The sequence below is a fragment of the Mauremys mutica genome, chromosome 7 (assembly GCF_020497125.1).
Source record: "Mauremys mutica isolate MM-2020 ecotype Southern chromosome 7, ASM2049712v1, whole genome shotgun sequence".
NCBI lineage: Eukaryota > Metazoa > Chordata > Testudines > Geoemydidae > Mauremys > Mauremys mutica.
Window position 1 is genome coordinate 119,819,784 of NC_059078.1, and position 72,089 is coordinate 119,891,872.

Sequence of the window (72,089 nt, forward strand, 5' to 3'; positions counted from 1 at the left end):
CACAATTAATGCAAGAATATATTGTCACAAGCAGAGCAAAATGAGCTGTTTTTAATATAAATCCAGTCCTGCTTCTTTCTGCTGGTAGCAAGTAAAAAAACAAGAAACCTTCAGCAAAGCTAATCTAGTCTGAGTATATAGTGGGCACCAGAATACAAGATTGCAGTTGGCAGGATGTCACAAGATGGTTTGATTAGCAATGGAACAGTTCAAGTGCTCGCTGGCCTACCAGATTCTTGGCACGGATGCTGACTCAAACTTCAAGCAGTTGTTCACTGAAATCCTGTTTGAGAAATGTCTCTGGCTCTTGGCAAACAGGAAGAGAATGAACAAAAACAACAACAAAATGAGAAAGCTAGGGTAAGAGGTTCTGTCTACAAATATTGCGCTGTGGACCTCATTTCAGTTAAACTGATGCATACTTGAAATGAAATGAGTTCGCTGAACTGGAGAGATATTGGGTAACCTGAAACTGAATCCCTTGTCTGCAGCACCAGAGAACATTAATTAGTGGGTGTTCTCTTATTCCTTCAGGTTTACCTGCTACAAAGGTTTGACTAGAGATTTGAGACTTAAATCTTTTGTTGTCTTTCCATGACAATTTAGGGCTTATGCCTAACCACCTTGGAGAAGGAAGTCCTCCTTTGAATCTATGGGACAAACACAGCATGAGCAGCAACAGAACCAGTCTCTGTTACCATGCGCTGTAGGTTTGTTCTAGAGGGGCCAGGCCTAGAGCTAAGAAGATGGTTTTACTGAAGAGGACACTTGTCCATGGAGAATAGGACTGAGCACAACATTTATCCCACACAGACAGCAGAACAGGCACAACACTATTTAGTCATTACCAGCTTGGTCTGTTTTTCAACCAGCAATCAATAGACAAAAGGTATATACTCCACTACTAATCCTCCATCCCCCAGACTCAAAGTTAATCAGTATTGTATTACAATACCACCTAGAGACTGCCAGTGAGATCGGCAAACCTTTGTACAAGCACATAGGGCTGTGTGCACTGTAGCTGGATGCATGCTTTCCCAGGCAGGTAGACAGATATGCATTAGCTGTGCTTGAGTTAGCACGTTGAAAATAGCCGCGTAGCCGGGGTGAGCGTGGGAAGTGAAATGACTTGCCCAAGGTCGCTAAGAAGGTCAATGGTAGGACCAGGAATAGAACGTTCTCTTCCAACTCCCAATCCAGTGCTTTACCACGCGGCCTCCCTGACAATAGACAGACAGACACAGATACAAGCCCAGAGAGAAGAAAGAGTAGATATTTTTCTCCCAGAAGAGTGAAATGCATGTATTAACTGATTAACTAAAGCAAGCTTTCCAGCTAACGCTATAGATCAGCTTCCACGGGCCAGGCCAATGGAAATTCCCTATCAGTTTACAGGTAGAGCTTCCTCCTACAAACACTAAGGATTTTGGTTTGAGTTTCTGCTGCAGTGCGGTGGAGGAAATTCTCAGAATGGGGCTCCACTAAAGCCTGTTCTGGTGTCTAGCCACAAGGTGGCTGGGAGTTGCACCATGGCCTTATGTCAGAAATTAATTCACAAACCCACATAGGGTGATGTGATCGATGCCGACATCAGCCAGCTATAATCCCGCACTAAGTGCTGCTCCAGAAAAGTATAAACGAGTTTTGTTTTTTCTAAGACTGATTAAACAGCATTTTAAGGCCTAGGCGGGTCTTAGAAAACATATAAATAAAGTTTAAAAAGTTTAAACTGAATTTTGTACCTTAAAATTATGAGTTTAAAGGACACAGTTACATGCACTTTCCACTAGCTGGTACTAGTAAAGTAGCAGGAATAAAGAATTATCAATGTGTGTGTGTGTATGTGTATACGCAGCAGATAGACAGACATAGGCAATGTTGTCAACTCTCACCATTTTATTACAAGCCTCATGATATTTGGTATTTTCCTAAAGCCCCATCTTCTGGAGTCCTGGGATTTGAGGAGCATCTCAGGTTTGACTTTTATTTTTAAAGTAAGTTTCTAGCCTTTGTACAGAGAAACACTGGAAAGTGTGAACAATACAGGCTCTAAAACCAGGAGGCAGATAAAAAGAATCCAGTATGTATTATTTTTATACCTTCATGATTATTCTTATTTTAAACTCTCAATCTCATGACTTTTTGGAGCCAGACACATGATTTTTGAACACTTTGAGTTGGCAATACAGATAGTAGTTGCTATTAAAAATTCAACATTTTCCTACAGTTAGAACATAAGAACATATGAGCTGCCATACTGAGTCAGACCAATGGCCCATCAAGCCCAGAATCCTGTTTCTGACAGTAGTCAGTACCAGAGCTTCAGGAGGAGTGAATAGAACAAGGCAATTTGGAGTGATCCATCCTTGTCTTCCACTCCTGGCTTCTGACAGTCAGAAGTTTAGGGTCTCCCAGAGCATGGGTTTGTGTCCCTGGCTATCTTGGCTAATAGCCATTGATGGAACTATCTTCCATGAACTTACCTTGTTCTTTTTTGAACCCAGTTACACTTCTGGCCTTCACAACATCCATGCCAATGAGTTCGACAGGTTAATTGTGCACTGTGTGAAAAAGTACTTCCTCTTGTTTCTATTAAATCTGCTGCCTATTAATTTCATTGGGTTTTTCACCCCTGGCTTTTGTATTGTGGCAAAGGGTAAATAATTCCCTCTGCACTTTTTCCTAACCATTCATGGTAGTATAGATCTCTATCCTATCCCCCTGACTCGTCTCTTTTCTAAGCTGAACATCCCTCATCTTTTTAGTCTCTCTTCATCCAGAAGTTATGTTGCCATTCTAAGTATTATGAAAAACTGTTGCATTTCAGGTAGCACTGTGTGGTAACTGTTTAACAGCAAGCTACCTATGTATTTGTTTGTAGGGCATGCACATTGTGAAACACACACAAACTCCTTTGTTTTAGAAAACATGGTGTAAACTACAAAATGCAGTTTCTTCTGTGCTTGGAGATCAGTAACTCATCTGCCTTCTCAATTTATTCCACCCTTGGACATACTCTATTCTCATCCCCTATGCCCTCTCATTACTCTGCTTTTGGAGAAATTCCAACACTTTCCACCCCTGGGGCGTTTTCACTGGACTGTTAATACCAAGAAGCAGATGCTCTGGTTGTTTCTGAAACTAGCTGCAGAGAGGGTCATCAGGACATTCCTTGGTTCTTGCCAAACTTCTGGAGAACGGGTCTCCCCAGACCTCTTCTGCCTGTCTTCTGACCAATAAAGATTAAGTTGCTCCCAATTTCTTACATTCAACAGATCAGATCTTTAGTGGGCATACATTGGCATAGCTCTGTTAAAGTCAACAGAGCTCTATTCTGATCTGAGGCTCTGGCCTGCTGTATGTTACATTGTATGCACAGTGTTTGTACACGTGCAAACATCAAGGGAGATTGTAATAGAGGTAGCTGAAGCAGATATGACTAGCTGTGAGAGTGGGCTTTTGTAGTTATGTAATTGCTTCCAAATATTTACACTGATTTTTTTTCTTCAGTCATTGCTCAGTCTTTATTTGCAGCATAAAGTATATGTAAATATATATAACCAAAGTATATATGTACACACTCATCCATGCACATACGTATATAGCCTTAGAATTACAAGTGTACTGAACCAATCAATGAAGAGTAGAATGTCTCCCAACACCAGAGATTCTGAGGTTTCATGCTTAGTGGCACATTAGACCTTTGATTCCTTCATTATTCTGGGATCATCTTTGAGGTTACATCTCTGGAGTGGTTTCAGAATAGCAGTACATCTCTGGAGTGGTTTCAGAATAGCAGTACATCTCTGGAGTGGTTTCAGAATAGCAGTACATCTCTGGAGTGGTGACACACTACTGAGAAACTAAGAGACTGAATCCTTAATTTGCACTGACCTTGCATTTTTCTAAGTGTAACCCCCTTTTTCCTTCCTCGGTTACTTGGGAGCAGGCAACACTCATCTCTGTGCTCGGGCACCTGATGCTGTCGACAGTAAAGGAAATCCTGAATATCCCAGGGCATAGGTGCTGGAACTAGGGAGTCTGGGGGTGCTCCCGCACCCCCTGGCTTGAAGTGGTTTCCATCATATACAGGATTTACAGTTTGGTTCAATGGCTCTCAGCACCCCCACTATAAAAATTGCTCCAGCACCCTGTCCCAGTGGTGATGCTGGATGAGTGGGAATCCTCTATCCACCCCTCTGCTGTGGTCCTTTTACTTATAAAGGAAATTAATCTTGGCAGTGCCGCTGTAGGAGCAGGATTTTATAACATTTTTATGAGAATTAATGTATGATTTGATTTCATCCTGCCAGACACCCTTTTTGAATAGCAGAAAGGAATGACAGACCAGAACAATCCTTATGACTGATTATGGTCACCCTTTTGTTTTAGGATAAGTTATAATGTCTACTATGGTTTCCTATATGTATTACAAATTAGGCACTCTAGTTAAATATACATTTCTTTGTTTTAAGGTTTAGAACGTAAGAGACAGGATCTTGTATTGTGTCTATGTTAAGGAGATTAGAGGAACGTTGAAGCCCTGGGCCCCAGTGTAAATTTTTTTGATTATAAGATTTAGAAAGGCTTAATTTACAATGCCTTTTCTTGCTCAACATAAAAACTGCTGTATACCTTTCACTGTAAAAGACTGTTTGTGTGAATGAGGAATGTATGTATCAGGAAAATATAAGGTGTGAAGGCCATTGTTATAGCCAGATGGTCAAGGAAGAAGGAGTGAAGAGACTTAACTGCACCAGAGAACCATCAATGCACATCCATAATGAAGGAAGGGCAGATTGATGACCCTGAGGTAAGGCAGCACCTCTAAGGACAATTGATTAAATCGAAACAAAGGACAGGATGACCCTCTCAGAGGTGTATTGGAATGTTTACATCAAAAGATACACCAATTAAGAAGTAACCTGGTCACAAACTGACACAGCAAAATCCATAGACTTCAACAGAGAAAAAAGACTATAAGAACAGGGTGCTCTGCCATGGGATTTTGGGTTCCTCTTGCCACACTCCAGGAGCATCGGATCACGATCGCTCTGCGACCAATCTGGCTGGTCACTAGATTGATCCAGATTCTGGACTGGTGTACCTATAAACATCGACTGGCAAGACTCTGTGTGCATGGTGTGTGTATATATGTGTGTGTAACTGAAAAGCATATGCTAACTGCTGTATTCTCAATAAATGCGGAGTTTGTGCCTTCTCTTCTATAAAAGATCCCATGTGCTTTGTATTTCATAACACCACTGCCTGGCTGGGCCCTGTACATGCTCACTGGCATGCGTTAAAGCCTCCAGGACAATGGGTCTAATTCAAAAGTACCAATTATACACAATGTACAACCAATATACTCTTAGAGTTTACTTAACAATTTAGAAAAACATGATCACAGATTGAGTTTAATTAAAATGTCTCAACTGATTTAAATTCAAGTCGGGGGCACTTCAATAAATCAATTGACAAATGCAGTTTACAGGAGTAAACGAAACTTAACCAATTTACATTTACATTGGCACCATTTACCCCCTCCCCTTCTGAGTTCAGGCTCCTCTTAATTGCACAGCTCAAGACGCTTGCTTGCTTGGGCGTGTGTGAAGATTTTGGAGCAGGGAACAGCCCTCTGTTGGTCCAGTAAAGCAGCCAAGGTAACGAGGGGCAGAAGAATTCTAACTTGGGATCATTCTGAGCTACACAGCCCCTCTGAAGATGGGAGTTGTTATACCCTGGATCCTGGTTAGATGATAAGATCACTTTGTCTCTTCTCAGACTCAGGGAAACCCCTACCGTCTCTTTGCCATCCCACTTTCCCAAACAACAAAGGCGGTGGCTACGCACTCTGCCTGCAGTGCAGGCCATCCTCCGTTAGTTATGGACACAGCAACAGTCTCTGCCCTGGCTGCAATGAAGCACAGCAATAGCCTCCGTGGCTCCCTGCATGGTCAAAGCCCCAGTAGTTTGTCAGCAGCAATTTCTGGCTTTCTAGCAGCAGATCCTAGCTTGGACAGAGCTCCAAAAAGCAATCACCAATCCTCGGACCAGGATCTCAGCTCCCCACCAAGCTGGAGCCTCTGCATCCTCTCCCTGCAATCCCTGGCATCCCAAGGCATTGTGGGAGTTTTCATCTGCAAGGCTGGATTGCAGTACTCAGAATCTTCCCTACTGGAACCCTCCCAATTAAGTTCAGAGGCCCCTCTAGTGTGGCGTGCCTACATAAGGAAGAACTGTTTCAAGATGACAACTCATGGGGATTAGATTGGTTTTCATGAATTTAAACATGAGCTTCATGATATTGGAGTGACTCAGATCTCTTCTAATACAATAGGCAAAAGAACAGAACACAAAACCCCAAATTAGGTGCAGATATATAGCATAATTCCCATTGGGAAATCCAGAAATTCATAAAAGTCTCATAACACCTGTCTAGTCCTGTTAATTCTGATTGTTTTATTCCCTGCTGTGTGGACAGTTTGCTCCAAACCATTCCTGGAATTCTACTGCTGTTAGGTGAAAGTTCCAAAGCTAAAATAGAGGCTATAACTGTTTAAAAAAACTTGATTTTGCCTAATTTAATTCAGAATTTCCTAGCCGCAAAATATCAATCTGCACAGAGCCATTGCTAATTGACTCCAATTTTTAGTAACAATTATTAAAACTAGATAAGAGTTGAGCTTAGATTGTTCTGAGATTTGGGTGAGTGTGAGACTTGATGGCAAAACTCTAATTAAAAGACAAAATGCTAATGGGTGAGATTCTGTGCCGTGTACCTTAAAACTCTTAACTTTAAGGGGGAGATGCTTTAAGCCACCTCTGCACCCTCGTGATCCTGGGTTCTTGGGGGGCTGGAAAGGCACCTAGCACAATGTAGACAGCCCTAGGAGCCTGTCTAAGTTACAGCAGCTTTCTCGGGCTGTCCTACGGGCCATGGCATTGCTGGGAATCAATGCAATACTGCATGCGGGGGCCTGTCCCCAGAGCGCCCCTCCACTTCAGTCCCGTCCCAGCATGACTCTACCCCTGGGCTTGCAAGGGGGTCTGGCACAGGGCAGCTGGTCCCTGTGGATAGATTAAGCCCAGCCCCCCTGGACCGGAGTAGGTGAGCCCAAGCCAACTAATTAAAGAGGGCTATAAAGGGCTGTTAGTAGGCAGCTGGGAGGAAGGATTGGGGCAGGCTGAGCCCTGGGGAGGAAAATCCCAACTGGAGTGGAGTTGTGTTCCATTGTGCCTTCACTTGGGAAGGGTCTTCAAGGGCCCCTGTACACCCCCTGGCCCTTTTACATGTCACAAAGAGGCCAGAGGAGGAGTGAGGATTCATAGACTTAAGGTCAGAAGGGACCATTATGGTCATCTAGTCTGACCTCCTGCACAATGCAGGCCACAGAATCTCACCCACGCACCCACTCCTGGAACAAACCCCTAACCTATGTCTGAGTTATTGAAGTCCTCAAATCGTGATTTAAAGACCTCAAGGTGCAGATAATCCACCAGCAAGTGACCCGTGCCCCTTGCTGCAGAGGAAGGCGAAAAACCTCCAGGGCCTCTGTCAATCTTCCCTGGAGGAAAATTCCTTCCTGACCCCAAATATGGCGATCAGTTAAACCCTGAGCATGTGGACAAGACTCACCAGCCAGCACCCAGGAAAGAATTCTTTGTAGTAACTCAGATCCCACCCCACCTAACATCCCATCACAGACCATTGGGCATATTTACCTGCTAATAATCAAAGATGAATTAATTGCCAAAATTAGGCTATCCCATCATACCATCCCCTCCATAAACTTATCAAGCTTAGTCTTGAAGCCAGATATGTCTTTTGCCCCCACTACTCCCCTTGGAAGGCTGTTCCAGAACTTCACTCCTCTAATGGTTAGAAACCTTCATCTAATTTCAAGTCTAAACTTCCTAGTGTCCAGTTTATATCCATTTGTTCTTGTGTCCACATTGGTACTAAGCTTAAATAATTCCTCTCCCTCCCTGATATTTATCCCTCTGATATATTTATAAAGAGCAATCATATATCCCCTCAGCCTTCTTTTGGTTAGGCTAAACAAGCCAACCCCTTTGAGTCTCCTTTCATAAGACAGGTTTTCCATTCCTCGGATCATCTTAGTAGCCCTTCTCTGTACCTGTTCCAGTTTGAATTCATCCTTCTTAAACATAGGAGACCAGAACTGCACACAGCATTCCAGATGAGGTCTCACCAGTGCCTTGTATAACGGTACTAACACCTCCTTATCTTTACTGGAAATACCTCACCTGATGCAGCCTAAAACCGCATTAGCTTTTTTAACGGCCATATCACATTGGCGGCTCATAGTCATCCTGTGATAAACCAATACTCGAAGGTCCTTCTCCTCCTCTGTTACTTCCAACTGATGTGTCCCCAATTTATAACCAAAATTCTTGTTATTAATCCCTAAATGCATGACCTTGCACTTTTCACTATTAAATTTCATCCTATTACTATTACTCACCCAATCTGCTTATGTGTAAAGGGAGAGGAGGGGACTGGAAAAAGATTGGAAAAAGACATTGATTAAACAAACTCCAGCACATCAGTCAATGACTAGATAAATATCCATACAAACTCCCCTGGCACCATGAACGTTGAGGTCACATAAACAGTAAAACCTACTCAAAGGGATCTACCCCAGCTTAAGCAACCACCTTCAAATAGCTTGATGCACAGTTTTATGTGACCTTCAGGTCAAATCCAACCTCTCTCAGGCAAGTCCCTGCCACACCCTGTTTCCAATGGTGACCTCACTTAAGATTTCAAAGTGGTTACCTCCACCTATTGATTCGTTTGCCTGGTGGGCTGGAAAATGCCATTGCTCAGAGCCTGTAGTGATAGCTAGTAAAGTCTGGCTCATGTGAAGTGCTGGCTTGTGCTTCAGTTCTGTATCTTACTATCCATATCCAAGAAGGACAAGTCGATAGATCAGCCTGATACCAAAGATCACTGACGTCTGTGGAAAGAATTGACTTCAATGGGCTTCGAATCAGACTGTGTTGTTGAGAATTTCAAAGCAGCCTAGGGTATTTAGACGCGTATCTTTCATTAAAGTTAGGGTCTATTTAAGTTAAAGGAAGACATATGTCTAAATGCTCTGAACGACTTTGAAAATCTTAATCTATGTATAAACTCCACAATTTTAAATAAAAATACCTGCCAACTCTTGTGTTGGGGAAATAATTAAACTGCACGAACAGCTTTTTGTCTGTTAATACGTCGTAAGAGCTAGACTCTCTCCTGACCCAAAGAAAAAAGAGCAGGTATCTGGGAGACTGTTACAACGCCTTGATTCGTACCATTGCCACCTGGAAAAGGTGTAACAGCATAGCCACCTTCACCAGTAGAAAACGCTAGACGGGAGCTGTTTGCTGTGGACGGTCCCTTGCTATTCACAAAGAGAACCTCCGCATAAAGAGAACAGCATGTCTGGGAAGCGGTTCTGTCAAATCTTACCACTGCCAGCTATGTCTCATCAGAACTTGACTGGATGTGAGTTGACACAACTCAGCCTGACAGATTATTGCATGAGGCGGCATATGATTTCTCAGATGTCGAGAAAGAAAACATCGCTCCAGTCCAGAATGGCAACCTACTTACTATTCAGATGCCAACTCCCCAGAAATGAATTATTATTACTCCTTGGCAGCTGGCTAGAGCAAGGGACTACACTTGCCAAAGTGTCTGGAAACTGAAGATCAGTGGCATGCTCGGGTGGATATTCAAATTAGCAGCCAGTGGGGTGAGCAGCACATTATTCAGTAATGGACTCTCCCTCCCCACCCCTACCCCCAGGGCTTACTTTATTATGTCATTTTTTAAATTAACTTAGTTGTAAGGATGTTTCTATTCATCTTCTTTTCTGCAAAACCATAAAGTACTAACAATAGGCTCAGTTCTGATTGGAATCCAGATTTCAAATGACCAAAGGATGGTTGGACCCGGAGGGTTGGTTTTAGCCATTATAAAGATGGGGCCCATTTGTAAAATTCACATTTGGGACTGACTCTAGATTTAAAACACCTCCAATTTCAAGGTGATTGGGTCTGGTATTCTGGTTCTGCTCCATCTCTTAGAAACACAAGTAGAAATATATTGAAAAAAAATCAGAATGGGAGAATATGATGGAGGGTCTGGGGACTGGCCAAGAATTCATAATTTTTAGCAAAGGAAAAATTGCTGGGATGGAAAATTGATGAAAAGAAAGGTTTAAACTAGATGCATGGATAAATTGGGTTCTGATCAGACACAAAAATCTGTAAATTGTAGTCTCTGACTGAGTGAGGTAGTCAAGTATTTGAAAGATGGCTATTAATCATCATTGTTTGTACCCTCGGTGGGCTACCTCTTAGAGGAAGTAGCTACCAAAATGCTATTGCATGTGTACTTAACTGGAGAAAACTATTTTGATAAGTGAGTGGTAGACCCACATCTCTGTCTAGACAGAAAGGCCATGCGGACAGGAGGACGTGTGTAGTCAGAGAGAAGGTAACTTTCAAGTGATGGAAGCTATTTGCATTTCTTTTTTACTCTGTAAATAAGCTGAAAATGCCTTATCTTGCTTAGCTTATGGGCAGTTTAAGTCTAGACATGTTAAGCAAACCATTACTTTTCTTTCCATTCCATTTTCTCTCTATTTGCAGTAAATCTTGTGCTGGGTTAAGATTGCTGTGGTATGGGTAATTTCATTCAGACACCCCTGGAGAAAAAAAAGAACCTGTTACCTCTAAGAAAAGGTGATGCATGGTATGGGCGAAGGTGTCTGCTCCCAGGGAGTTGTGTTGTCATCAGGCTCTGGAGGGTGAAGACGAGGGAATAAGATGAAGTACCAAGCAGGAGATAAGACTGGAGGTGGGTTTGGTCAGAATAACCATCACTAGAAATCTCAAGCTGCACCCAGACAGAACCAGTGTTGAGATTCAAAAAAGTTCCTTTAATTTTAGTCATTATTTAGCATCTCGGCAGCTTGTGCTAACCTCAAGCATGGTGTTTTCCAGTATAATTATTGAGCACCACTAAGAAATATACACTGCAATCATGGGATGTGACTGCAGCTTGTGTAGACATACCTGAGCTGGCTAGCTTGGGTATTGGAGCAATGAAGCCACAGCAGCACAGGCTTCAGTGCACATGTACAGGCCTGCCCTGGATCCCCGGTAATTACTTGGGGGACTAGTCCACTTTGAAGCCCATGGTGCCACAGCCTCACTGCTCTGGGACCCAAGCAACTAGATTAAAGATAGCTCTGGTACCCTGTGATTGCAGTGTAGACATACCCGAAGATAGATAACAATAAAATAAATTTCCACCACATGCGTCTGACGAAGTGGGTATTCACCCACGAAAGCTTATGCTCCAATACGTCTGTTAGTCTATAAAGTGCCACTGGACTCTTTGTTACTTTTTAATAAAATAAATGAATCACACAGACCCTAAATTATTTCTTCCCAAGTTACTGTAGCAAGAATCAGTCTGAGTATCCCTTCTTATAATAAAAGTCAGAGTAGAAATATAAAATGTTTGTGACACAACCGTGGTAGCTGTTTTCAAGAGACTTCAGATGGTTTTAAGATGCAGAACTGGTGTGGTTAATTTGGACATGAGATGCTATTTCAATTGCCAGATTTTATTACTACTGGCTCATCAAACTGTCACCCATATATTTCCTAAACACAATCAAAACCAGTTTGGCTTAATGAAAATAGACAATGCTATGTCTTTGCTTCTGCTCAGAGTGCGAGTAACAACATCAATTGACTGGCTGAAATGTCAACCACATGCTTTATCTTTTTTCATACCATTTTCCTTCAGATTCAGTCACAGCTGCAAAGAATCCCAATGACAGACAAAGATGAGCTAGGCCTCCCAGAGCACCAGGCTATTATGTACCATTACAGTACATCATGTAGTGGCATGTCATACCCACACACATGAAATAATAATGGGCTCACAGATGCAAAAGTCATTTCATTTCCGTTTATTGTTCTTGGACGCCAAAATAACAACAGCAAAGACATAGATTACTAGATTTTTAATTTTTTTTTCCCCTGCAAAACTTTCTTTGGGAGAATGTGATGTGGTCTGGGATGGGGAGGAGAGGTGGTATTAGCTTTGTTTTCATGGAAATAATTCCAACGCATATTGCAATCTGTGTTAATGGTACATATTGAGATCAGGATTACATCTCAGCACCCAAAGAATTTCTAAGGAGATGCTTTCCAATAGAATAGCCTGGCCTGTGCTTTGTTGTTGTGATATTCCTGTGCTATGTGGTTTTATCGTGCTGATCTGCTGGTTTATTTAAATCAAAAACTTCTTTTCTCTTTTGGACACGCACTGAAACAGACAATTAGGGCAAATTTGTAATAAAAGGACAGAGAACAGACTTTGTGGTTGGCATTTGGGAACTGGTCAGCAAACTACACTGTATTGGAGATATACAGTGATGCTCTATTGGATGCTATTTATTTCTTTTCCTTTCAAGATAGCTTTAACAAATGCCCCAGTAACACCTAATTAGAGAAAGGAGGATAACAAAGGATACACAAGGCAACCTGTTTAGCAATTTTCGTTTAAAAACTGAAATTTCTAGGGTGATAATGACGATATGATTTGATAATTGGCATTATTCATGAGGAGAGAGAGTTTTAACAAGGGTCATGATGTTTGCCTAGTTACAATGTGTGCCCTACCGATCTACAGCAACATGAGAACATGCCGAATAAGGTCATTCGGAAGAGGTAGATTTCATCACTGGCTGTGCCCCTGGCTTGCAGTGTGACTTTAGGGAACTGTGGTTTCCATGTGCCTCAGTTTCCCATCTGTAACATGGAGATAGCAACACTTATCTTCCTTTGTAAAGCACTTTGTGACCTAGGGATGAAAATCCTATTTGAGATCAATGTATATCTATCTATCTAGATAGATGGATATAGATATATATCTTTCATGCAAGGCTTTCTAGATACCTTAAAAAAATTGAACTAATTATGCTTCACAACACATCCTATGAAGTAGATCCTAATGCTAAGCATTATACCTGGTTTACAGATGGGATAATGAGGCACAGATACCCATAAGTATTTTCTTAAATGCAGTCCTGAAGAGGTGCTTTCCAGAATTGTGGCCATAGAAATTAACCAAATTGCCCCAGTCACACAGCAAATCAGTAGCAGTCCTGACTCCCAGATCCCTACCCTAACCACTAGGCCACATGGCCTCTGCTGTTTAAAATTAATTTCTTATAAAATAGGCAAAAACAAAGCCAGTACAATATCTGATCATGATGATGCCACTTACAGACAGCAGACTCCCTGGGCCCTCTTTATTTCCCAGTAATTGTTCTTATCTCAACAGGAAAAGACTGACAGCCATCCCGTGATATATTGGAAACACAAAAAACAATAACACACAATATTAAAACAGACAAGTTAATGCTGGCCCAATGCTATTTATGTTTCTACTGAGTGAAAACAACTTGTGCTGGCAGTGCTTCATCCAATATTGTTAAAACAATAATTCAGCCTACCTCCCCATATTGAGGCACTATAACATAGCCTTAGTGTGTAATTATCTTAAACTCCGTGAGGGCATGTAACTTTTCTCCACTCTTGTTCTGCACATCCCATTGCACTTTCCTGTAATTTACAATGTGCTGCTTCTTTTTATCTACCTGGGATACAACATATCTTGTTTTAAGGGAAGTGTACATAAACATTTCCTAGAAAATTACCACCTTCAAATTAATATATCAGGTCAGGTCCTCACCTGGTGTAAACACCACTGAGTTCAATTTAAAGCAGCCGAGGATCTGACCCATAGAGTGGTATGGACATAATCCTAGACCCCTTCATATTTCCCTCTCAGAAGGTAGTAACAAAAATACTGAGTTATGAACCAATAAATAGAGAATAATCACCGTAGCATGCTTAGTTATCCACAGTGGTACGAAAGAAAAGATCAAAGACTAGAACATAACAGCAATAAGTAATCTATGATGTGCAGCATTTGGTTGTGGGAAGATGCCTCAGATGCATTGTTCAGACAAGTATCTTAAAGCCACCTAAGATGTATAGGAAGAACCAAGTTGAACAAACCCTAGTGGTATGTGTTGAACAATCCCACTCTTGAGCATTACTTTGTTTTATTTTATGGTTGTGACGGTTTTGTTTGTGTATTTGTTTGTGTTGGAATAATGATCATGCAGATCTTTGCACCGTAAAATACTACTTGTTATAAGTCCATGGCCACCTAGAACCTCGTCTTTGACACTATTCTGAGCACCTGGACCTCTCATTGAGTTCAAGAGGATTTTTGCACTTTCAGCACTTCTGGCAATCAGACCATATGGCCACTTGGAAATTCACTATGGCAGCAGGGATGTAACTCAGTTGGGCTTTGTGACAAGTACTGCAACCTCCTGCAATATCTTTATATTGTATTGTCCCTGTAGGGCAGGAATTATATGCAACTGCTGTGGGGAAGGTTATTGCAGCTCCCCAAGAACCAGAGACAGTGTATGTATGTATGTGTGGGGAGAAGGAGGGGCTTGAAGGTGTAAACATCACCTGAGAGGTACTACCCCTTAGGGAGTCTTGTGTATACTGGTTCAAACTGGGTTTTCCAGAGACCAACAGACAAAGAAAGGGGTTTTTGATATAAAAAAGTCTGCATTTAAATTCACTCGAGGCCTTCTTTCTGAGCCAGGAAAAGGACAGGACTTTCTGTCCAAGCAAGGCCCCAACCCTTATGGAAGGGTTGGAAAAACTTTGGGCCCCATAGGACTGATGGGTGACCTCTGGTAAGTTTTTAGCATCCGTATAGGAATGTTTATAGTTTTGTACCTGTTTTCTCTGTATTTTTTTTTATCTTGAGAATAAATGTGCTTGCTTAGAAGAGTGGTGTAGTAACTTGTAAGTGCTGGTAAAAACATGGTCATTGTCCTCTGAGAGAAAGCAATGCTCAGGGGCTGCCCTTTAGGCAACATGGGGATATCACAATGTATGCAGGGCTATGCAGCTTTACAACCCCTGGTGAGAAGGCAGTGGGCCCTAAGAGAGGAGATGGCTGGAGAACTGACACCTGACTGGGCACTCCTGGAATGGACCATGGAGGCAGTATACAGGTGCAATTACCCTGAAACTGTGACAGGCTTTTTGGGTGGGATTTTCAGTGTACTTCCCATATGTGGATTAGACCAGGTCCAGGAAACACAAAGGTGCACAAAGATGAAAAAACAACTTAATCTCTTCTGAACTTCCAGGAAGGTTTTGGCTTGGTTTGAGTATGGGGTGTATGATTCTTATTTTATCCAAACCAGTTTGCCCATCCCTATATTCAGCTGCTTTTCAACAAAGCCCTTTAGCCTAGCTTCTCCACTCATTTGCTGTCTCTAAAGTTACTAGCAACAAAAAACCTAAGACTTGAACCAAGTGCCTCCTGGGATGAATTGGGTATAGAGACACGGACGAGCAGCATGCCCTGTACCAGTCACACACGAAGTATATCCCAAGGTGTACATGCAGCCATGCATCTGGTAGTGCGAAAGACTTCCAGGTTCAAACATAGGGGCGGATGAATGTGTAAATGTTTGGATCCAAATTAACAGAACCTGTGGAGACCCCCTCAAGCACTCCTAATTACCTTCCACAGAACACACTCCATACCTCTACTGGTTGTTGTCTCCTGAGGGGAAGTCAGAAGTTTACTGTCACCTCTATTAATTTCAGAGGGTAAACTCAATACCCTTCTTTTTTCTATTCAGGAATGGCTTGGTGCACTCCCCTATGTTTCTCTAGTAGCAAGACCCAGAAACTTGCTGTTGTGTTCCACTATAAACTGGCTCTTTAAGCTTCATGACACTCTGAATAGGGCTGGTTGAAAATTTCCCATCAATACTTTTTTCCAGTTAAATATTGTTGGGTTTGTTTTTTTCCAACTAAATGAAATATTTTGTGGAAAATGCCTGCTTTTCTAAAAGAAAAGAAAAGAAAAGAAAAAAGAATTTTTTTGTGTGTGTGTGGGACAACTAACAACTCAAAAACCAAAACTTTTTGGACAAATTCTTTCAGATTGTGCTTTTTCAGTGGAAAGTTGAAATTTTCCACTGAAAATTTCAGCAAAAAGCAAAAATTGTTTTGTTTTCGTCAACATTTTCTGTGGAAAAAAAAATTCTAACTAGCTGTAACTCTGCAGTTGAGATGATGGATTACTAGGAAATCCCCACTTTTGTGACCTGAAGGGAGGTAAATAAGTCTACTGGCTAGCACTCTAAAGGAAGGAAGGAAAATTGGGCAGACCAGCTATCAGGATGGATATCTTTGAAGGAACGTAATGAACCCTCCCCGTAGTCTGAAATTGTCATGTTTATAAACAACTTTCTTTGAAAGCTCAAGATGAGCCTAACTTTGAGAGCTTAAAAGTGAGTCTGAACAACCCCACAGTTCAAGGGTTTTGATCAGGGCCCAGCTGCAATGTCCAGGACCAGATCTGAAGTTCTACAAAGATTTGGGATTATGTTCGATCCCATCTCTAACATAAACTACTTGGCCCTGCGGGGGAAAGAGCAAAAAGGCTGGATAATGGGACGCTGCCATCTGAACCTCAACAGGAAAGTGTGTCTGAAACACAGGACCATCCTCCCTTGATCTTGTGCAAAATTCAATGGAAATTCTCTAGAGTGCTTCAGACCATTCCTTTGGTGCTCACCTTATATTTTCTTTGCTCCCTTTTTGACATGCCTAGCATGGCAATACTCCTAAAAGTTCTGAAATACAGGTCTAGAAGAAGGCTTGGAAGGATTAGATTTTTATTGGTAAAAATGCTGATTTCACTGTACACACACAAGCCGTACAGATGGGCAAGGCAAGAGAAATGCTGGCGGAGAACTTATTGGAGTTTGATTTAAGGATGTTTGCTTTGCGTATTTTGACATGTGATGTTAGCAATTTGTGCTGTAATGGTTTGTGATGGGATTTACAGACCCCCACACTAAGGCTAAGGGAGCTGTGGAGCAGTATTGGCTCAAGAAGGTCCCATCCGTCAGCAGCTCCAAAGGGAGAGACTGTGTAGGAGGAGATTCAGACAGGTGAGCAGGGAGAGAGTGAATGAGAGGCTGCCAAGGGCCTGCCTCCCTTTTCTCCTCCCTTGCCCCAATCCCTGATAAAGGGGAACAAGTGGACACTGGAAAGTGAGTGTAGCGGGGTGGCTACCCGCTCCTGCCCTTTGGGGCTTTAAAACAGCCCTGGGAAGGGGCTTTTGGCTGGGCTGATTGGGGAAATGGCTGCAGCTGGGGGCCACGCCCCAAACTGAGCCCAGGGCCTTATAAAAGGCAGGGAAGCCAGAAGCCAGGCAGTCTCTCTCTGCCTTCAGAGGGAGATGGACCTGGCTGCTGGAAACTAGAAACAAGGTACCTGAGTGAAGCAGGGCTGGGGAAAGGCTGAGGAGCTGGGGAGCTCCAGCCTGGAAAGCCCCAGGCTGCAGCCTAGCTATAGGCCAAAGGTACTGTGGGTTGCAGAGGGCAGCCCAGGGGTAGGACAAAGCAGCAGGTCCAAACCCTCCTTGCCAGGGATGAGTTGGCTGATACTGCAGTCTGCCCCAGAGTGTGGGGCTGGACAATGACTGGCAGTAGCCATACACTGAGGCAAGGTGGGGGTAGAAGGTGGGGGTTCCCTGGGGAGGGGAAACCCAGAGAGAAAGGGGTTACTGCTAGGGGGCAGCACCCCATGTAAGAGGGCACCGGGGTCCTGGGAGGGACACGGGGGCCAGGAGAAAACAGGTGGATCACCAGCCTGCAGAGGGCGCTCCGAACGCTGGAAAGAGCTAATTCCCCGGAGCAACCAGTAGGGGGCTCCGCAGGGGAGAGTCCAACCCGTTACAGTGAGCTAAACTGACTGAACTATAGACACTGTGGGAGCAACCTCTGCTGAGAGGGAAGCCGAGCGCCCTGAATTGAAGAGAGAACAGTGGGAGGAAGGAGGTGGTCCAGGGCAGGCTGGTCTGTTGTACCAGATACAGGGGATTTTGACTGTCCTCACCCTTTTCCCCTTGGGCCCTGGGCCAGGACCCAGTGGAGAAGGAGGGCCTGGGTCTCTCTATCCTTGCCCTCCCTCCTCTGCCCAACCAGGGGAACCCAGGAATCACTAGTGGATGGCATACTGTAACTCGACCTCCAGATTGCCTGGAAAGGCCGTTCCCAGATGCTGAGATCCTGTTGAGCCGAGGCCTGCCCAGTAGACCTGCTGGCCCCTAGTGAATCCTGTTACATACTTACAAAGCTTTATCTTTTTGAATCTCAACATCTACTGTCAATAAGTAATTATTCTCTGCCCTCCCCCGCCATAATTTCCCTCAGCTGTGAAAATGGAAATAGATAAAAGTTTTGAAAACAATTCAAACCCATTATTTGGCATCATTGTGAAAAAATTAAATAGATAAAAATAGACAAAAATGCTTTAAAATACACTTCAATATTACCTGGCAAAATTATAGAAAACCAGAAATCAAATTCTGCCAAGCCTTTGTATAAGCACACAAGCTTTCCCCATAGTCCTCCAGCCTTACTTCCTCAGTCTCTTTGATGCAGCAGAGAACTGAATATAGACGCAAATTCCCTTTGATCATTGAGCAACTTTTTCACATTTCTTTCATCCTCAGAGCGAGGCAGACAGATAAAACGTGATCTGGTTAGGCATATTGTCTTATGGCTTTACAGCACCCTCTTGCATGCTCAGAGGCAGGTCAGGTCCAAATTCATCTTTGGGGTAACTCCACTGAAGACACTGCTGCTACAGCAAGGAGGGCACTGGTCCAGAATTCTCACCGACAGCTCAGGCAAGTTTCCCGCTGATTATTTTTTTCCCCTTTCTACTTGGTGGATCTTGCTCGAGTGTGAAAAATGTCTCATCTGCTCAGCTCTAGTAGCACATCAGGTGCCTTGTATGAAAGAAATAATTCCACACTTCCCACAGGAAGAGACTTTCCTCTTCTGACACGCTTCCAGTCTGCACATGCAGCATGTGTCATCTCCCCCCTGCAGCATTTCCCAAGTCATTTCCTCCATCTCTGCTCAGATTTCCCATTATAAAGACATTGTGTTTCTTCACGGGGGGGATGGAGCATGAGGCAGTGAAGTGGGGCACGAGAAGAACACAGTCTGACTTGTTCCTGAATGATAGAGAGAGATCATTACTGGGTCCTAGATGATTATAATGGGTGTATATATTACCTTAATGGGGTATACTCGTTGTTGCTGTGCTTCGGGGCCTATTGCCGCTGCCAGTAAACCTCTGTTTCTTCCAGGAAACATGGGTCTCAGGGCTGCAACTTGAAGTCTGAGATCTCAGATGTGGAAAGCATTTTCTTTTGATTAGTTTTGCCATTTTTAAGTATCAAGATAGGTAGCAAGACTAATACACACACACACACAACAGAAAGAGAGGTTTGCATTTAAGAATGTTAAACCCTGTGCTCTGCTCTTTTAATTTAAAGAGATATTAGCCAATTGGTCAGGCCTGAAGAATACCTTTCTTTTTATTAACCCTCTCTCTTTCCCAGGCAAGTGTGATGCTTTCTATTGCGGGGTTCTAAGCAAATGCTTCAATGCGGCTTAAACAAAGAAAATCAGTGCACGCTGCCTAGTACGCACAAGCAACCAACCCTACAATAACAAAAAAGTGTGTATTTCATAGAGGAGGGGAACAATAAGAAGTACTTTGACAATAAGAGATGCAACTTCCTCCCGGAGCACGCTTGGCTTTTACTGCCTCATTAACAGGGTGGTTCCCTTGTAGGTTACGAGAGAGCTTTTGTGTTTATGGATTAAGGAAAGACTCCAAAGGGCGTGAAATCATGACAAGTGGTTCCACATTCAGGAGTCAGCTGAGGTAGCGCACAGACCACACTCACACCTAGGAGCCTTGCCTACGCTGTGGTAATTTACAAAAACAACCCCACAACAACAACCACCAAAACATGGTCTCACACCTGCACAACTTAAAACTGACTGTTGCTTCTGTGTAGCCAGGGGTCCTGTGGCTGGGGACTATATTTACTGTCATTTCACAAATTAGTCTTCTTCCACTACTGCTGAAGGTGACTCAAGATCTCAGGACAGTGAGATAAGAAAATGGAAAGAAAAAGGGTTGACTGAGTGCTGGATGGCGTGGCCTAGTGGTTGGAGGCCATGTGGACTAATTGATTGAGTGTGAGCTGAGAATAATCTTGAACATCTAAATTCTTTTGTTGATTTGCTGTGTGACCTTGATCATGCCATGTAATGGTCTCTGCCCCTCACTTTCCCTCATCTGTGAAATGGGGATAATAATACTCGTTTTCATTACTTACTACATGCAGCACTATATAAATGTCAAGTATTAGAATAGGTGACTGGGAATCAGAAGAAGATGGCTTCTTCTAGTTCTACCACTGGCTTTTTCTGTGATTGCAAACAAATATGCCTCTAACTCAGTTTACCTCCCTACCTCTTAGCATGTGGTTGTGGGGATTAATTAATAGCTTGGCAAACACTTTGGAATCCTGGAATAAAAGTGCCTAGTTCTTATACAGCTCTTTTCATCAGTAGCTCTCAAAGTGCTTTACAAAGGATCATTATCTCTATTGTCCATTGGAGAAACTGAGTCACAGAGAGGCGCCAGTTACTTGCCCAAGGTCAGCCACCAGAACCAAGAATAGAAGCGAGTCCAGTGCTCTGTCCTGTAGGTCACGCTACCTCCCCTTTATAGATGTGCAAAGTATTAGGCCCTGGATCTTACATAAAATGGCGCACTGTCAGTTGCCCATTTGGTGAGTAGATCTATTAACAGTGCATAAAATTTAGCCCATGCATAAGTCTTTGCAGAAGCACGGTTATAGTTTGTTTCACACAGAAACATCAAATGTCTCTGTTTCCAAAAAAAGAAACCAATTTCTCCAAATACAAGTTTCTAGGAGGCCCAGGTTACACTCTGCCATCTGCCTAGATTATCACAATACAGCATGTCAAGTCCTGTTAGTTATTTTGTTGCACACGTGCAACAAGCCAATATTTTCATCCATAATGAAAATCGATCAAAAAATGAGTGCCTTTCTTGACCTACGGAATATGAATTTTTAATTATAACAGAAATTCAGTTACACGCTTACATATGATTGAGGGGTTATTTTTTAAAACTAGAAGATGTACTCCCCTAGAAGAGGCAATCATGTATGGCAATCAATCACCGATTTATTTTTTTTATTCACTCCTTAGATTCTTTGTCTCTTCTTAATAAAACCTTTTATTAAAGACTCTCAGAGCAGGCTTTCAAGTAATCAGTACCTATAATTGGAGCCAGAGTTTCAGAAAACTCAGCATCCAACAAGCCCTCAGTGTATTGAGCTCTTTTATAAATTTGATCATGGTTGTGGGTGCTGACTCAGCTCTCTTGAAAATTCTGCCCTCAAGGGTCTTTATTAAAGAAGGGGTGGGTTGGTCGGTGTCTTACTTGGGGTAATATGTGTTCTTAAAGGAGAGTTTGCTGGTATAATTAGGAAATCAATTAAATTAACTAGCAGCAGGTAAGTGGAGAACCTGATTGGATCCTTGCAGGGGAGATGGGGTCCCAGCTGAGCCTTATAAAAGCACAGCTGAGTTTAAAAGCAAGAGATATTGAGAAAAAGCAAAAGGGAAAAAAGAAGTTTGTAGTGGAGGATGGTGGCTATGAAAAGGAGAAGCTGGTGGGTTAGAGAAGCATGTGGGGTTTGATTTGTAAGTCAATATTTCTCCAATAGTTTAGCTTTAGCACATGATTGGTTTTAAAAATGCTTCTGGGTAATGAGAGGAAGGTCTGAGTTTGTGGACAAAAAGTTTCCCTGCTTACTGAGGTGTGTTGCTTCCTAGTCACAGAGCTATGCTTGCTGCAACTAAACCTTTCTTATTCCACTAAGCCAGGGGTGGGCAAACTTTTTGACCTGAGGGCCACATTGGGGTTGCAAAACTGTATGGAGGGCCGGGTAGCAAAGGCTGTGCCTCCCCAAACAGCTTGACCCCTGCCCCCATCCACCCCCTCTCACTTCCCGCCTCCTGACTGCCCCCTCAGGACCCCTGACCCATCCAACCCCCGGTGCTCCTTGTCCCCTAACCACTCCCTCCCAGGACCCCCACCCCTAACTGCCCTCCAAAACCCCACCCCCTATTCAACCCCCCTTCTCCTAGTCCCCTGACTACCCCCCAACCCTTATTTGTTCACTGGCGCTTATGGCAGCTGCAGGGGGGGGCGGTGTCTGTGCTTCGTTTGCGGGGCTCTCCCGGCCCCGGGTGGGATCTCGCTGCCCCCTGCTCTTGCGGCCTCCCCGGCCCCACCCTTTCCCGAGACTTTGCCTCCCGCACCAGCCTTTGTGTGCGGAGGAGGGACAAGCCCGTGCCGGGAGGGAGGCTGGATTTTAGGGCAGAGGAGCAGCCGAGCACTGCATCTCTGATTGCAGAGCCGGGGGGCCCAGCCAGCGGCGGCGGGGGGGTGTCCTGCTTCTCGCGAGCCCTGCGAGCTGCCCAGGTCCCGATCGGGGCCGCTGCGCCCGGGACAGGCGCTGCGATTTCCCGTGTCTCCGTGCAGCGTGGGCGGGCTGGGTCAGGAGCTCGGGGGCCGGGCAGGACAGTCCCGCGGGCCGGATGTGGCCCGCGGGCCGTAGTTTGCCCACCCCTGAAAGCCTTCCTTTGCTATAACCCCTCTGAGATAAAGAAAGCCCAAAAGTAGGAGATTAAGGAACCCTTCAAAACCAATCAGTCAGAAGCAGGGGGTAGTAGAAATCTGTCAAGTTTTCCAGCTGGTATCCCAGCCTAGAGATGTTTGGATGAGCAGAGGGTGGAACCTGCTGGGGTTAACTCTGTGACGGGTTGGGTCACAGAGACCCCCTTGGGACTGCAACCTGATGTGCTGGGAATACCTCTGAGCCCATTTTCCCCGGCAGCTTGGGACTTCAGTACCCTTCCTTGCTGTGCCAGACACGCTAGCCTGCTACAAACACAGGCCCAGGTCTGAAGCAAGTCCCCAAAAGCTGTAGGCTTAACTGAAAACAGTTTAAGAAGTGCTCCTGTCTCTAGCACCCAGATACCCAGGTTTAGGGTGACCAGATGTCCTGATCTTATAGGGACAGTCCTGATTTTGGGGTCTTTCTCTTATATAGGCTTCTATTACCCCCCTGTCCTGATTTTTCACACTTGCTTTCTGGTCACCCCATTCAGTTTCCAATGGGATCCAAACCCCAAATAAATCTGTTTTATTCTGTATAAAGCTTATACAGGGTAAACTCACAAATTGTTCGCCCTCTATAACACTGATAGAGAGATATGCACAGCTGTTTGCTTCCCCAGGAATTAATTACTTGCTCTGGGTCAATTAATAAGCAAAAAGTGATTTGATTAAATATGAAAAGTAGGATTTAAGTGGTTTAAAATAGTAACAGACAGAACAAAGTGAATTACCAAGCAAAAATAAAACAAAAACACGCAAGTCTAAGCCTAATACAGTAGGAAACTAAATGCAGGTAAATCTCACCCTCACAGATGTTCCAATAAGCTTCTTTGCCAGACTAGACTCCTTCCTAGTCTGGGTCCAGCAACCATTCACACCCCCATAGTTACTGTCCTTTGTTCCAGTTTCTTTCAGGCATCTCTTTGGCGTGGAGAGGCTATCTTTTGAGCTAGCTGAAGACAAAAAGGAGGGGATTTCAGGGCGTTTCATATCCTCTCTCTTGTGCAACATTACAGCCACAAGATGGGGTGTCTAGCCACCTGGGCAAGTCACGTGTCTATGAATGATTCAGATTTTTGCAGGCTGACACCACTGTTTACATGTTAGTTTGAACATTCCCAGGAAAGCTCAGATGTGGATTAGCATCTCCCAAAGTCCATTGTCAGTTAAGTGTTTCTTGACTGGGCACTTACTGGGAATAGTCCTTTCTCAAGAAGCTGACCAAATGCTTCACTGAGGCTACTTCGAATACAAACAAATACATAGCCAATATTCATAATTTCAAATACAAAAATGACATGCATACAAATAGGATGAATATATTCAGTAAATCATAACTTTTGCAGAGATATGTTACATGGCATATCTAGCATAAAACATATTCCAGTTATGTCATATCTACTATAAAGCATTGTGGGGTGCAACGGCACAAACCCATAGCTAATTCTTCCATTTTTATTTCAAAGGACAAACAGAACTAGATCCCTCCCCTGCATCAAAAGGAGACAAATTATCTTTTCCTTGTGTGGCTCATTTGATTACCTTCATGGTACTCGGAGTATAACCCTCCTTCTGACCTTGCTCCCAGGTCTCTCTGAAATGGTGCCCTGGAGGCTCCTGTAAGGCAGTGATCTGAGAGGTATTGATGGAGCTGCAAACTTCCCTATTCTACACAGTCCCACATCGCCTGACTGAAGCGGTATCTCACGGTGCTCAGCCCACCGGTTACAGAACACATTCTCCTTTACAGCTTAGGCTCGAGGGTTCTGTGGATTATGCTTTCACACACAAATATCTCCCTTTGGAGAGGGATTAAAGCCAAGCTTTAATTTGGCTCACATAGATTAAACCAGCTGCTGCTAGAGTTCCTTTAATACTGACAGGTGTTCGCACAAGACAGAGAAACAATACATTCAATAGCCTATCTAGGACTACTGTAAATCTTACTATCATAATATGCTTCTTTCAGTCATGATAGAGATCAGACAAACCTCTCTTAGCATGTTTGATCTCTCTGTCAGGGCTGGCGTACAAACTTGCCTCAAAAGCTATTTAACACTTGAGTACCCCACTGCCTCCCCGCCCTTCATCCCACAGTTGGTTGGAGATGGAGGCTGCTCTCTTTTGTCCATTCTCACACTGGATGAACATGTGCAAACCTATCAGTTTGTGATGTACCAGCAATCTCCCTAGAGTCTAGACTATCTGTGATGGCGTGAGTGGTTAAAACAGACATCATTTCCCCTGTCCCACTTATCAGGAGCCATGAATTAGGTCTTCCTCTGTCCATTAGTTTAATAGGAAAATGGTCCTTTCCTGGGCACAATAGGCTTTGTTAGTGACAATGGCCCAATTTAACCCATGATGTCATTGAATTGGCTTCAAAGTAATTACATAAGAGATGAGTCTGACCCCCATTATATTCCTGACTGGATACAAACACATTCATATCAGCTACCTTATGATCCTTTTCCCTACTCATGTCAAGATTTACAGTATCATTCAATAAACACCAGATCTATCCCATACACTGTTGGTGTACCAGGGGCAACGTGTTGTCAATGACCAGCATCTACTGAGAAATTATGTCACCTGCCATGTATCGGAGCCTCCATTGAAAAATGTACTAATAAATGCTGCAATAATCAAATGCAGTGAGATCCACTATAATATTTAATCTGTGTTCCTGAAAATGAGAATATTTGTTATAAAATGGAAACTATACAGAGCCTCCCTCTTTGTTTCAGGAGAATGTATTTAATAATTATAATACTCTGTGCTTCTCTAGTGTCTCTCCTCTGATGGCAAAATGCTTTGCAAACATTAATGAACTACTTTCACAGTGTCCTCTGTGGCATGGAACTACTAGTATTCCAGTTTTCCTTATAGAGAAACGGCGACACAGACAGAATAAGCAATTTGCCCAAGATCACACAACAAGTCAGTGGTCGTCAGAAATAAGAACCTCGGATATCCTGATAATTCTCCCTGATCTAACTGTATCAGGAACACACCTACACATATACTGACGTTTCCAGTCTTGTGTGCAGACATATCGTATCTTGAAAAGTACAAGAAGTATTTATCTTAACGATATGTGTTTGATTTATTACTCATGACTTTTGCAACATGTACTATAAACAGGACAGTGTGTTAGTTTATCTAAGTGGTTGCATATGTATAATTTAATAAGGCACAGTTGGGAGCAGTTTGTTCTTGCAGTTAGTATTCAATCTCAGTGACGTTTGAGCAGTGCCTGTGAAGGAACTTCAGTAGAGTAGCTACTGAAAAATTAACGTGTTTTTGATGGACATTTTCTGCTTAAAGAGCCCGATACATTCTTCCAACGTGTGTCTCTACAATTCTTTTCCTTAAAAATGCTGTAATTGCATTATATATCCTTCTTCCAAATAAGCAAAGTGCACAGAGAGAGAGGCAGGCGTCGCTGTCATACATACGTACTACTTAGCAGCCATAACCCTTTGACTGCTGGTTTTCTGATCCATTCACAATGCTGCTCTTCTATCCATTTAAACATAATCCCATCTTGGAAAACTTCCATTTCACCTACCTCACTATGCTGTTCGATGTTACCTCTCTCTGTACCTCCCAATGCCTATTCAGACACAGGTTTGATATAGGAGTGGGTGGGTGAGATTCTGTGGCCTGCGTTGTGCAGGAGGTCAGACTAGATGATCATAATGGTCCCTTCTGATCTTAAAGTCTATGATTCTATGATTCTCTGTTTGCTCCCTCTCCTCAATCAGCTCTGGCTTCTGGTAGATTCACCACAGCCCCCTGTCGTCTGTCAGAGAGCAATCTCTTTCCTGTTACCATGCCAGCTTTCTGGAATAATTTGTCCACCCCCCTCCTTTACTAAAATGCATTTCAGCACTCACCTCTTCTATGTGTTTCCCTACACCTGTACTGCTACCAAACTTTCAAGCTTCTCCTTGTCTACTGTGCTCAGATGCAATAAGGCATTTTTATAGTAAACTTCCCAGTGAAAATTCTGGCCAACAATTTCTAATCTCAGTGCCTTCAACTGATGTTTAGGCACCTCAAAAAATTTGGTTGCTTTTTCAGAAGGACTGAGGGTTACGTTCCCAGACCAGGGCAATGTTTAAAACTTTTGTTAAACTTTTGTCATAATAACCCCTCCCAAAACACACACATACAGCTTGTGCAAACCCTACTGCTGGGGTCATCTGGGAACATCAACCCCTTCCAACCATACCTTGCTCACGCTTTTCATCATGCTTCTTCCAAACCTTAAAGGGACATGTCGCAGAATAAATGGAGCCTGGGTATTCCATCCAGCTCTTGCACCCAAAAGAAAATGCAGTTATATGTTAAAATACCCTAACATATATATTGTAATTTATAAGTAGTACATGAGCAGTCACAAAACCCACTGAAATCAATGAGAGCTGCAGGAGCTCCGCCCCCTTGAAAATTTAGGCCACCTCTACTTTGGTGTATTTAGAAGCCCATCTTTTAGATTCTCAGAAATTGTTAACTTCTGTAGGGTGTCAGTTTATTTATATGAATGACCTTGTCACCACATTAATTTATCCCATTCCTTTGATCTCAGTGGAATGTTGGGAGTCATGCTGGGTGCAGAAACAGGTACATTCTGTCTAGACATATCTAGGATGCATGTCAGCAGTTTTTAAGATTAAAACCCCCAAAGCAGCAGTTGTCCGGGAGGAATGCAATGCATTCTGGGTAATACAGACTTGGCTGACTCTCAGGATGCCAATGAGAATATTAAATTGTCATTCAAGGGATGAAACCAGTAAGAGCAGACTTCATACAGAAGGAAGGATGCTAAGAGATATGCAGATGAAACACTCACAGAAAAAGTTTGGGCTGATGTGATGGAAACTGTAAGCACAAAGTTATGAGGAGCGGTGGACCTTTCAGCAAGCTAATCAGGAAATGTATACACTAATAAGGAAGGCCTGTGAGAGTAAGAACACTGATACACCAGAGATTTGAATAACTCTGGCACTTTGATCAGTGCCAGAGTAATTCAAATCTCTGGTGTATCTGTTATTCTTGTAGCTACTAAGAAAGCAGAACAAGGTTAGCTTAGTATGCAGCATGCAGTACAAATAGCCAACCGTTCTTCCAACAGAGGCCATTTTGGAAGTGTTGCTTGATTAGAGATCCTAGTTATAGGTTTAAAACTGATAAAACCTGTCAAATCCCTCTCTGAAGCCAAGCAATGAGGATGGATTTTTTTTTATCAGCTACCAGACCACTTGGTAACAGCCTTAATGTGCAGGGTTTTTTTTTTGCAATGTTAAGAATTGTTTGTGTAGGGTTAAAGGGGACTGTAACCATCTTCCCCCATGCTGGTAGCACAGAGTGGGGTTTGAGAAAGGATCACTCTTACATACCATTGAAAGGAATCCATTTTTTATAAACACTTGAAGGGAGTGTCCATGTGAGCAACGTAACCCCCAGAGGTAAGTGCTGGCAGAATTGGACCCTTTGCATGCAGAGTAAAGACAGAGTGATAACTAGCATACACCAAGTTGCACACATATATATTGGTACAACTACACAAACACACCAGCTCAGGAGGGGATAGTGGCAGATAGGGATGTATACAGTGTGGTTACACCCCCAAAAATGGCACTGAGACCTGTACCCCCAATAGCCCCAGTTACTCTTGTCCAGAAATTCTTCTGGGTAATGAAAACGTGATACCATCTCCAGACTCAAACATTTCCCTAACAAGCATAGTGTATCCTACCAATTTCCATTGCTTTCAATGGAACCCTCCATGGCGTAAGTCAGAATTATGGCTTTGAACAGGTTTTCTGCATGGGGTGAATGCCACCCAATGAGCACTACATGTTAGCAAGAATTGGACATGATGTTTATTGTCCTTCTGTCAAAACTGCAATAAATGCCAATAGAGTATGGCATGATGCTTAGGCCATGTCTACACTACAGCAGCTACAGTGGCACTGACATGGTGCTGCAGCGTTAATGTAGACACTTCCTACATTGATGGAAAGGGTTTTTCCATCGAGGTAGGTAATCCTCCTCCCTGAGAAGAGGTAGATAGGTTGACGGAAGAATTCTTCCTAGCTGCATCTACAGCAGAGGTTAGGTCAACATACCTAACAGCAGGGGGAGTGAAATTTTTCACAGCTCTGAGTGATGTAGCTAGATCAATCTAAATTTTATCTGTAGACCAGGTCATAGACTATAAGCTTTTTGGGGCAGGGACGATTTTTTTTGTTCTGTCTGTACAGCAGTTAGCACAATGGCTTCACACCCAAAAAGAACCTCGGAGGGAAAAGCACTGACAACAATAATTAAAATAGATAAAGATCTGGGAAGTATGCCAACATACTCTTTTGGATTTTGTCAAGAAATGAAGCACATCTAAAAGATGGCAATGTTTCCAAAATAAAGAATAAGCACAGTATAGCAAAGAAGTCTTTTGTCTAATGGTGAAAAGTGCTTTAAATAACTGATCATAGACCCAATTTAGGTGGGAAATTCTTAGCAAAATGGAGAATTGGAGATGACAGACCATACAAATTCCTTTGCCATCTGTCTTTTAAAATCAATAGGGCAAAAAACCTATTTAGCTGGAAATCTGATCCACCAGGACAGAAGTGAGGAATAAGTAGTATTGAAATGCTTGTAAGATACGAATAGCCCTGAGGCATGATAAAACACAGCTGGGCATTGCTAAGGGAAGCAAGGCTGAGAAGGCAAAAAAGGAAAACTTGCAGGGTTGTATGGCAAACGCATGTAATTAGAGAGAGGTTCTTAAAAAATCTAATGGACAAGCATGGTGCAATTATTTAAAGACAGTCAAGAGAGTCTCACGCCATCCACTGAACCACTACCAACTTGAACGTTTGCTTTAGATATATCATCTTAATTCTGAAACTCATAAACTCATTTATATATAACTAACATCACATTGAAACCATTGCTGAGCCTCATCATGCCAATGGCTTAACAGCAACACTGAATGACTATCTGAAAGAGAAGGAGTTAAGGACAAGAAATGAAACAGTGTGTTGTACCTAGTAAGGCTGGGCATTCAAGTCCCACAAGAACCCAATTAAACTGGAGTATTTCAGTATTTGTATTTGCTAGTCATGGGTGTCTTTTTGACTTGGGGAACTATTTATGGTGACTAAATGATGTAATGAGTGGTTGCCTTATGGAATTTCCATTATTCAGATACATATATTGGACCCCATGTGCACCTCTAAGGCCCAACTGGAACTGCAGGCAAAATAATTGCGCAAATTGGGAAAGTAGTAATGATGTCAGAGTTAATACCGCTGCTGTTGCAAGAGTACTGTGAGATCCTTCAAGAGCATTTGTGTTCTGTTTTGCATTGCATCCAAAGACCTCCAGAATCTCAGTACCCCCTAGCATCATGCTGGGCCATTGCTTCTGTATAAATCAGCATGTAAAAATGCCATCTATTGAATCACCAATACCAACCCCTTGCAACACGCTGGATTTTTCTTGGAAGCTCTTGATCCATGTACGTGCTAGATCTGACCTTACTGTGCTTGGAAGATCTGAGAAGGTCACTGCCCTAGGTGGTATAGCTATGAATATTTAGTTACGGGAAAGTCTTTGAGTCTATTTTTAAGGAACAAAGAGGAACAGTTCCAAAGGCACAATGTACGCATGGTGTTTTCAGTACTGGAAGTTCCTGTCTCACCAACGTATGCACGTTCTGTGTGACTATAGTCCCTGTAGTGCATATAAGGATCAGAGTTAATTTTTTTCAGAATGCTTTCTGAAACGCTTTGTTCCATATCTGAGGCGAATGCTACAGTCCAAGGTCATGGAATGGCTCGGAGAGAGGAATTGGCTGGATACGCTGAAAATTAGTTACAGGAAAGGAAACAAAAATAAAAAATGAAACAATTAATGGAATTCAAAGAAATGGAAAGCTGACACAGGGAACGATGTTGGATAACAAGCATTCAATTCCTTTTTGCAAATCATCTGCAGATGGCAGTAAATATGAATGGATAGTAGGAATCTTGGGGCCTGGGGGGAAAAAAGGGAAAGATCATGTAGGTACTAGAGCATTAAGTGGTTTTGTTCCATCTAAAACAAAAAATGGGGTGAACTTGGAGAATGTTTAGTGCTCTTGAAAGCAAGGGAGTAACACCACTGCCTAAAGCTAGGAGCATACAATGTACTTCGAGCCACTGTCAATGCACCTCAGCAGTGACTTGAAATGTGTTTGCCTTGCGACATGTTGGCCTTTTTTGTGCATGGAATGTCCTCTGTATCACACAGTGTGATGTGAACTAAGATACAGTTAAGGAACTGCACTGAGTTCACCAATATATTTCTATCAGTGGGGGATAACTCGGGATGGTTCCCAGGTCCTAACCCCCATGCCTGGCTAAACCCTCTTGCCCCTGACAAGCATCAACCCCTCCTGTCTTTTGGGAGCATGGAGGTAACTCCAAGAATGGCTGCTCCTCTCAACAATAAAGTAATACTTTTATGTAAACAGGGCAAGCCCTCAACCCGTATCAGAGGGTAACATCAGAATGTTCCCTAGGGGAAATTATACATGCACATTCCCCAGCAATAATACAATGGCCCAGTTCCCCAACACCAAAATATACAGATCAGTGCTCTCTGATAGTCCCAGTAGCTCTTGACCAACCTCTTTGTCCCCTGCAGAGTATGAACCAGCCCTTTGTTATAGTTAATGATGCTCACGTGTGCTGTGAACTTAAGTGCTGAGTTCTGAGTCCTATTGCCTGGACATCAGACCTCATCATTGCTAGGTTGATCTAGATCTCCCAGCTGAGTCCAGCTGCTGTCGGGTCAATCCCCTCAGCTACAGCTACCGGCTCAGTTCAGTTGCAAAATAAAACGCCCCAGGCAGCCGCAGCTTCTTCTCCAGCCCCATCACCGGGGTCAGTTGACTGACCCAGAGTCATCTAGATATCCACCGCCCCAGCCAATCGCCCCTCTTGGTTTTGGAGTGACAACTGCCCCTTCCAATGAAACTCAAGCCACCAGCAAACAATCCCTTGTCTTTGTTTGGGAGTGATACTCCTTCCCCAGTGAAAGTCTGTTGGTTTGTTAGGGCAGGTCTACACTACTGCTTAAGTCGATCTAACTTGCGTTGCTCAGGGGTGCGACCCAAGTTACAGCGACCTCAGCGCTGTCCACACCAGCGCTATGTCGGTGGGAGATACTCTCTTGTCGGCATAGCTTCCGTCTCTCACCAAGCTGGAGTAATTATGCTGATGGGAGAGTGCTCTGTCGGCACAGATTGTCTTCACCAGATGCGCTACAGTGGGACATCTGGGCCGATGTACTGCTTCTAGTGGAGTAATTATGCTGATGGGAGAGTGCTCTCTCGGCACAGAGTGTCTTCACCAGATGCGCTACAGTGGGACAGCTGGGCCGATGTACTGCTTCTAGTGAAGATCTGCCCTTAATAAATCTCCTGCAACCATCACACACCCATGATAGACAGAAAGTCCCAGCAGGAACTCCAGAGGACAGTGCCCCCGCAGCCTCTAACCAATCATAGCTTTTAGGGATGGGCCTTTGCTCCTCACTGTTCACTTTTGATCAAAAACAGCTTTTGGATATCACAGGGATGCAAAGTTAGAATATTAACCCACTAAACCATCAAATCCCCTCATGCAGCAGTTCTCAAACTTCACTGCACCACGACCCCCTTCTGACAACAAAAATTACTACATGACCCCGAGAGGGGGGCAGGGTGGGGACAGAGACCAAGCTCTGCCACCCCAGGCTTCGGCTTTGGGCTTCGGCTTCAGCCCTGGTCCTGGTCCCGACCCACAGTTTGAGAACCGCTGCCCTAGTGTGTGGACATGAAGAATTAAAAGGGGTTGAGCAAAGAATAATTAAATATTATTTATGGAAAATCTAAATTTAAACATATACCATAAAATGGAGAATATGGAGCCTAGTCTCATGGGAAGGAGTACACCTCACAGTGTCACCATGGGATTTCTATTAAATCATGAAAGATATTAACATGAGATTTAGATGGGCTCAAAACATAACCTCAGAAGGATTTGGGGACGCTGAAACATCAGCTGGAATGCTGCAGATTAGTCCCCTTCTTACCTGTCACTGAGGAAGGGCTAACTTCACCTCTGCCCCCTGCTGGAATACTGTGTCCAGTTCTGGTGTCAACAATTCAAGAACGATGTTGATAAATTGGAGAGGGGTCAGAACTGAGCCACGAGACTGGTTAAAGGATTAGAAAACATGCCCGATAGTGATAGACTCAAGCAGCTCAATTTATTTAGTTTAACAAGGGGAAGGTTAAGGGGTGACTTGATTATGGTCTGTAAGAACCTACATGGGGAAGAAATATTTGATAATGGATTCTTCAACCTATCATTCAACAGTATAACAAGATTCAATGGATGAAAGTTGAAACAAAATAAGGGGTACATTTTTAACAGTGAGAGCCTCCGGAACAGTTTAGCAAGGGGCATGGTGGAATCTCCATCACTGGCAATTTTTAAATCAAGACTGGATTTTTTTAACAGATCTCCTCCAGTTCAAAAGGAATTATTTTGGGGGGAGTTCTATGGCCTGTGTTATACAGGAGGTCAGACTAGATGATCACAGTGGTCCCTTCTGGCCTTGGGATCTACGGATGTATTACGTTTCTGGCCTTTCTGGGTGCTCCAAGCTCAGGTCTTATCTTTCTCACGTAGACTCATCTGATTCTTCCAATCTTAGCCCAAGACTTGGCTACAGTACTCTGTGTATACCAGCTGCTTATCACCCTGAGGCCACCGCTAGGTTTCAGGCACCTGCATTTCCTCCTTTTTGGAACCTGTGTCCAGTAATAAAGTTACCAACAGCCTCCTTAAAATAGGGTATTTTTACTTAGCAGTTGGAACAAAGCATTAGAGAAAAAGGATTTTAAGGCAACAAGCAGCCTACACGCATATTTAGTCTCATCTAAACATTTGCTTCACTACAAGCTTAATTGCCTATCATGGGCCAACCTTTTCAGTGACATGGGGCACAAGCATAGATGTGCAGAACCTTTGTGGGCGACATACAGAAACAAAATAGCATCCTCCATGCGGCATGACCTCACACGTATGGCCTGTGTGAGGTCTCTTGTGCAGAGGACATCATTTTGTAGAGCAAAATGGTGCAGGCCTGGACAGAATCGTCCTGAGGGCCAGACCCAATCTGCGGGCCACCAGTTGGACCACACAGCCTCTCTCCATCTCAGGGAAGAGCTGAGGGTTTTTTCTTAAGCCCCCACCGTCCCTCAACCCATCTTGCTCAGTGGTCTCTGTTGGAGGCCTGAATTCTCTCCTCAGCCTCACTGTTTTTTCCAGTCAGCCGGCTGGGCCCTCTAGGAGAATGTTCCCATGATGGTTGCTCTGTTGTTCAGGCAAACAGCCCCATTCAGCCTTGCTGGTTCGTAATCACTGTTCTTGTGGCTGTATCGATCTTTGGGTAGTGTGTTGAAACTGTCTGCTCTCCTCTAACAGCCCAGAACATCAGCTCAGAAATCAATCCTTAAACCACATTATGGGGTACAGATTAATATTCCTTTCTGAGCACACCCACAATCGTCAGACGACTGTACAACCATTTGTTTTAAAACAAAAAGAGCCAGCTTTGCCCTCAAATGTATTCCCTACAGTGAGAGCTGCCTTTGAACATGAGTACAGAATACTGACGTAGGTACTCAGCTATAAGCATCAACGTTTGAAATATTTGGCCAATAAATAGAAGCTGATCCTCTAGTAATGATTAAGTTAAACATTAGATGTGTAAAGCTTTCCCCAATGTGCTTAGTTAGCAGCAAGCTCGTGCTTCCAATTCATTCCTGTGTGTATCATGGAGACACAGTTATGGGAACAGCTGATTGCTTTTGCTAATATTTCTTTAGCAAATCATTTTGTCAGGCTATGTTTCTCTTTTAGAATATCAAGTCACATATTACCACGTGTTCTGATATTTCCTGAAGCCACATAAGATTCAAGACATCTAGCTAGGACAGAAATATATGATGATACAGTTTTTTTTCTAAATGTCAGGTGGCTTTGGACAGTTACCCTCAAGAGGCAGATATTTGGCTACTACTATTCGGTTGCAGCCTCTACTTTATTTATAATACACAATCACCAATACCTCAACAGCAGGTGTCGGAACACTGTGTACATGTGAACACTTTGCGCTATTATTTTGCTCAAGAGGGTAATGGCCGTTTACCTCTCCCAGATGTTTCAGAGGAGTTATTATTTGTTATTTGTATTGCAGTCGTTCTTGGGAGCCCAAGTTATAGGCCCAGGATCCCATTGTGCTAGGTGCTGTACAAACAGGACAAAAAGACAGTCCCTGCCCCCAGAGAGCGTATACTCTATAAGACAAGAGCTAACAGATGGTTACACACTGATTGGGGGAGTACAAGTAAACAATGAGACAGTATTGTTCAGAATGACGGCCCGTGAGCTCTGCACATCCCCAGCTTAATGGATGTCAAGTTCTTTCTAGGTACCACAGCAAAGGAGGGATTTGAAGGTGGAAAATGAGGTAGTCTTGCAGATGGTGACAGGGCGCTTCTCTCAAGTGTGGAGGGCCACATGCAGTAGTGCCACCCCAACGTAGCTTACTGCAATGCAATCACACTTTGGGTTAGTAGTGGGGGGCGGTTTAACATGCACAGTCGTGCTTGAAAGGAATTCTGGTCTTCTGACTAAGGAACCCAGACTGTGACTCAGCACATCTGGGTTCATTTTCTAGTTCTGCCATGGGCTTCCTGTGTGACCTTGGGCAAGTCATTTAAACTCTCTATGCTTCAATTCCTCATCAGTCAAATGGGAATAATAAGGCTTCTTTTCTCCTACATTTGTCTGTCTCGATGGAGAGGCTGTCTCCGGCTATGGTTAGTACAGCTCCTAGCACCATGATAGCCTTGATCTTGTTTGGGGTTGCCAGGTACTACTGCAGTGCAAACATTAAATAATTATATTTAGTTCTGAACGGGCTTCTGTGCGCCTGATTCACCACCCTGTTAGACCAGTTTTGTGCCATGTAAATCCAAATGAAACCCTGCTTTCCAGTGTTGCACTCTCAGCTTCTGGGATATTTCACTAGATACAGCCTTGAAGAAATCTCCTCTCAAACAGCTCACTTGGGATTGCGTCAGAGACGGAGAGGCATTTTGGTTCGATTATTTATTTATTTTATTGCTGACGTCAAGTGATTTGCTGCCCAAACCCCTCTTACAAATTGTTACAGTGAAGAGGCATTAATGTCATAGTGTTCGTATTTCTACGGTCTAGAACTGTGATGACTCTGTCAGCAGGTCCCTGGAGAGCACTTTGGTTGCTTTCCTAATGTAGCTGGCGGCCCCTCTGTTAAAGAGACAAAAACATTCTGTACTCTCTCGAATGGATTGGGAGACACTCTTTTAAAGATTTCCCCACTTCCCCTCTGGATTTATTACTGAAAAAAGAAGATAATGCAATAGTGTCTTTAATGAGATTGTGTTGTATTTGCTCTGATGAAGGAACCTGAAGTTATCAAGGCCATATAGAAGGGAAAGATGAGGAGATGAGGGGCTAAAGGAACTGCTGTAATGCCGGAAGTGATTCATCACAGAGTTCTCTCAGCAATAACAGACCTTGGATAACTCACATTTAGCAAAAACTAGCAATAATGTCTATGATGTATCATTTGGTTACTGATTATGCTTGGCCTGGAGTGGGAAACATTCTTAGTTGCATTGCAGACCAACAGCAAAGGTTCAGAGAACAGACATCATTGTATAAATGCTCGCGACCTTGATTTGACATGATCACATTGTGTCCGTTCAGTTGGGGGGCTGTCTATGACCACACGGACTTCATGCAACAGGCTTTATGCAACCTACAAGAAATGATTAGGTCACTGCTGGTAATTGCAATCAGAAAAGAATAACTTCAGAATCACGTTGAGCAATTTGTGTCCTCCCAAAGAGCTAAAATCGCTTTGTGTTAAATTTCAGAGTTGGATAATTGGTGTTCTTTTTCTGTAGGGAATTTTCTACTTTAAAAGGAAAAAAACAAAACACTTCTTCTCCATCCTCCTCCTATAGTAGCATAACTAGATGTTTTAGTGCAACAGCTCCCCTTGGCTCTCTGATCAGTAGTGCATCAAACCACGGACTTGTTTGCGCTAAGAACAATATATGCCATGCAAATAGCAATTGTGTCTTTTGTTCAAAGGCAGTTCCTGAATTCTTAAGGCATATTGTAGAACATGGAAAGAATGTTTGTAGACTAGCTGTGCCAATGCCAGAAACAAACCCAAGTATTTGCTGCACATAAACAGGATTTCATAGAAAACAAACACAATGATAGGGCATCTATCTGAATTGGATACAGATGGTTTATTGGGAACTGCAAGCATTTTTGCTAGGTGCCCTCAACAAAAGCTTTACATTTCTGCAGTTAAAGATGAATATATATATTCATCTTTTGCTGAGGATACCTACATCGCGCTCTCTCTCTCTCTCCGTGTGTGTGTGTGTGTGTGTGTGTATATATATATATATATATATATATATATATACTAAAACCTCTAGTTATTCTACTATAGGAGGCAGATGGAGCAGAGGTGGTTGTTTTTTTTTCGTTTAAAGTAGAAAATTCCCTACAGAAAAAGAACACCAATTACCCAACTCTGAAATCTAATACAAAGCGATTTTAGCTCTTTGGGAGGATACAAATTGTTCAAAGTGATTCTGAAGTTATTCTTTTCTGATTGCAATGACCAGCAGTGACCTAATCATTTCTTGTAGGTTGCATAAAGCCTGTTGCATGAGGTCCATGTGGTCATAGACAGCCCTCCTTTTCCCCCTCAACTGAACGGACAAAATGTGATCATGTGAACTCAAGGTCGCGAGCATTTATACAATGATGTCTGTTCTCTGAACCTTTGCTCTTGGTCTGCAATGCAACTAAGAATGTTTCCGACTCCAGGCCAGGCATAACCAGTAACCAAATGATACGTCATAGACATTATTGCTAGTTTTTGCTAAATGTGAGTTATCCGAGGTCTGTTATTGCTGAGAGAACTCTGTGATGAATCACTTCCGGCATTACAGCAGTTCCTTTAGCCCCTCATCTCCTCCTCTTTCCCTTCTATATATACACACACACACACACACAGAGTGAGAGAGAGAGAGAGAGAAAACTCCTTTTGGCTGAAAGTGGGTATTCAATAAAATAATGATATGTGCAGGGGCCCAGTACAGCTGTAAGTAAATAGGGCTGAGTAGTGTTGTGTTTTGCATTAAAGTTCAGAGACCCTGCCTCCTGTTCTAACGGTAATCTTTCTCCATAAATATGCTTGCCCCTTTTAGCATGAGTGGCTGCCCATAGTTGGGGCTTTCTAGGTTGTTTCCATTAGGGGGAGAAATTGCTGACGGAGTCAGGTATTTCTTTGCTGCAATCCTATTTATTTATAAAGCATGTACACAAAGTACTGTTTCCCTAAACACAGTAGCAATGAACAACAGCAGGAAGTTTCCTGGTTCAGAAATCCAAGCCCGCTTTACAGCCAGTTCTGTGCCCCAAGGAGCTGTATTTCTCTCCTCTCAGGGTCAAGCTACCAATGCTTGTGCTGCTTCCTTATGGCTTTTCTGGTTGCTTTCTGCCTCTCACTCAGTCACTCACTCACACACACACACACACACTGAGAATATCACAGTGTGGACAGGGAACTGTGCAGCCTGGAAAAACCCTGGTCATGAGAGAGAGAGATGCAGGTCTCTGCATGGGAGAGGTGGCAACTGAGGAGCCAGGAGCCTAGAGTGAGTGCCCTCGAAGGACAATGGAGTGGGAATACAGGTGCAGGTGCCCTGAACTTTTGTCAGAATGTGAGTGATGACAGAAGCCTGTTCTGTAATGCTGATAAGGGTGGACACAAGAAAAAACAGCCGTGCAGCACTGAACTTTGAAATGGCCAGAACACTAATCAGTGTGGCCAACAGGTTACAAAGCCAGCTGGAAAATCGGTGCATTGGAAAAGATGATGATGTCCAAGAATAAGAGGAGGGTGGAGAAAAAGCTTCTAAGTCCCGCTGACTTTATTATTATTATTATTATTTGTACCATCAGAAAATTGCAGCAGCCTGGCAAAACTCTGAGAAGCACTTTCTGTCGTCTTTTCCTGGCATGGTCTGAGTCGTTTGTGTTCAGTGTCTCTGACGCACTTTTCTCTAAGTTGTATTTACCAATTTACTCCTCTTTGCAGGTTTGTTTGTGAGCTGCTCAATTGTTTTCCAAGTCACTCCTCTACACCTTGATGTCTCGGAACCTAGTGGATTTAAGGGGCCTGTTGTCTGATTGCTGAGTGTGGAGGGGGGTGGTTATTAGGATTATTATTCTTTGTTATTTGTATTTTGGGAGTGCCTAGAGGTCACAATCAGACACTGAGGTTCCATTGAGCTGGCTGCTGTGTATACACATAATAAAAATACCACTCTTGCCACAGGGAAGAAGGTTCCCTGGAAGGAATCCTGCAGATGCATCAAAATGAGGTTACATCCTTGTGTCTAAGAACATAAAAATTACATTGAAGAGAAGGTGAAAATAGCTCCCATTTCTCTCCACTGAGAGGCAAATCATTGAATGTCTGTATTTGTGCTACAAAAGAAATCTTGTGCCCAGCCATGATTCAGTGCCTGGCAAATCAAAACCCAGCAGGTTGCAATGCGTCATGTTGCTTTGCAGTATGAGGAGCTGTGGAAGAAAACCCTACAACACATTCCTCATTATCAGTTGAGTCTCTGAAATGTTCTTTCCTCCCCCAGGCCTGCTATCATGTTAGGCACCAATTTGTCTGCTGAATGTATTGTTTGTGGGCAAAAGCAGTAAGGGGCATTAAATGTAAACAGTGCCATACTGTTCTAAATGCAGGAGTTGGGTACTAACTCTCTTCATAGGCTGGCATCAGGTTTGAATCCAGCACTAAACCACAAACCTCTTTACTCATACTAAAAGAATAACTCCATTAGCTGGCAGCAGTAGTAGGCTGTTCTCCTCAATATGGGTTAGCTGCAGGAGGGAGCTATGACATATACTTTCAAGTGGCACTCTTGATTATGGTGGCTAAAGGAATCAAGCAGTGGGAATATCAAAAGTGTTCAGAAGTCCTTGATAAAACTTCTTGTTTCAATGGGTACATCTACACTACAGTAAAACACCTGGAGCTGGCCTGGGTCAGCTGACTTGGGCTTGGGCTGTGGGGCTATAAAATTGCTATGTAAACATTTGGGCTTGGACTGGATCAGAATCCTCTCAAAGCTGACAGAAAATTTTTGTCAAAACTTTCTTTTTAACCTACAAAAGAGCTTTTTGCCAAAAAGGAAATGTCTGAAAAAAATAGTCTGGTGAAAATGTTCAGGTTTTTGTCAAAACAAAATAAAACCTACCACAATCTCTGAAACTTTTGTTTTCAACAACCCAAACCTCAACACTATCAATTTTAAACAGTAACCAAAAACTGGGAAAATAAAATCAATTTTCAGCAGCTGAAATCCAGAAAGACTTTTGTTTTGAATAAAGATTTGAAAATGGCAATGAAAACAGCAACAAAAAAGTTTTTCTTGGAGGTGGCAGTAAAGTAATTTCCCAACCAGCTCTACTACTGAAGTTCACGGAGGTCAGGACCAGAATTTACCTTTGGTTTGAGAGCCTCTGGATCTGACGGTCTTCTTAGACCCATCTCTATAAAATCAGGCCATCTCTGAGGTTCTGTCTGGACCTGAGTCCAGCACACCCAACTCTGAAAAGTTTGCCTTTGGCATTCTAGTTTGGATCCTTTTCTTTTTGAAATTCTGGGAGCAATATAAACATTATTATAAGATTAATAATCTCAATTGTTTCCTTTCACATACACACACAACTCCACTGTAGATGTTAGTGGTAAAAGAAATTAGCCTGTGATATATGCTATTTGCATTTGGCTTTCAGCTGCAATGCAAACAGGGGACATCTGCTTACTGCAAATGTTTACCTGGTGTCCACTCCCTACTCTGCTCTCTTTCTACCAAGGAAAATGCTATCAGTCTCAGCCCTGAGATCAAATGCTGTCTGTTTTTATCAGTTAAAGATAACTGCCAGTTCACCTGCTGCCTAATTGTTAATGAAGCCAACTGACTGATTTGGTCTGTCCATTAGTAAGTTGGTGGCGCTTTCAAAATGAAAAGACTCCATGTCGGAAACTGGTCCAGTCTTGGTTTCTATTTTCCACCACTGAGTGTTTTTCTTTTAGCTTTGTATCCTTGTTTGACCTTTGTAACGAGTTCAACCTCTTGCCTTATTGGAACTATAAAACAAGCAGAGTCTCTCGTGAACCTGTGTCTGATATGCGGAAGGCAAATACTTATTGAATGAAGTCTAGGTGATCTGTAGGCTGTGCTAATCGGAGCTGTACAAAGGCTTTCAGATACACTTTTTAAAGAGGTTCACAGAAGCTGATAACATTTTCCATGATTTAGAAATAGCACAAGAGCAACCTTTGTGCTACTCAGACACGTGCTTTTGCAAATGGAAAAGAGAATCAGGGAAACAACGGTAGTATAGTTAATAAGTACCTTGCACTTATGTAGTACTTCAATCCTGTGAGAGACAATTAAAATAACACTCATTGTATAGATGGGCAAACTGAGGCACAGATCAGATAAGTGACTTTGCAAAGTTTGAACACTAAGTCAGTAGCAGATTTGGGAACACAATAAAATCCTGCATCCCAAACCCCTTCTCTAACGCCACACTTAAACCTCGATTAGTGTATAAATTACACCCTTTGATACCCAACCCTTTTGGGCTATTGCTGTAGCTTCTAACCATTTAGCCATGCATTCTTGCCAAACCAAGCTACCACTAAACTCTGCCCCCTTGAAGAACATCATTGGGTGTTGGGGGGATTAAACCCATACCTCCACTTTTACACTGAAACTGTGAGGCCATACAGGGCTTGTATTTTTTGTATTATGATATGGTTTAGTGATAGCATCTATGCAAAGCAAACCCGAAGCATATTGAATTGTGCTTAATTAGCATCTCTTGTTTCAAGACCCTTTTCTATTTTTTGACTGCTGTGATTTAAAGGAAGAAGGAGAAGGTCTCCCTGCATCTGTAAATATTATGGGCTTCTGCTGTGATGCAAATCTGGCCCGTCTCTTGCTATCATGCATGTTGAGTTTAGAAAATGGAGTTTATATGTGACTAAGGATAGGTCTACACCAGCACTTTTATCGGCATAACTCGTGTTGCTCAGGGGTGTGAAAAACACACACCCCTGAGCGACATAAGTTACACCGACAGAAGCGGTAATGTGCACAGTGCTATGTTGGCGGGAGACATTCTCCCACTGACATAGCTATCGCCACTCGTTGGGAGTGGTTTAATTATGTCGATGGGAGACCTCCTCCTGTCAATATAGAGTGGGTACATGGGAGATCTTATGGTGGCACAGCTGCATCCATACAGCTGTGCCACTGTAAGCTCTCTTGTGCAAACAGGGCCAAAGTAACTGTGACAATTCTGAAAACAGCTCTGGTGGATTTGAGGGGCTCTAGATACTGTCCATTTTCTGTCCTACAGCAGTGTAGGAGAAGGTACAGATCATCATGGGGTGGAGGGAATAATTTACTTCTTTTCTCTTTGCTTTTTGATGATTCCATGCATAGGAGGCCATATCACTCACTCTCTTGTTCATAGTGGGACTGCTGTCCGACCTGAGTCGATAGTTGTCGTTCCATTGACTTCAGTGGAGGTACACTGGTTTGTGTGCTCTGAGGAGCTAGCCTTATGCCTCCAAAATAGCAACAAGAACAAGAAGGGGGCTTTCTGTGTTCACTGCTGAACCTTCCATGACACACACAGATCCTGCCGAGAGCTCAGTTGCTGTCACATTCCTCCTCTGCTGCTGAGCCCAAAGGCCATTCAACATGCAGATAAAGTATTTGATTTTGCAGACTCCTTGGTAACACCTAAGATCTCACTTGAGACTATTTTCTGTGTCAGTCAGGGCTTAGAAACGAGATTTGATATACTTGAAAGAAAATTGGATTCAACGTCTCTTTAAAATATGAGTTGAGATTGCAGAAAAACATCTTTGGAGAGGCAGAGGAAAATACCACTGTCTTGGAGACAAAATAATAAAAACGATAAGCCCACTGACTAACTGTGTTGATCGAGTATGATTTTCTTTTTGCACTGAAAAACAAAAATAAATCCTTTAATCTCACCAAAGCTTCCAATATTCAAATATTTTGCTTTCCTGAGACATCCGAAGGGGAGAGATTCCTTAAATGTACCCTGCCTTTGTTAATTCATTTGTCAGTTTTGAGTCCCCATCACCCTCTCTCCTTTGGATATCAAAGGCCTTTTAAGAATTCTATTAAATTATTAGTATTTACTATTTGTATTATCACAGTGCTTAGCAGCCCCAATCATGGATTAGACCCTATTGTGCCAGGCACGGTATGGACACAAAATAAAAGATGGTCCCTGCCCAAAGAGTTTACAGTCTAAATATGACAAGATGATGGATACAGACAAGTGGAGGGAAACATGGAGACAACACTAGTCAACATGATAGGCAGTGGTATCAGTGCACCAGCAGCCTACAATTATCAAGTTTTTGTAGGCATCACAACAAAAGATTTTTAAGGAAAATAATGAGGTGGCTTTGCAGGTGTTTACAAGGGACACTTCCCATGCATGAGGAGCAGCATGGGAGTATGCATGAAGGTGCTTGTTTGAAAACACAAAAAGTGAGAGATGGAGGCTGGAATCATGGACTGATCAGAGGTGGGAGTTGACCTCTGAGTACTAAACGTCATGTGGGGATATGCTGTGAAAGGCTTTTAAAAGTGAAGAATAGCAGCTTATGTTTGATGCAATAGAGAAAGGGGAGCCAGTGGAGGAATATAAAGAGAGAAGCGATGTGGACAAAGGAACAGGCTAGGAAACTGATCTTTGCAGCAAGAGTCTGAATGGCTATCAGCAGGGCAATGTTCTAATTTGTCAAGTTCAGAGAAAATGATGGTGCAATCATTGAGACGCAAGATGAGATGAGCATTTTATCTGTGTGGGTGGATGGGAAAGACCATATCTTAGAGCTGTTACACAGAAAGAATCTGCAAAATTTAGATATTGCCTGGATGTGAGGACTTAGAGAGACGTTTAGTGGGGAGCAGTTGAGTCGACAATAAACGACAGCAACATGGAGATGGAGAAAAGAATCAGAGGCAGAGCTGTTCAAAAGAGGAGAAAAAAGTGGGAAGTTGGAGTTGAAAGTCACAGGAATGGGAAAGAAGAAGTCCAACATCCTCACCACGGTCTGATCCAGAGAGAAGAGTGTGAGAGGAAGAGAGGCCTCCATAAGGGAGGGCAGCTGCAGAGACAATGTCAGTCTAAGAGATCCAGGTCTCTATTTGAGCTCCTTGATACTATCACTATAAGGCATATTTTCTAATCTCTTAATCATTCTTGCAGCTCTTCTCTGAACCCTCTCCAATTTGTCAACATCTTTCTTGAATTGTGGGCACCAGAACTGGACACAGTATTCCAGAAGCAGTGCCAAATACAGAGATAAATTAGCCTCTTTACTCCTATCAATTCTCTCCACTCTACTTTGCTCCTATCTCTATTCAAGATCAGTGACTATGTTTTGGTTATGGGTAAAGTTCGTTCCTACTCAGGAGCTTGCTTGGCTGATCCTTAAAGCTCAGAGACTTAGTAAAGGAGAACTGCAAATTCAAGTTTCATTCATGAAAATGTAACTCAATCCACTCCAGGGGTCTACTTTAATTCCTGGGCCTGAAGTATTCTTTGTTTCAGGATTCATGCAAAGAAGGCCAGGTCTACACTACAAACTTACATCAGTATAATGACATCACTCAAGGGTGTGAAAAATCCACACCCCTGAGAGACATAGTTATACTGACCTAAGCCATGGTGTAGACAGCACTATGTCGCTGGGAGAAGCCCTCCCACTGGCATAGTAGCATCCTCACTGAAGTGCTGCAGTGGTGCAGATGCACTGCTGCAGTTGCTCCGCTGCAGCATTTGAAGTGCAGACCTGCCCCAAGAGGTTCTGAGAGGCCATAATGACTGAGCAACTATAAAAAATTGCAGATGCGTTGCACATCCAATAAAATGTTAAATGGAAACAATGAATGGGCCATTGATTCATTCAGATCTTGGGGGGCCCAGAGAATGTGATCTCAGCTGAGTAAATGCTCTATATCAACCAAACTCACTCACTTGTTATCAATACATTTTATTTGAGTTTGATGATATATTTGTGCTAACAACCTCTGTTCTGCCTTTGGTGGTTATGAATTATTTTTAGGTGATATGAGGGTCTGAATTCAACCCATAAAAACTAAGACCCCGCCTGCTGCTGTTTCATGGATAGCTTTTCAATGCTTTTTCCCCCCTTAACTACAATTCTGCCACTATTTTATATTTTCTCTCTTTCTGTTTCTCAGTTTATCACTGACATTTGTGTGAAAACAACAGCTGCTGCTGCTTATTCTATAGCATTCCAGACAATATAAATAAAAAAAGATCTATGAGGCCACCTGGTCCCATCTGCCTAGCCAGAGAAGGAATGGCCTCAACGATACACCTGCTATTGCCTATTCCAGTGTCTCAAGTCATGCTAATTCCACTACTTCCCTTTGGGAGATTATTCCACGGTTTAATAGATCTCACTGTCCCTGGAGGCTTTTCCTGATCCTTGCCCTATATTTTCCATTCCTTGACTTTGTTTTATCTATGGCTTCTCAATTATCTGCCTACTGTAGAGGTAAAAATCCTAAGGCCATCTTGGATCCTCTAAAGGACAACTAGGCGTCCATGTTTTTGAGGCTTCTTGTTCCCTCCCCACTCCAGTTTGGCGCCTTTTCCATGTTTAGGTGGGAAAGACAGTGGCTGTCAAACATCTAATCTGCCTAGAAACCAGAAGTCTGTATAAGGCAGTGTTCAGATCAGATCAGGGCTGCCCTTCTGAGTGGCAGAGTGCAGAACAGACAATTAAGGGTTGGCCATTTGCCCCACATGGGCTACTTTAAGTAGGAGATTACTCACTTACACACATTTAATCCATCTTCTGTAAGATTCGCTCACTGCACGCACGATGACGCAGGTAGAAGGAGGGGGAGTTCAACAACTTACCTGAAAGAAGCTCATCCAGCCCTGCTTTAAGATCCTGCTCCCATCCAGGGGATCCAGTGATCCTGGCGCACCGTACCAACCTAAGGAGAAAAAGAACATCAGTACGTCAAGCTGCTGAAGATGGCATTGTAATCATTGCGTGTTTGGCCCTACAGTTCCCTATTGTTACAGCCTGCCTCGTTTTGTTATCTGCTCGTTGTCATCTTGGTTATTTTGAGGGTCCTTGCCATTACCTCCCTTTAATAAACTCTGTTGTACCTTTATTTCATAAAGTCTTCTGTAAAAATACAAACCCCCGGTGATAGATACGGGTAGGGGACGAACCTAAGACCGAAAAATCTGGGCCACTTTAATCTTAGCTGCTGTTTCGGTCAACACTACCACATACTTGCCAATATCCTCCGCACAAAACCAAGAGATTTTACATTTGCATAAATTCCAGCACAAGATATCAAAACTGCACGCTGCTTCGTTTTAAAGTTGTGCTGAAACAGACCCCAATTTGAAGAGAGAATTGCATGCCTGCGGTATGTTATAGGTGCCAGATTTCCAGTGCTGTTTTTATCCTCTTTCATGGTGACAAGTTGTAAAAATATGAAGGCGAGGGAGAGAGGTGTCACAGTTACTGGGCAAACTGCCCCTCTGACTCCTCCTGGTTTCTCCAAGTGCAACCCCTCTGGGTGTCAGCCCAAAGGCTGTCACCTCTCTCAGGCCTGGTATACACTACGCGTTTAAACCAGTTTTAGGAGCGTTAAACTGATTTAACGCCACACCCGTCCACACTAAGAGGCCTCAAGGTATCCCACAGTTCCTGCAGTCTCTGAAAAGCATTTGCATTCTTGGCTGAGCTCCCAATGCCTGTACGGTCAAACACATTGTCCGCGGTGGTTCAGGGCATAGCTCGTCAATGTACTCCCACCCCCGGAAGGAAAAGGGAAAAAAATCATCTCTTGACTCTTTTAAATGTCACCCTATGTGTACTGAATGCTGCTGGTAGATGCGATGCTGTGGCACTGAACTGTAGCATCCTCGCCCCCCCTCTTTGGTGGGTGATGGTACACTATGGCAGATATCTGTCGTCGTCATCATCAGCCTTGTGGCAGATGGTGTAGTGCAATACGACTGGTATCCATCCTCGTCATCATCCCATAAGTACTCCTGACTGGCCTCCCAGTCATTCCCAGTAGATGGTACAGAACGGCTGGTAACCGTCTTCATCATAGCAACAGGGGGCTGAGCTCTATCAGCCCCCGCCCTTCATGTGTAAAGAAAAGATTCTGTACTGCCTGGACTATCATAGCAGCTGGAGGCTGCCTTCCCCTCATTTCATTTCACTAACAAGTCACTGTTTCTTATTCCTGCATTCTTTATTACTTCAGCACACAAACGGGAGGACACTGCAACGGTAGCCCAGGAAGGCTGGGGGAGGAGGGAAGCAACAGGTGGGGTTGTTGCAGGAGCACCCCCTGTGAATGGCATGCAGCTCATCATTCCTGCGGGATCTGACACAGAGTGGCTGTGCTCTCTGGTTCTCTGATACACTGGATCTCTAGTACACTTGCCTCATATTCTAGGCAGGACTGATTCTATTTTTAGATACCATAAAGAAGAGATTGACTCGGGGAGTCATTCCCATTTTTGTCTTTTGCGCCCCCAGCTGATCTCAGCCAGGGGCACCTATGACAGCAGCAGAAGGTATAGTGCAATACGACTGGTAACCATCATCTCATTGCCAATTTACAATTTACAATAGCATGGTAGATGGTACAGAACGGCTGCTAACCATCTCTGCTGTCATGCAAAAGCAAATGAATGCTGCTGTGTAGCGCTGCTGAATCGCCTCTGCCCGCAGCATCTAGTACACATACAGTGACAAAAGGCAAAACAGGCTCCATGGTTGCCATGCTATGGCGTCTTCCAGGGAAATCCAGGGAAAAAGGGCGCGAAATGATTGTCTGCCATTGCTTTCCTGGAGGAAGGAATGACTGACGACATTTACCCAGAACCACCCGCGACAATGATTTTTGCCCCTGACTCCCCCACACTCCGTGACACCCCATCAGGCACTGGGATCTCAACCCAGAATTCCAAGGGGAGGGGGAGACTGCGGGAACTATGGGATAGCTACGGAATAGCTACCCACAGTGCAACGCTCCAGAAATCGACGCTAGCCTCGGACCGTGGACGCACACCACCGAATTAATGCGCTTAGTGTGGCCGCGTGCACTCGATTTTATACAATCTGTTTTACTAAACCGGTTTATGTAAATTTGGAATAATCCCGTAGTGTAGACATACCCTCAGGGTGGAAACACATGATTCTCCCCCTCACAGATCAGGCCTTGAGATGCTGTCCCCTGTGTATCATCAGTGTTTACTTATACAGCCTTGCTATACATCCAGTACCTGCAAGTCTGTTTCTTCTGGGAGGGAGAAGCAATGACCAAACAGCCTTCTTTAAAGCAAAATATTATTTAGAACAGAAGTATTTTTTTTAAAAATGGTCTTTAAACAATCAAACTATACTCATGTCTATCTTACCAGGTATCTGACTATATCAGCATCAGGATCCTGGTAGATCTAAGCTTCCTATAGACCCCTCCATCACTGCCCAGAGATCTCTGGGGGACTGGCTAGCATAGTCCATCCCCTGAAATCACAAACCATCTTCAGTGTGACTCTCCATTAAAAGCTATACATTCTTTTGGCTCTCTGAGTTCCCAGCCTGGCAAAGCAAGTTTGCATCTTCTTTGAAGACAGGATGCAAGGTTCTCAAAGCTGATAGCTCTGCCCACTGTCTTTGAAGTGTGTGCTGGAGTGTCCTTATATGGGGGCCTTCTTTCTGTTTGTTCTACCCACAGCCTCCTATTAAGCTAGATCAATGCATTCATGCAGGAAAGTCTTATATCAATGCACAATCATTTCCCTTTGCCGACCAGGTCACATACAGTATTCAAAACATTATTACATCTCTATGTTCTTAGATTATTTCATAGAAATTCCTTGTGCATCACAGGAGACACAGTTTAGTTATCACTTAACATCAAATTAGGGAAAAGAAAATGCACAGAGTTAAGCTATTGAAAACATTGGTCTGACAGTGTGCTTAGAAGAACTAGGAATAACCTGGTAACGACAGCTTAAGGTTATAGTCTAGTTGTATGATTTTTTTTTGGACAAATATGAAAAATATTTCTCAGCTAAGCGTGAAAGTGAAGCTTACTCACTGCACAGACATTATTTGTACTGGACTAGCACCTGAATGTGCCAGTGCGATTGGGCTCCATTGTGCCAGTGTCCTGGCTGCACCTCAGCCCCCTTTCTGGTCTTTCACAGAGCACCCAAGTAGATACATGGCCACTTGGCCTTACCTTTCTCAGGGAATAATCTCATGATTCCTCTAATCTTATACCAGAACTTGGCACACTGATCCTCACTGCCTTGCAGATATTCCAACATCAGTCTCATCAATGTTGTATATAGAGGTAAATTCACCTCCCTATTTCTCACCTCTTTATACATCCAAGCTTTGGCCTTGTCTACACTACCATGGTAAGGTGACCTAAGTTACGCTACTCCAGTTACGTTAATAATGTAACTGGAGTCGACGTAGCTCAGGTCGATTTACTGCAGTGTTTACATGGCGCTGTGTCGACAGGAGACTCACTTCTGTCAACTTACCTTACTCTTCTTGTTCTGGTGGAGTACCGGAGTCGACCGGAGAGCGCTCTGCCATCGATTTAGCAGGTCTTCACTGGACCCAGTAAATCAACACCTGCTGCATCGATTGCAGAAGCGCTAATCTACCAGTATTATAGACATGGCCTTAGGTCTTTTGGCCCCAGCATTGCACTGGGAGCTCAAATTTGTTCATTATGAGTCCTAACTCCTTTAGAGTCACTGCTTTCCAGGATACTGTCCCCCTCTCTGTAGGTTCAGCCTACATTCCTAGATGTTGCTGGCTGTATTAAAACACATTTTGTTTGAATGGACCCAGCCAAGCAAATGATCCAGATCGCTCTGTATGACTGCCCGGTCCTCATAATTATTTGTGTCATCCACAACTTTTATCTGCAGTTGTTTTATATTTACTCCCAGATCACTGATAAAGTTGAATAGCATGAGGTCTAGAACCAATTCCTGTGGATCCCCACTAGAAACATCCCCATTTGATGATGATTCTCCACTGACAACTGCTTGTTGGGATCTGTCAGTTGGTCAGCTCTTAAGCCATTTCATATGTGCTTTACTGATCCTGCATAGTGCTAATTTTTGAATCAGGATGTTTAAATTAAATGCCTTACAGAAGAGTAAGTATATTACAGCAACAATGTTACCTTTATCAACCAAATTTATAATCTCATCAAAAAATGAAATCAGGTTTGCTTGACAAGACCTATTTTCCATAAAACCATGTTGACTGACATTCATTAGACTCCCATCCATTAATTCTTTATTAACTGAATCCTGTATCAGCTTCTCCATAGTTGTGCCTGGGACTGACGTCAAAGTGACCAGTCTATAATTAATCAGGTCATCTCACTTGACCATTTTGAATTTTGGCACGGCATTGTCACTTTTCCAATCTTCTGAAATTTCCCCAATATGCAATTAATATGACATTTATGGACATCCTTAGTCACACCTAGGCACTGTACAAACATATACCAAGAGAGAGCCCTGGCCCCAGAGAGCTTACAATATAAATAGGCAAGACAGTCAAAGGGTGTGAGGGGAACAGAGAAAGGTAGAATGACTTGTCCAAGTTGACACAGCAGATCAGTGGCAAGGCCAGGAAAAAAAAATTCCAGATTCCCAATCCAGTGCCCTATCCATGCTGCTTCTCAGTATATTTATCGTAATATGAGATATATATTTTGGGAATCTATTTACTGTATTTTTTGAAGTGACAATCGATACTAGTATAAAAGAATTTTAAGAATATTGCTAGTAATATTCCGTAAGCACTTCTTTGGGTTCCCTCCTTTCATATGAGACAATCCAAGATGGCACCCAAGATGGAGTCATAGCAGCCTTGAATACTTCCTTTTGTTTTCAGATCTCCTTTCTGGGTATAATGCTTGCTCAAGAAAAGGCTCCGGAAACCAGCCTAATCTGGAGTATTAAGTGACATAATTATTAATTAGTGTCTGTGGGGATGAAATTAAATAACAATAGCAACTCATTAATATCAAGGCATTAATTACTGATTGTGAAATCAGTCATATCTAGAGTGCAACCCTGATAGGACAGGGTCTTTCAGGTTGAGTCTTAATGAGTTGCCTTGGATTTTGACGTCTGTGTTTAGAAGCTGCGGGTCATTCATTGAAGGTGCTACATTTTATCAAACTAACTGACTCTTAAATCTCCAACTACTGGAGGGAATCTAGGAATGCTTAAGTTAAATATTGCAAGCATCAGATACACACTGCTGCATAAATGATACAGCCACCTTCATTACATGTCGCTGGATCTCCGGTTCACACAACAACTTTTTCATTGTGATTTTCAAGGCAGGATTAATAAGAAACCCTGTCTCGGCCTGAATTGAAGGTGCTTCATTTTGTTTGTTATCATTGTCTTTATGCAAAGTACTCCTCTTTTAATCCCAGCTGTTTATGGTTAGTGAAAGTAACCATTTAAATGGTAGGGAATCTTCTAAGTCCCTTTTCTAGCCTTCAACTTGGCTATTAAAATGTATAAGCAGCAAAGAATCCTGTGGCACCTTATAGACTAACAGACGTTTTGCAGCATGAGCTTTCGTGGGTGAATACCCACTTCTTCGGATGCAAGTAGTGGAAATTTCCAGGGGCAGGTTTATATATGCAAGCAAGAAGCAAGCTAGAGATAACAAGGTTAGTTCAATCAGGGAGGATAAGGCCATGTTCTAGCAGTTGAGTGAAAACCAAGGGAGGAGAAACTGGTTCTGTAATTGGCAAGCCATTCACAGTCTTTGTTTAATCCTGAGCTGATGGTGTCAAATTTGCAGATGAACTGGAGCTCAGCAGTTTCTCTTTTAAGTCTGGTCCTGAAGTTTTTTTGCTGCAGGATGGCCACCTTAAGGTCTGCTATTGTGTGGCCAGGGAGGTTGAAGTGTTCTCCTACAGGTTTTTGTATATTGCCATTCCTAATGTCTGATTTGTGTCCATTTATCCTTTTCCTTAGAGACTGTCCAGTTTGGCCGATGTACATAGCAGAGGGGCATTGCTGGCATATGATGGCGTATATTACATTGGTGGACGTGCAGGTGAATGAACCGGTGATGGTGTGGCTGATCTGGTTAGGTCCTGTGATGGTGTCGCTGGTGTAGATATGTGGGCAGAGTTGGCATCGAGGTTTGTTGCATGGATTGGTTCCTGTGCTAGAGTTACTATGGTGCGGTGTGCAGTTACTGGTGAGAATATGCTTCAGGTTGGCAGGTTGTCTGTGGGCGAGGACTGGCCTGCCACCCAAGGCCTGTGAAAGTGTGGAATCATTGTCCAGGATAGGTTGTAGATCCCTGATGATGCGCTGGAGGGGTTTTAGCTGGGGACTGTATGTGATGGCCCGTGGAGTCCTGTTGGTTTCTTTCTTGGGTTTATCTTGCAGTAGGAGGCTTCTGGGTACACGTCTGGCTCTGTTGATCTGTTTTCTTATTTCCTCGTGCGGGTACTGTAGTTTTGAGAATGCTTGGTGGAGATTTTGTAGGTGTTGGTCTCTGTCTGTGGGGTTAGAGCAGATGCGGTTGTACCTCAGTGCTTGGCTGTAGACAATGGATCTTGTGGTGTGCCCGGGATGGAAGCTGGAGGCATGAAGGTAGGCATAGCGGTTAGTAGGTTTTCGGTATAGGGTGGTGTTAATATGACCATCAATTATTTGCACCGTAGTGTCTAGGAAGTGGACCTCCCGTGTAGATTGGTCCAGGCTGAGGTTGATGGTGGGGTGGAAGCTGTTGAAATCGTGGTGGAATTTGTCCAGAGTCTCCTTCCCATGGGTCCAGATGATGAAGATGTCATCAATGTAGCATAGGTAGAGAAGAGGCGTGAGTGGACGGGAGCTGAGGAAGCGTTGTTCCAGGTCAGCCATAAAAATATTGGCATATTGTGGGGCCATGCGGGTGCCCATAGCGGTGCCACTGATCTGGAGATATATATTGTCATCAAATTTGAAATAGTTGTGTGTGAGGATAAAGGCACAGAGCTCAGCAATCAGTTGTGTTGTGGCATCATCAGGGATACTGTTCCTGACAGCTTGTATTCCATCAACGTGTGGGATGTTTGTGTAGAGAGCCTCTACATCCATAGTGGCCAGGATGGTGTTTTCTGGAAGGTCACCAATGCATTGTAGTTTCCTCAGGAAATCAGTGGTGTCACGGAGATAGCTGGGAGTGCTGGTGGCATAGGGTCTGAGTAGAGAGTCCACATATCCAGACAGTCCTTCAGTGAGAGTGCCAATGCCCGAGATGATGGGGCGTCCAGGATTTCCAGGTTTGTGGATTTTGGGCAGTAGATAGAATAGCCCTGGTCGGGGCTCTAAGGGTATGTTGATTTGTTCCGGTGTTGGTGTAGGGAGTATCCTGAGTAGATGGTGCAGTTTCTTAGTGTATTCCTCAGTGGGATCTGAGGGAAGTGGCCTGTAGAATTTGGTGTTGGAGAGTTGTCTGGTGGCCTCCTTTTGGTAGTCAGACCTGTTCATGATGACAACAGCACCTCCTTTATCAGCCTCTTTGATTATAATGTCAGGATAGTTTCTGAGGCTGTGGATGGCATTGCGTTCTGCACGACTTAGGTTGTGAGGCAAGCAATGTTGTTTTTCCACAATTTCTGCCTGTGCACGTCGGCGGAAGCATTCAATGTATAGGTCCAGACTGTCATTTCGACCCTCAGGAGGAGTCCATGTGGAGTTCTTCTTTTTGTGCTGTTGGTGGGAGGGTAACTGTGTATCAGTGCGCTGTTCAGTGTTGTCCTGAAAGTATTCTTTGAGTCGGAGACGGCCTTTATCCTCACACACAACTATTTCAAATTTGATGACAATATATATCTCCAGATCAGTGGCACCACTATGGGCACCTGCATGGCCCCACAATATGCCAATATTTTTATGGCTGACCTGGAACAACGCTTCCTCAGCTCCCGTCCACTCACGCCCCTTCTCTACCTACGCTACATTGATGACATCTTCATCATCTGGACCCATGGGAAGGAGACTCTGGACAAATTCCACCACGATTTCAACAGCTTCCACCCCACCATCAACCTCAGCCTGGACCAATCTACATGGGAGGTCCACTTCCTAGACACTACGGTGCAAATAATTGATGGTCATATTAACACCACCCTATACCGAAAACCTACTGACCGCTATGCCTACCTTCATGCCTCCAGCTTCCATCCCGGGCACACCACAAGATCCATTGTCTACAGCCAAGCACTGAGGTACAACCGCATCTGCTCTAACCCCACAGACAGAGACCAACACCTACAAAATCTCCACCACGCATTCTCAAAACTACAGTACCCGCACGAGGAAATAAGAAAACAGATCAACAGAGCCAGACGTGTACCCAGAAGCCTCCTACTGCAAGATAAACCCAAGAAAGAAACCAACAGGACTCCACGGGCCATCACATACAGTCCCCAGCTAAAACCCCTCCAGCGCATCATCAGGGATCTACAACCTATCCTGGACAATGATTCCACACTTTCACAGGCCTTGGGTGGCAGGCCAGTCCTCGCCCACAGACAACCTGCCAACCTGAAGTATATTCTCACCAGTAACTGCACACCGCACCATAGTAACTCTAGCACAGGAACCAATCCATGCAACAAACCTCGATGCCAACTCTGCCCACATATCTACACCAGCGACACCATCACAGGACCTAACCAGATCAGCCACACCATCACCGGTTCATTCACCTGCACGTCCACCAATGTAATATACGCCATCATATGCCAGCAATGCCCCTCTGCTATGTACATCGGCCAAACTGGACAGTCTCTAAGGAAAAGGATAAATGGACACAAATCAGACATTAGGAATGGCAATATACAAAAACCTGTAGGAGAACACTTCAACCTCCCTGGCCACACAATAGCAGACCTTAAGGTGGCCATCCTGCAGCAAAAAAACTTCAGGACCAGACTTCAAAGAGAAACTGCTGAGCTCCAGTTCATCTGCAAATTTGACACCATCAGCTCAGGATTAAACAAAGACTGTGAATGGCTTGCCAATTACAGAACTAGTTTCTCCTCCCTTGGTTTTCACTCAACTGCTAGAACAGGGCCTCATCCTCCCTGATTGAACTAACCTTGTTATCTCTAGCTTGCTTCTTGCTTGCATATATAAACCTGCCCCTGGAAATTTCCACTACTTGCATCCGAAGAAGTGGGTATTCACCCACGAAAGCTCATGCTGCAAAACGTCTATTAGTTTATAAGGTGCCACAGGATTCTTTGCTGCTTCTACAGAACCAGACTAACACGGCTACCCCTCTGATAATTAAAATGTATGTAACAGTTCTGCTGCACAATGGGATGTGCAGCTTATTCTTTTAAAAAATCCAACATGACCAAAGTTTATTTTAATAGCTGTAAGAACACTTAAATGAGTCTACATTTTATAATGCTATGCGACTTCAGAAAGTCCTGACAATGAAAACTATGCCACTTTTCTTCAACCACACAGAGATCTTTAAGTCTTACGGCCTGAGCAAGTGCAGCACAATACAAATGAAGCAATCTCTATAGTCTCAGAACACTAGTTCTATGCTGCCTCAGACCCCTCTTCATATCTATTTCTGGGTTCTTTAGTTAAGTCCCATATATTCAGTGTCAAATGCTCCTGCAGATTCACAAGCTTCTCCATATCATGTTTTTTATCAAATACAATAGAACATTCTCTAAATATAATTGACCCTTCCTGAAGCTGGATTTAAGCAGACACTACAGGCACCTGGCTTTTCTCCCTTCAGCAAGTAATGAGGTGTTACTTGTGCTTTCCTGCAATACTCTGTCTCCTTTTGCCACCCACACCCTGCTTCTTTTGTCTATCTGATGTGTGGATTGTGAGTAGATCTGGGCAAATAAATTTTTTTTTTGGTTCATTGGTAATTCTGAAAAATTGGGGGGGAAAAAGACATTTCAGGTCAAATTTAAAATTTTCAGAAAATTAAAATGCCAGAAAAAAATAATTTCAGGTCAAAATATTTTTTATTTTGACTATTTGACATTTTTTATTATTTAATACATTTCAAGGACATTTCTAAATGAAAAGCCACTTTGAATAACAAACAAGAAAAACTTGTCATTTTAAAAAAATATATTTATACTGTATATATTGAGGTTTATTTTAACAGAAGCAATTCAGCAGAACTGATACGAATTCACAAAAAGTTTTGGTGTTTCTGACTCTGAATTTTTCACTGTGAACTTTTGATTGACAACTTTTGCCCAATGCTAATTGAGAGTTTTCTGGGGCAGGGACGGTCTATGTGTATGTACTGAACCCAGCTCAATGGGGCACTGATCCTCAGCTGGTTCCTAGACATTACTATAGGCACCAAGTTGTATCGGCCTGTGCCCAGGCCTCACCAGTACTCTGGAAGGAGGGCCCAGCCCCACCAGTGTTTGAGCCAAGGGTGCAACCAGAATTTTGCTAAGGAAAGGGCTCAGGTTACTGGCCTGGTTGCCCCAAAGTTGAGTGGCATTGCGATCTGGTCCACTGGGTCACCAGACGGAGGGGCAGTCTGGCCAAATGTGAGTAGTGGTGTGACCCGGCACATGGAGTCACCAGCTGGAGGGGTGGCCAGGCCAAATTTCATCGGCGTTACAACCTGGTACACAGGGACACCACACTTCTCAAATTTGGCCCCACTGCCAAAACCGGGGTCGCAGCTTGGTGCATAGGTTGCCAATAAGGGCGGCTGGGCTGAATTTGAGAGGTGTTGCAACCTAACATATGGGGATACGCAGCCAGGCCAGATTTGAATATTGAAGTGAGCTGGTGCACAGGGTCACAACGCCAGTAAAGTTTGGCCCAGCCACTCCTCCATCATGGCATGCCTATCTTGGGAGACTTCACTCCTCAGACCTTCAGGCAGAGGGAGCGTCACCCCTTACAAACCCAGTTTACTATGCACATTACCATATTAAATACAATAAATAATATACCACCCTGCACTGGATGAAGGTCCCATTACCGTTGGGTGCTATACAAAAAATGTAGATAACATTTAATTTACAAAAAAATTATTTTCCCCACAACCGAATAAATTATTTCACAGTAAAATTATATAGATGGTCAGTGGTACCTGCTGGCAGACTGACAGGTCTAATAAGCACTACATAGAAAGAAGGCAATTCCCAAGCATCAGAAACATTGCAAAAGCATCAAGTCTGGCTCTTTAGCTTCAGTCTAATAAAATTCAAGGTCTCACGCTGTTCCCTGCTTCACTGAATCTTTGTTCCTAGACACACAGCCACACCAGCACAGTCCAGCAACAGCTGCTTAGAAACTAATAAGCGTTTCTCCGCTCTACTCCAAGAAGAGTACACTAAAGATTCTGCACAGCCCACAGAAAGGATCTCCGGGGTACAAACCTCTGTCTTGTTAGCAGGTACTCAGGGAAATGAGGAACAGTTCACACAACAGGCTTTTTTTTTTTTTTTGAGCTGTCAGTGTTGTGGGCAGCTATATGACTACCTCACAGCCTCTACTCCATTGCTGGAATCTGCATAACAGTAAAGTGGAAACTAACTCAGTAAACAAAGCTTAGCATAGTAGCACTGAATTTCTTCTACTACTGCATGTCATATGAAATGCACTACATCAAATGCATAAAGTCCTACTGATCTTGGGTTTTTCTGTAGTGCTGACCACAATTGCATGCAAGGCTATGCAAGCCTTTTCTAGGTAAACTAGACCCAAATTGCAAAGTGGTGGTTTTGTTGTTGTTGTTGGGTTTTTTTGTTTGTTTGTTTTGTTTATTTCATTGTTCTTTCTTCCCAGATTGAGAATCAGGCTCTGAGTGATTTGTCCAAATAACAAGTCAGTTGCAGAACTGGAAACAGAACTCAAGAGTTCTGGCTTCCATTCTCCAGTTGTAATCACATGATCCTTGACTTTAGCTCTTCAGTTCATGGCATTGAGTAGCTGCCTATCTCAAACAGAATTAACTGGTTGAGATATTCTGATCATGTATCTCTGTGTTTCATTGGAGATTCAGTTAACTGATGAATTTTCAGTTTGCTGTTGTTCACTTAGTTACCTTTGTCTGTCTGTTTTCTTAACAGAAGATTTAAAATATTGAGTAAAGCACTTTACAATGGAGAAAAAACAAAAACAAGCCATAAATATTTTTTTTAAAATGGCACGCATTATTGGCATGAACATGTTAATGAGTGAAATTCTTACTCACCATTAAGCCTACTTTTTACTCAATTGATATGCTAGGGCTGTAATTTGGTATTAACACTGTGCTGGTAGAAAAATGGAAGATAATGGCATCTATTTTCCTGTTTCTCAATGCATGTTGTGGTTGGGAATTTTCACACACCTGCTTGCAAAGTGCAGACACATACCCATCCTCAGGATAAGTTCCTGAGGTTTACTTGTGAATGTAGCTCTGCATATGTGCTCTGCACACAGGATGAACTTTGCAAATATCCATTGGGTTTGGGGGCCTGGTTGCCACTTCTCAATATTTAAGATTGCATCAAGTATTAAGTGGAAAACAGATCATAGACAATGGCACCATATGATGCAATAACCATTGGCTACATTTCATTTTTCACTTCAGGGACTAGGTCCTGTTCCAGTGGCAAAGCTCCTCAGAGCTGTACAGCACATGATCCAGGGGAAGGAGTGTATTCCTGAAAACTGGAGTCAGAGCTATGGTGTTAACACAAAGAAATGAGATGGTCAATGGTATGGCATTGCGCCTTTCACTTAAAAATCCCCAGGTTGGAGTCCTAATACATAGGTGAGCAAATGCACTGGATAAGGTGTAAATAAGCCCCTTCATTTTCAGTTTAAACCAATTTTTTCTGAAAAATTCCCAGGTTTTACAAAAAGTATTATTCAGGGTTTTTTTCTGATTTTCACCCTATTTTTGTATCATTCAAATATATTAAAAAATAACTTGTTTTATTAGGAAAATACAACACATTGCACGAGATTCATGTATTACGATAATACATTAGTCTGTGTGGATATGCAAAGCTGCCTGTTGAAGGAAGGCTATGTATTAGTCTAGAAGATACACACAATAAACAAATAAGCTCTGAAGTGTGTGTACATCTGAATGTACTGGTGAATCTCGCACCCGGCCTGCACACATTTCAAACATTCTGCAGCAAGTCTTCTGGATTTCACAGCAACTTGGAAATTCTGCGGCAGAGATTTCTAATGAATTAAATATGAAAATTTATAGTAATCATTTATTTTGTAATACAATTCCTGCCTAGGGAGGTATGAGAGGCAGTGTGGGATTGCGAGACCAGAGAAATGGGCTTGGTTCCCCTTTCAGTTCCCCCAGCATAAATCAGGAATGACTCCTCTGAAATGAGGAGGAGCAAAAATGGTGGAAAACTGGCACCAGTTACTGAGGGGAATCCAGCCCAGTAGCTGGATGCTTTTTGTTAAAATGACCAGCAAAGAAATAGTTAAATGATGTGATTTGAGTGGTCAGAGTTAAGTCAATGAGATGAATAGGGCAGTTTCATGGTAACTGCACCTGTATTCCCCCTCTGTGGTCCCTCAGGGACACCTACTTAAAGTTTCTGGCTCTCAACCATCACCTCTCTTGGTGGAGACCTGTGTCTCTCTCCCTCCTGACCAGGGTTTTAAGGCTGCACAGCCGCCTGACTTAAAGTGTGACATCCCAAGCAAGCCCGTCTGCTTACAGGCTAGTGCCTGTGCTTTGCTCTGTCTCCCAGTGCTATGAACAGCATATTGCCAGCAGTTACAAGTTACCACACCGCTTCTTCTAGGCAAGCACCGTTACTCTCAAGGTAAAAGCATTACAGAGGGAACATAATAAAAACAGCAAGAGTTCCTACCTTCATGCTGAAAACTGCATAGAGGTCACCCACCATCAGCCTTGTGGGACCCTAAAGTAGCTCCAACCCTTCCACAAGGGTTGTGGGGCCCTTGGACAGAAGGCCCTGTCTGTTTTCCCAGAAGGCCCTGAGTCAGTTTAAACACTGTCTTTTTATGCCAAAAGCTCTTTCTTTGTCTATTGGCTCTGGAAAACCCAGTGTGAACAAGTATATCCAAGCCTCCCCAAGTAGTGGTACCTCTCTGGATGTTTACACCATGAGTGATTCACCTCAATCGCCCCTAAGTACTGTTAGCCCCAGCCAGAGCTGCAGCAACCCTCCCCCCCCCGTCCCCCCCCGGAGCTGCACACAGTCCCTGGCCTGCAGTGATACATAAACATACACTTAGTACAATACAGTCCCCAAAAATATTTCATGTGGTTGCAATATGTCACAGGCAGTTCACACCTCTCCAAGCTACTGTGCAGCTAGTTTTGTTTAGTGGGATTTGGGGGTCCTAGCTCCCATATGCCTTGCCCCAGTTTAACCAGATAACTGATACCATTTCTATGCAGTGTTGCTGCAGCCATGTTAGTCCCAGGATATTAGAGAGATGAGGTGGGTGAGGTAATATCTTTTATTGGACCAACCTCTGTTGTTCAAGCACAACAGCTTGTCTCTCTCACGAACAGAAGTTGGTCCAATAAAAGATATTACCTCTCCCATCTTGTCTCTCTGATACCATTTCTAGGCAGTACAACGGCAGCTGTTTAGGAGACAAGAGGCAGGAACCCCGCAGTTGTATTTCACTAGCTAAAAGCTGCTCGTGTCAGTAATGTTTATTTAAATACAGAAATATTGCAAGCAAAACACCTTATTTCCATGATCTTAATTTCTGCTTCATTTGCCACAGATGCTGGAGCAGAATTGCCCAATGATCTACTTCACCAAGTAAGAAAACTGCATTTAAACAGCATTCAGTTTTATTCATGATTATAATTAAAAGGGCTCTTCTCAGGGGAGAAAAATCTCAGAGAAATTTTAATGTTGTGTTGTTTTAAGTAATAGATGCACAGGCTTGCATGCAATCAACCTGTCCATAGAGAAGATCTTTACCAGGGAAGGAGATGGATGCAAATCCAGCTGCTGGGTATTCAGAGTCCAGGTTTGAATTTTATACCTCGGGCCCATCTCTAGTTATGATAAGAATTCTCCTTTCACCTGACCAAATGGCAGGATTGGAACAGTCTGTGCAGGGAGATCATGCTCACTCCGTGACAAGAAAGAGGGTGGTTTGTACACAGACGGTCTCCCGTTCCCAGGACAATATGCAAGAACAGCAGTCCAATCCTGTGTGGTCGTTCAAGATTCTATGATATACTTTTTTCAAGGATAGTGTTGTTATTATTGCATTAACCCTGCCATCCAGGGCAAACTCCAGTTTAGATAATGCCTTCTGTTTACTCTACATTCAATCCCATCTGCTTAAATTGGCAACAGTATTCTTTTTCATCCTCCTCTCTTAAGTTGTTGTGTGGCATTGCTGCGGGGTTTAAACAGCTACTCTGTTGTACTGCAAAAGCAGCTGCATTTCTGTCATGGATGAAGTGACTCCAGTATAAGTGAAGGGTAGTAAAAGTATGCTTATAAATCGTTTGTAAAGGGTTAATAATATATCTTATCAGCATGTTACAGGCATGAGTAGTATGTGGCTATAAGCACATTTGTAGAAGGTGTCATATATGGTTATAAGCAGTTTATTGACTCTAACAATTGATTCATCATTTATTAAAATACTTACAATTTATTAATCCTTTATAAGCTGTTTATAAATATACCATTAATACAAAGTGTGACCACATAAGGTTTGTAAAGGCCTCTGGGAGGCAAGACACCTTATATTGTAAGATTATATACTAGTGGGAATAATAAATGCATAGGGGACCATTGTAAGGTGTGTTTTGGTGATTGTAGAATTTCCCCTCGGCTTGTTTGAGAAACATTTATTACAGAGCGTAAACACTGTGGAATAGCAGACAAGCACCATTCAGATGCTGGGAAGAGAGGAAAAGCATGGAAAGACAGACAACTGCAGCTCAAAGAGACACAAAAGGTAATGTTCTAGAACCTCATCACAAGCTTCACTTAGAAAGTTGTTCATTAAAACCATGTAGACCATACTGTTCATCAGTACGCTCTACCGGTGTGCCTGCTGCAGCTCTGTATTCACTGTCCCCACCATCCTGTGGTGTCATTCCTGGAATGTCTAAACAATAGTACTTCCCAGAATGATTCCTGAACACAAATAAATAAGCCATTTCTCGCCTAGAGTTCAGAATTCACTCTTTCCAGGGGCTGTAATTCTCAGAATGTTCTTATGCCATGGCAACATATAATGCTATCGCAAAGTGTCACCTTCCATATTTAAACAGTGGAAAGTGAACCATCAATTATAGATACGAGGTAGAAGGCTCATTGTCTGAACCATTTAAAACACTTGAGAATATATGGCTGGGCTGGGTGATGGATTATATGACACATGACCTAATTTCCAGCTTTAATCTGCACAATGCATTGATCATGGGAAAAGCAGTAAAGTTTCTGTATTGGGGAGGGGATCAGCTAGGGTGACCAAAGGGCAAGTGTGAAACATTGGGACAGGGAGTGGTGGGGGAGGTAATAGGAGCCTATATAAGAAAAAGCCCCCAAAATCAGGACTGTCCCTATAAAAGCAGGACATCAGTAGAAATTTGTGTGTGAGCGAGACAGAGTTGAGCCTCCCTAGGTTGCTCAGTTCTTTGATCATTTTGCCTGACTGAATCCTATAGAAGGAAAGTCACACAAACAATTGTAAAGCTCAAGCAACTGATAGGATTCCAGAAGGATTTGGATCGTCAGCTGCTTCTCTTTGTTTGGAGAGGCATTCTGAGGAAATTAAATGCTGGGGCTGCAGGTGTGCTGGAGGAGTTGCTAGGTCTTGCTGGATGTTGGGATGCTGATTAAATTAATTGACTGAGTATAACACTGGTCACAATTGTTTGAGTTTCAGTGATATCCCCTCAGAAAATGTTCCCCACGTTTTCTGGCTGATTTCCAGTTGAGAAAAAATGGGAATCCTATGGAACTTTACCTAAATTCAGCAACTGGCCAGTCATGAGATGACAATTGTACCCCTTGTTGCCAGTTGAGAGAAACAGAACAGAGAGGTGATTAAATAGAAGAGGGAAAGTCGGTGCTGTGATTAATCTTTTTCCAAAAAGGACAAAACATATTGCATTAACGGCATTTCCATTTGATTGCAAATGGAAGGGGGAAGATGGCCCATAATACACTCCCGCTCTGTTGAGATGTGATTCAGATTAGGAAAATGTTTAGGGACCCCTGTTCTGCTACTAATTGAATGGGCATAGTGAGTGGCATAGTTCATTCCTAAATGCCTGTGCATGGGCCTCTTATTGTATAAGAAGTCAAGTTGCTCAAACAATCCAACATGTTAATACAGCGGCAAAGGATGGTTTGGTGGCTGAGGCTCTGCTCTGGAAATCAGAAGATCTTGATTTAGTTCCTACTTCTGCCACAGACTTCTTGTGTCACCCCAGGCAAGTCTCTTAAACTTTGTGTGCCTCAGTTCCCCATCTGTAAAATGGAAATAATTACACTGCCTTTCTCCCACAGTTTTCTGTACTTGTCTATTTAGCATGTAAGATCACTGGAGTAGGGAATTTTGTATGTGTTTTCACAGCCCCTCGCACAGCGAGTCAGCCTCTATCTTGGTTAGAAATTTTAGGTGCTGCCATAATAAAAACAACAGAGAATAATAGCTACAGTTTGTTGAGATCTGACACACCAAAGAATCTAGCAGATAAAGCTGAGAAAATTTTGGTGTGATCCATGTACATCCAGAAAGAGAGGAGATATCCCTAGAGAAAAGAGTATTAGGCGTGATTCAGATCTGACTGCGGTCAATGGCAAAACTTGCATGTGCTTCGCTGACTGTAGGACCAGACCCACTGTGAAAGGAGTGTACCGGAGGAGAATGTCAATAAAACAGTGATGTTGAGGAGTGAGAAGGCCACACGCATGTGGTGTGCAGGTTCCAAGACAGCGACCCATTTCCTCTCTCTTGACAAAGATGGGCACGGAGTGGCATTATAAAGTGTATGCTCCACTGGATGCATTGTGTTCTTTCCTGGCGCCTATTCCCTTTTCTGGCAATGAGATCTGACCCTTGTGTGGGTGGCAAACAGCAAACATTGGTGGTACAGAGTTCACAGCAGCTGTAGCCAATCTCTCCTAATTTACAGCATGACTTTCTTAGTTAATAGCCTGCTCTGATGCACTGTGTAAGGTCATGTTAGAGTTGGTGCGTGCCTGCTATGCTCCAGCTGGCAGCAGGCCCATGTAATTCCCACAAAGTAAATTAGACGAGTTTAGAATAAATTTCCCATTCATTTGCCTTTGAAAGGGGAAATAGCTGCTCAGCCTTATTAAGGTGGCACAGGTTGGAATGTATCTCTGGGTTGAAGTTGTGTGTACAGATGACTGGGACAACAGGGTTTACACACAGACACACAAGCGGCCTGATTACGGTATAGCAGTGTGAAGCCAAACAAGCAAATTGCTTCCTAAAAGCGGTTTATAGTCCTGTGGATCTCTCAAGCTTTCGATCAGCATTTGCCATCAATCTCTTAAGCCCCAGATGTATTAATAGGCATGCAGCATCTGAAATAATTGATCCCACTCATCTCCACAAGAAAGGTCTTTTCTCCCATAAGGTTCATGCAGCTCAGATGAACATACGTGCTAGCGTAGACATGGCCTAAGTCAGTGGCAGCCCAAGAGCTGAATTTTAGGTGGAGGACTGAAACCTAGTGTAAATGCCAATAGGTCAATTAATGGAGCCCTTTGTGCTCTCCAGTTCTTCAATGTGTCTGCTAGACTATTTAATGAAATGCAGGAAAGGAACCGTCCTTACTTGTGGCTTGGGAATCCTACATGTTACACAGTTTGGAACATTAGAACAGCTGCCTCGGGTGCATCCTTTGTTCAGAAGACTAAAGAGTTCCACTGACAAATTAACAACTGTGAATGGCACATCACAGAAGGGACATGAAGGTAAATGTATTCACCTTTCATTTTGTTGTCTCATTTTCCTGAGTAGAGGAGTGTCCCAGGTGCCTCCATGCAGAACATTCACAGATATCAGTTCTCTTTCATCAACTGAGTGGAACTGTTTTAATTACTGAATTGCCAGGTTTCAAGAAGCCATAAATGAAAAGATGATCCCCTTAAGGCTCATCCTAATATTTTGCACCTCTCCTCATGGCTTCTCTCTGAAGACCTCCAAGCACAGTCCAAACATTAATTATTGAGGCCTGAGAAATCTCCACTTTCCATCCATTTATAAATGCCTAAAATACCAGATCCTGAGTGTCAGGTCATCAGTAAGGAGTTAATGGGAAGTGGTGGATTCTCCATCACTTGATGTCTTCAAATCAGGACTGGATGCCTTCCTGGAAGATAAGTTTTGGCCAAACATAAGTTATCAGGCTCAATACAGAAATAATTGGATGAAATTTTATGGCCTGGGTCATACAAGAGGTCAGACTAGATGATCTGATGGTCACTTCTGGCCTTAAACTCTATGAAACAATGAAAATCTTCCAAAAATTTTTCACAACAGCAGATGAACACCCATGATTTGTGAATTATTCCTACTTTAAATGAGTCATCATTGCAAGAGTCAGATTGAATCTATGTCTATACTACCGTGGTAAATCGGCCTAAGTTATGCAACTCCAGCTACATGAGTAATGTAGTTGGGGTCGACGTAGCTTAGGTTGACTTACTGCAGTTACAACGCGCTGGGTCGACTTACCTTACTCTTCTCGTTCCCAGTGGAATACCGGGGTCAACTGGAGAGCATTCTGCCATCTATTTAGCGAGTCTTCACTAGACCCTTTAAATTGACCCCGATGCATCGATCCCTGGAGCGTTGATCCGGCAGTAGCGTAGACATAGCCTTAGAGTTCTGGCTTCCCATGATGTGAAACTCTCCAAGCCCTAAATACTCTAACTAAATAATAGTCAAAGGCGATCACGTGAGTGTCTGGAAATCAGGGCTCCTGGATTCTATTCCTGTTCCAACCACTCTTTCTGTGTAACCTTGCACGAGTCATTTAACCTCTCTGTGCCTCACCTTAACTTTGTTGTGTAATTTAATTAATCTTGGCAAAGCACTTTGACATTTTTGTATATAAAGCACCTGACAGTGATCACCTTTAAAACTATAGCAAATGCTTTAGGTAAATAAAATGGGATAAATATGGTAATAGATATTGCAATTTTGGTTTTGAATTGCATGCAAATACATTCAAGAATATCTTTAAAAAAATAAACTGTTAACTGTCTATGAGTTCCATATCTGCAGTGATTTGGGAGAAATGTATTTATATATTTAATAATTGTATTTATTATATTTAATAATTGTAAACACTAAAGGTTTCCATACAGCCGTTCCCACTGGAAACCTATCCTTTAAATGTCTAGATCAGATGCACCCTTCAATTAAACCAAAGCTCATTCATTGTGTTTAAGCCACTTTTCATTCATGAAAATGGATCCTGCAGACAGCCCTAAAAGGTTGTTCAAAACTTTACAGGCTGACATGAAACCACAGAATATTATTTTCATTGCTTGTGGGAAACCAAACCACATAATCGCAGGCACAGCTCCATAGTGTGTCACAGGGACATTTTTCCAGCACAGCCAGATGTCACAACTCTAGATCTGCTAGAGCAGTGATATAGCAATGTTTAAGGATACATCAACATCACTTATAGCTTGCAGAGTTCTACAACAAAGATGTATTTAGCATATGTATTATAATAGCTCCTACAGGCAACAAGCAAGACTAGGGCCCTTTGTGCTAAGCACTGTACAAACAGAGTAAGAGACAGCACCTGCTCCAAAGACCTTATCTAAATAGATAGAACAGACAAATGATAGGAGGAGAAACAGAGGCACAGAAAGGCAAAGGGACAGATTTTTAAAGTGATTTAGATGCCTAACGATACAGATAGCTGCCTACTCCCATTGAAATCAGTGCTTTCATGCTTATTCAAATTAGGAACAGAAATAATGCCACTGACCAATCAAAACTAAGCTACATCATTAAAATATTGAACATTGCTGTCTGATGCTTAGAATAAAAATACAAAAGAATTGTCCTCGAATAATCTCAAGCACCAAATAAATGTGAGGAAATTGTGTTCTGCTGAGTGATATTTCATCAGCAGAAAAACTGGCTAAAACCACTGGACATATAATATAGGGGAAATTATTCAATCTGCTCTAGTACAGAAGAATGTATGAGAATTCCCTGCCCACCCAAATATTACAGTATCCCACTACTACGCACAGCCTGTGCTACAGAAATATTTTCCAAATGATCCCGAAACAAAGAGCTCACATATTTCAGCTTAGTTAATCAAACAGTTATGTTCTGTGGTTTCCTTTTTAGTCGTAAAGCTAACCAGCTGTCAAGTCTTTATAATAAAGTTTTAAGACGAATGAGTGGATGTAAGCCTCTGCTAATTTGATTTCTAGTCTGCTGCATGCAGCATGCTTAAGGGCACAGGCAGGCTTCCACATGACTCTAGAAAGAGAGAGGGGAATCTGGAACATATTAATTCAGGTAGCATACCTGTTTAAGACCCAAAAAAATCCTCATTTCAGATCAAACAGTGTAATCAGCAAAGCTGTTTTATTGGGCTATATAATCAAAATGCACCAGCAAGTGATTTAAATGTCTGAGATGATGAACTTTTAGTGCATGGGTAACACCATGAGGGAAACCTGTTCTGCTGTTACCTATGCTTGCACCTGTATTGTAGATAACAAAAGAGGTTATTTCTCTCCAGGGCTGGTATTTTTCACGAGCAATTAATTCATTGTGAATATGAAAAAGGTTTTGTTATTACATGATCCTGTAGGCGTTCCAACATTGCTTAGTGCCTTGTATGCGTCTCTTTAGCATATTCAACTTTTAATGGATACTCCTTTTTGGTTCGCGTGATTTGTCAGTGACCAGTATTTTTGCTTTAATTAAAAAAGCCAGTCCCCCCCCCACGTCTCTATGTAAATGACAGTCCCCAGAACTGGTTCTGCCTGCAGTTGTCATGTTCATTATTCATCTACAAAATGAATGCTCACAAGCTGCCGGCTAGGAAAGCACTCATAGCGCACATGTAATTAGCACATGCCTTAATGTGAATTGTGATGATTTCCTCCATAAATAATGAGCCCTACAAAAAAGATATTTATGGGGCAGCCCAGCTAGATGACATTTCAACTCATTTTGGACTGCCCTGGAAAATAATGAAAATTTGCTCAAAGGACACGGGGGCATACTCAGGAGGCAGCTCCACCCAACTATGGGAAACAAGCTGGGCTGCTCATAAATCCATTTATATTAAATTATTTTGCCAAGCTAATAAAAGATTGAATTGCTTGAGTACCTGCCTTGTCCTGGGAGATGAAAGAAAGAGGCAACAGCATTTATTGCACCAGCTGAGGTCACTGAAGGAGATGCACGTGAATAGTTGTCCTCAGTCTGTGGTTCACCCACGGAACAATGGTTAGTAACATATCTAGGGCCAGGATGGCTTTGAACTTTGTAGCCACACCAGATATTGGTTTAGCAAATTTGTAGTTTTAAAGACCTGATCCCACATGGAGACATTTTATACATGTCCACAAACACCCTAACTGTGGGATATTCATCCTCATCTGTAGGGAAACGCAGGAGCATCCTGCAAGTGTTCAGTTTATGGCTCTTGTCTGGGATTCAGCATACAGTGCACTTTCCATTGGAGTGAACTGTGCAAGGAATCGGGTAACTGGGCCTTGAATGATTTTTTTTATCTGATTTCTCTATGTAGCGATGCAGGTTTCAGCCCTGGCTGGGTGTGTTTACTACACCCATTGATAGCTGAGTGAGCTCTCATTTCAGCTGTGCCTGCATTAAAGTTGGCTAGCATTTACTTTTCTTTATTTATTCTAATCATTTCCTACCGCACGTTTAAATGTGTCTGGCATAAAGTCTCAGCAGAAGTTATTAAACTCAGATGGACCCCCTGGTATGTTACTACATGGCAAAATATAGAACCATGTGTGTCATTGATTAAGCAATCTTCTATCCAGCTAGATGTAGAGTAAAAGATATCAGTGCTGTTGCCTATCTATTGTCTATTACCAACAAATATCCAAATGTGAACAGCTGATACAACAAAGCTATGAAGGTCTGTGTTAATTGAGAGGTAGTGAAGGAAGCTGGCTTATTCTCTCATTTCATACTGTTTCATGTGTTTGTATACTGTACATTTAAATATACAGGCTACAATTGAGCACTTCCCTGGAGTTACTGTGCAGTCCCCGTCTGCAAATTTGCAAACCTATAAAATGGGCTAATTCTTTCTATATTATAGGGGAGACAAAAAAAAGGGGAGGGGGCAAACGTCTGTTGGTGAAAATAGCAACAGAGCTACACAGAGCTCTTCTTGAAGTCTGGGAAAGGTGACCAGGGTGCCTTGACTAAACACAAGGTAGAATAGTTTGTTAAGCATAATGTTGCAAGACACCCTTCAAAACGAAGTGGGCAATTAACACCTCTCCAGTCAAAGGGCAAAGAAGACTTAACAGGTTGCAGATTGTTGTAATGAGACATAAAACCAGTGGCTCTATTCAGTCCATGATTTTCAGTGGCTAACAAAGCTGAGTTTAAACTCCCAAGCGTGTTGTTTGAAGGTGTTGTGCAGGTTTCCTTTGAGGATGAGGACAGAGAGGTCAGATTTGGAGGGATCATTTGTGAAAAGTGTTCGCTCATGAGTGTTATGGTGTTTTAGCATTTTGCTGTGTGAGTTCATTCGAGAGCATAGTGACTGTCTAGTTTCACCCACATTGTTGCTAGGGTATCTGGTGGCACTGGATGAGGTACATGGCGTGTGTAGGACCTATGGATCTTGAAAGGTGTATTGTGAGGGGTATTGATTATCGTGGCAGTGGAGATGTGGCTGCAGGTTTTGCATCTGTTCTGGCAGGATCTGGTGCTGCTTTAAGTGGGTGTGTCCTGGTCTGTGGGGAGCTTGTTTCTGGTGAGGAACTGAGAGAAGCTGGGGGCAGGGGGTTGTTTGAAGGCTAGAAGCGGGGGTTCAGGAAAGAGTTCTTTCAGGATGTGGCTTCCAATCAAGTCTGGCTTTCAACTGTTTGATGATACCCTGTCCAGGTTCCACCGTGGGGTAGTAGATGACAACTAGCAGTGTGCAGTCAGGTTATTTATCATTATTGATTCACCCAAGTGTGAATGACAGGAAATCTTGGGCTTGTTTTCCTTAGGCTTCCTGGTGGAAGAATAGACCTTTGCTTTCCTTGTTCCCGGTGCCTTTTAGAGTCGCTAAGCCAAAATGCCCCTTCCTTGACATTTCTCTTGTAAATTTGAAGCCTGCCTCAGATTGTTATCTCCCTGCAGCTCAAAAAGTGTTACAGTTTGCATTAAACCCACACAGAACAATTAACATGCAATATTGGGATTACAGTCTGCCACGTTCACAAAGCTTTTACAGCTGGAGACATGACAAAGCTCAAATTTGCTTTAACCTGCACTTTGTGCCTTTGCGGTGTCAAGTTGTTGAAATGCCCCATCATTGCCCAAAGTCACTTAACCGAGAAATCTTGGCACTTCTGATGCTGGATATTTAAGCTGAAATAATTGCTAATAATGATCTTGCTAGGGACACGTGGCCAGTGTTTTGTGTATTGTTGAACTGGGGTGAGGTTACTGTTATGTTTTTTCAGTGAGGATTTGTTTTTTGCATGATACCAAAAACACAGGAGGAAGGTTCCATGATTAGAGGTCCTGTCGCTGTTGGTCTCTGTAACAGTGCTGTGGTGGGCTATTGCTCCAACAGAAGAATTCAGTAAAGTGTTATGCTTACAAAGCAAACAATTGCTGAGGCTCTTGCTAGAGCGTTTTGTTGATTTTTGGGGGGAGGAGGGAGTGTTAATTTTTATTATGTACATTTTTTCCCTACACAACAGAATAGACACTTACACATTCAGAAGTAATCAGCTGGAAAACAGTTGATTTAGCATTAAAACATTAAAATCCCAAGTTGGGTTAGATACATTGAACAACTGTAATTTATATATTGCACATATAATTGTTACATTATAGTCTTCCAGTCACTGTATTTTGGCCATCATCTTCAATTCAGATACCCTGTGAGAAATGGGATGGCAGTGGTATGATCCTCTCCAGAACTGCTGGGGACCAGATCCTTGCTGGCAGTCTGCAAGGTCTGTAAATTACCATGCTGCAACTGTGAAAACTCCAGGGTAGTTCAGAAAAATCAGGCAGCAATACTGGGGAGGAGACTGGCCCTCCAAAAATCCAGGTTCAGGTCTCTGTTCTGATGTAGACTGAATGACTCACCCAGGAAATCTCTCTTTGTATCTCAGATAATTATACTTCCTTACTTCACAAGGCTGTTGTGAGAATTAATGCATTAAAGATTGTGAGGCACTCAGATACTACACTAATGTGGGTCATCAACCTTAAACAGAATGGCATAATGTTCCTTCCTGGAAACTTTTGTGTAAGTTTTATAATATCTGGGACCAGTCAGGAGGACAGACATTTTTTCTCTCTTTCCAGGTTCTTTTTATACTGTGCCCATCATGATTGTATCTTGGCATCTCCTGACAGAAGCATTTTTTCCCTTTGACACTCTATAGGTGATATAGCCACTAATCGAGGGGAAAGAGCTATATTGTGTTTAGTGTGGGTTTGTCATGGGATGTATGGACCCCATGCTGGCCCAGCAAGCAAGGGCTTAATGCAGATACTTGGCAGTGTCACAGCAGCTGGAAGAATAAAAGAACTAGGAAGCAGAGTGGTGGGGTAGATGCCAGAGGAGCAAGCAGGCTGGAAAACGGAACCCCTGCCAGCAAGCTGCTTAGAAGCCATTCAGAGACAGCACCCTGAGAAGGGACAACCAGAACCAAGAGGCTGAAAAGCCTACAGAAA